The sequence below is a fragment of the Muntiacus reevesi genome, chromosome 3 (genome assembly GCF_963930625.1).
Source record: "Muntiacus reevesi chromosome 3, mMunRee1.1, whole genome shotgun sequence".
In the NCBI taxonomy this organism is placed as follows: domain Eukaryota; kingdom Metazoa; phylum Chordata; class Mammalia; order Artiodactyla; family Cervidae; genus Muntiacus; species Muntiacus reevesi.
The window spans coordinates 19,333,799-19,405,507 of NC_089251.1; the positions used below are offsets into that span (position 1 = coordinate 19,333,799).

The 71,709-nt window shown below is 48.9% G+C and overlaps 1 protein-coding gene across 1 annotated transcript; it reads left to right on the top strand.

The window, feature by feature from the left end:
* The first annotated feature begins 20,907 nt into the window (after nt 1-20,907).
* Nucleotides 20,908-22,395, top strand: KCNF1 (potassium voltage-gated channel modifier subfamily F member 1). Its single transcript, XM_065927188.1, has one exon. The coding sequence runs from the start codon at nt 20,908-20,910 to the stop codon at nt 22,393-22,395; it is 1,488 nt and encodes a 495-aa protein (XP_065783260.1).
* The last annotated feature ends 49,314 nt before the right edge of the window (nt 22,396-71,709 follow it).

Here is a 71,709-nt window from a genome sequence, read left to right on the forward strand (position 1 = left end):
GCTTACCTCCCCCGGCTGCGTGAGTGAGAAGCAGAGAATTAATACTCACGACTACTTTCCTCATCTTGATTCTGTGCAGGGACCATTCTAGAAGCAGTGGCTCTAAAAGTTCCCGGTCAGATGAGATGTACAGACCGTGCCATGTGAGTGAGATACATTATTTATAGCTCTCTCTATACAAAATTGTGGTACTTAAGTCATGTATTAATTAGAAGAAATTAGCATAAATAATACCTCATTTCTCTCTTTTAGTGGTACACTTTTGCTTAAAAAGAGAGAACATTCTCTGAGTACGGTAATAATCATAAAAAATTTTAAGTCTGGTTTATTAAGATGTAACTGACATATCATAAAATTTAGGTTTGCCGTTTTGCAAGTTTTGCCAAATATATGGTTGCATAAGCATCATCATGATCCAGACAGTATTGGCTTCATCCCCAAAGTTCACTCTTATCCCTTTTGAAGTCAATCACTCCTCCCACACTCAGCCCCTGGCAACCTCTGGATTTCTGTCCTAGAGTCTTATCTTTTTCTAAATGGCTTATAAATGAAGTCATATAGTAGCTTTTCTCTGTGCATAAAGTTCTTAAGGTTTATCCATGTTGTTGGACTTGTCAGTAGTTTGTTCCTTTTTATAGCTGAGTCCACAGTAGGAACCAGACTCAATTTATTTGTCTATTCACCCATTCAAGAACATTCGATGTTTCTAGTTTGGAGCTTTTATGAACATAGCTTCTGTGAACATTCAGGGCAACTCTAGGCCTATGTGCTTTCATTTCTCTTAGGAAAGTACCTAGATGTGGAATGATTAGCTCATATAGTAGGGTTTTGTTGAACTTTTTTGAGAAATTGCCAAATTGTTTTCCAAAGTGACTACCCCCCAGCAGTGTGTGAGAGTCCCAGTTGGTTGTATCTTGTGTGTTTGTTGTTGCTCAGTCATTAAGTCATGTCTGACTCTTTGCACCTGATGGACTGCAGCACCCTAGGCTTCCCTGTCCTTCACTGTCTCTGGGAGTCTGCTCAAACTCATGTCCATTGAGTCGATGATGTCATCCAACCATCTCATCCTCTGTCGCCCCCTTCTCCTCCTGCCCTCAATCTTTCCGAGCAGATCTTTTCCAGTGAGTTGGCTCTTCACATCAAGTGGCCAAAGGATTTGAGCTTCACCTTCAGCATCAGTCCTTCTAATGAACTGGGTTGATTTCCTTTTAGGATTGACTGGTTTGATTTTCTTGCTGTCCAAGGGACTCTCAAAAGTCTTCTCCAACACCAAGTACTTAGTTCTTTCTCTCTCTCTACATATATATATATGAATTTTAGTCATTCTTATAGGAGTGTGGTGGTATCTCATAGTTTTAATTTGTATTTCCCTATGACTAATGATGTTGAACATCTTTTCATGTTCTATTTACCATCCATATTTCCTCTTCACTTAAGTGTCTGCACAAATATTTTGCCTCATTTAAAAATTGGCTTGTTTTGGTGAATTTTGAGATTTTAGAAATATTTTGAATTTTTAAAAATCATGTATGTGTTTTGCAAATAGTTCTTCCAGTTTATGGTTTGTTTTTTCATTTTCTTAAGTGTCTTTCAAAGACTTTTTAATTTTGATGAAGTTCAATTTTTTTCCTGTTTTGGTAACTGCTTTTTGTGTCTTATCTAAAAAAAAAAAAAACAACAAAAACCAAAAAAACCAAATTGCCTAATTCTCAGATCAGAAGGATTTTCTTTTACCTTTTCTTCTCCATGTTTTATGGGGCTACCGAGGTAGCACTGGAGGTAAAGAACCTGACTGTCAATGCAGGAGATTCAATCCCTGGGTTAGGAAGATCCCCTGCAGGAGGAAATGGCAGCCCACTCCAATATTCTTTCCTGGAAAATCCCATGGACAGAGGAGCCTGGCAGGCTGCAGTCCATAGGGTTACTAAGAGTCAGACATGACTGAAGCAGCTTAGCACACACTCACTCCATGTTTTATAGTCTTGGTTTTACATTTAGGTCTATGATATATTTTGAGCTAAGTTTTATGTGTGATGTGAGGTATAGGCTGAGCTTCCATTTTTTTTTTTCCCCGTATGGATATCCAATTGTTTCTGCACCATTTGTTGAAAAGACTAATCTTGCTCCACAAATTATCTTTTTACTTTAGTAAAATGTCAATGAACCACACAGATATGGTTCTCTTTCTGGATTCTGTTTTGTTCCATTGAGCCACATATCTTTACTTTTACTGATATCACATTGTCTTGATTACTGTGGAGCCAGTGGTTCAGCCACAAGTTTTTTTAAATTAATTAATTTTTGGCTTCACTGGGTCTTTGTTGCGGTGTGTGGGCTTCTCTAGTTGCGGTGAGCAGGGGCTACTCTTTGTTGTGGTGCCCGGGATTCTCATTGCGGTGACTTCCCTTGTTGAGGCTCGAGGACTTTTGTTTTGGTGCACGGGCTTAGTCACTCCTCAGCCTGTGGGATCGTCCCAGACCAGAGATCAAACCTGCGTCCCCTGCACTGGCAGGCGGATTCTTAAGCCCTGGACCACCAGGGAAGTCCCCAGCCACAAGTTTGAAAGAGACTGCTTTATGAGTGTTACATTAGTTTTGTCCTTACATGTGTATGTGCGAGATTCTTGACTGCAAAGACATTATCACATTCATTTCTACTTCCTTCTCGACAGCACCCAGGTTAATAAGAAGTGTGTGGTGGGAGGGGCTTGTGAAATGTTTGATGGCACCATGATGGATAGGCGATGGAGGGATATAGTGACCAACCGTCCTCCCTGTAAGAGTCTAGCCAATAGCCTTTACACGCGCGTCCCCAGGCATGGGCTGGGACCACAATTCTGAGTACTCAATCCTCTCTCCTTTTGTGTGAAAGGTTAAGTGAGAAGGAGAAAGGATGGTTTTTCTGGTACTTCTTGGGTTCCAGATCAGAGGATGCCCCGTCCAGCTTCTTGGCCCTGAGTCTGCCCTCACCCAGATCTGGCTCCATTGGCCTTCTCACGTCTGCTGGGATAGAAAAGGGTACAGCACCTATGGTCTGAAAACAGTCACAGAAACTCCTTCAGAAGCCATCGTGGCTGTGTAGGAGGTAGGCGCACTTCTCAGCCTTCATCCTTCTTACAGCAATTTGGGTGTTCAGCTACGTTCATTTGAAAGTCAATTTACCCCAGGAGATGGGGAATAGAGTGCTCTAGAGCTCAAAGGGGGTGAATTTTGCAAAAGTCAGGTGCTGGGAAAATCAACATCACTCCCATTTAAAAACCATCAAGATCAAGGTCTATTTGTTTAAGCTGTTTATTTGGTACAGACAGGCTGCCAGGGCTCCAAATGAAACATTTGTTCCTGCTGATGGCTTCGAAAGGCCAATCTTCCTTTCACGCTAAGAACCCCAGTAGCTGAATGCCTCCCTCCTTCTCTGGTCTGCCGTCTTTGCCTTGAGCACGCGGAGCTGTCATAATGTCTGAGTCTGGCAGGGTGACAGATTTATTAAAGATGCAGCTATCTCTGTCTGAGGGCTTCTCTCTTCCTTTGGCGCTGGTATTATTCAACTCTTGCTTTGCAAATTAGTTTTTCACATATTCACACACATTCCTGCTGGAGGGCAGTGATATCTTCCTCCGATGCCTTCACTGTCTTGCACATAGTGTTAAATAAGTAGCTGTGTGCATGCTTGCATGCATAAAAACATACCCTATTATCAGGATTGGGCTTCCCGGGTGGTGGTAGTGGCAAAGAGTTCACCTGCCAGTGCAGGCAACGTAAGAGATGTGGGGCTAGATTCCTGGTTTGGGAAGATCCCCTGAAGGAGGGTACAGCAACCCACTCCAGTATACTTGCCGGGAGAATCCCATGGACAGAGGAGCCTGGCGGGCTACAATCCATAGGGTTGCACAGAGTCAGACATGACTGAAACCATTTAGCACTCACGCATGCTTGCATGCATTACTAACGTTGGAAGAGTTTAAAAGCCAACCCCAGGGAGGCAATCAGCGGATAGTTTTTAAGCCCAGCTGCTTGAGGGGGTGGAGGAGGTGGTTGATAACAGGACCAAGTCAGCAATTATCATTTAAAGGACTCTGTATTGGGGAGGAAGCTTTTAGGAAGCAGCCCGGATGTCATTTTCTTTTAACCCACACTCAAGATTCTCGCTGTGGCTGCCAGAGGAACAGAAGTGCCCATTTGCATGGGAGGGGAGTTGTCCCTTCAGACATTTGTTCAAGGGCACAAAAGTCAGGGCCAGTGGGAACAAGAAAATCAGCTGGTGGAAGACAAGTAAGGACAAAGATGCTGTAAACTCTTTTTCATCCTCTTCCAGCCTGGGACCTTGGGATGTTGCAGATCTGCCTGAGATCAAGAAGTAGGTTTGTGGTTAACACAGAAAACAGTAGGAAGAAAGATGAAAATGATGTGGCGTATCCCAGTTTCCACGGAGAAGAGGTTAGCTGTGAACAGTGGAAGCTGATTTTCTGTACGGTGTTGATGGCTTAGGAAGCCCTCTTCTTTCCACTGTGTGGTTCAGTATTTCTCACCTGCCTCTTTGGTGGTCTTCATAATATGTGTTCTTTGGCGTCTGTGTCCCAGTGACAAGAACCTCAGGTACTGCTCACCAGGTGGATGTCCCTGACATTCTCAGGACTGAGGTCTTTTGAGGTTCTGCCACCCACTCCTGGCATACAAGCTTGCACCCTCAAAACTTGATTTCCCAGAATTAGACTCATTTATTATCCATATTCATGTGGAAACTTATGCCCCCGTTTTTTATTCAAAACAGAGACTTGCCTTAGGATGACATCCTGAGCCCTCACCTGCACGCAGGCACTGCCCTGCTCTTCAGGCCCACCAGCCTCTCCCTGCCCCTCTGAGCCCTCACCCCTCTGGGCAAAAAGGGGGACCCCTTCCCCAGTTGCTTGTTAGCATCTCACTTCACCTTTAAGATTCATGTCCCCTTTCTGAGCTTGCTTCTTATCTGTTAAACTAGACTTACCTGTCTTAGTCAGGGCTGCCATGACGAAGTACTGAGTGGCTTGCTGCTGCTGCTGCTGCTAAGTCGCTTCACTCATGTCCGACTCTGTGAGACCCCATAGACGGCAGCCCACCAGGCTCCCCCGTCCCTGGGATTCTCCAGGCAAGAACACTGGAGTGGGTTGCCATTTCCTTCTCCAATGCATGAAAGTGAAAAGTGAAAGTGAAGTCACTCAGTCATGTCTGACTCTTCACAGCCCCATGGACTGCAGCCCACCAGGCTCCCCCGTCCCTGGGATTCTCCAGGCAAGAACACTGGAGTGGGTTGCCATTTCCTTCTCCAATGCATGAAAGTGAAAAGTGAAAGTGAAGTCACTCAGTCATGTCTGACTCTTCACAGCCCCATGGACTGCAGCCCACCAGGCTCCCCCGTCCCTGGGATTCTCCAGGCAAGAACACTGGAGTGGGTTGCCATTTCCTTCTCCAATGCATGAAAGTGAAAAGTGAAAGTGAAGTCACTCAGTCATGTCTGACTCTTCACAGCCCCATGGACTGCAGCCCACCAGGCTCCCCCGTCCCTGGAATTTTCCAGGCAAGAGGACTGGAGTGGGTTGACATTGCCTTCTCCGACTGAGTGGTTTAACATTAGAAATTTGTATTTTCACAGTTCTGGAGGCTAGAGAGTCTAAGATGAAGGTTCTGGCTGAGTCGGTTTCTGATGAGAGCCCTCTTCCTGGCTTGCAGACGGCCACCCCTCGCTGGGTCCTCACCTGATGCACGGTGCACACAGGAAGGAGGTGGGGGAGGGAGAGAGAGACACAGAGAGACGGGGGAGGGGGTGAACAGCACTTCTCTCGGGCGTGTCTTCTCACAAGGACGCTCGTCCCATTGGATCAGCGACCCACTCTTGCGGTCTCACTTCACCTTAATGGCTTCCTTACAGGCTCCATCTCCAAATTGGTCACACAGAGGGTTAGGGGTCAACGTATGATTGGGATCCCTGATGCTGGAATTCACAGCTGATGTTTCAGAGCCAGAAGCAGACAGGTCTAGAGGTTAGGAAGTAGAGACTCTACCTGGCCGATGGGGAGGTGACCCGCCGGGAGCGGTGCAGCCAGTCGTGTCCACCTCATCCTGTCTCAAGGAGCAATGCTCGGGGAGTGGAGACATCAGGACGGCTCTTGTCTGTCTGATGAGTGTCTGCCTGAGTCTGGTGCCCAGAGTCAAGGCAGCTGTCCAATGTTACCCAAGTACAAGTGGTCAATTCCTCAGGGCTAGATGTATTTTGGAATTAGATTTTTTTTTTTTAATTAAAAAAAAAAAAAAGCACTGGCAACACAGCCTATATTCTTTTTTTTAATATTTTATATATATTTTATATATATATATATATATATATATATATATATTTAATTATTTATTTATTTGGCTCCGCTGTGTGTTAGTTGCAGCATGTGGAATCTTTAGTTGTGGCATGCAGGATCTAGTTCCCAAACCAGGGATCTCTCCCAGGTCCCCTCCATTGGCAACTCAGAGTCTTAGCCACTGACCCACCAGCGAAGTCCCAATATAGCCTATATTTTTTACCTTGAGCAACCCCCCCAGGAAAGCTAAAGATCTAGGCAGCACCCTGTGGCCAAACATATAAATACATTTTTAGGGAGAAATCTAAGTGGGGTAAAAACAGCATGTGAAGTCAAGGTTATCACTGCCACTAAATAACAATGCCAGGAGCCTATGAAAAGATGGTCAGAATGGCCAGTCCAGGATGGTGTGGTGAAACAATTCAGGGGACCTGACTGTGGAAAGAGAAGGGAAAACAGCATATGCAGAGGAGGAAAGCTGACAAATCTGGGGGCTTCCGCCTGAAGCTGCCTTCCAGAGATTCGGGGGAGTCACTGTGATGGGAAACCCCTGTGATGGCTGCCACGTGGTCAGGAAGTCAGTCTCTCCAGCAGCTTCCTATCCTCTGCCTGCTGAACCACAAAGTGCCGCCTCCCCCCAGGCTGCAGTGTGCAGATGTTTCTCTCTGATCAAGGGTATAATTAACACCTGTCAAAGCAATGGGCCGAGGTGGGAGGGGGATTTCCTTCTCATCAGGAACCGTGTTCCTCAAGAAGTACTCGGTGTTTAGGAAGAACATTTCCAACGTGGAGGGATTAAAAAGCCATCTTATAAAATGAAGAGGCAGGTGGTGTTTATCTGAGCTAATGCCTGTGAGTTCATTCGTTTGATTTCCGTGAGCATGCTGACAGATGCCTGATGAGCTAGGGAAACTTGTTCGGTATTGGACCCTTGGCCACGCATACTCATGCCAATTCTGGGGATGACATTTTGCTTTGCTCCTCTTGAGTCAAGAGAATCGTCTGTGGGTAGAAGGGATTATTTGTTGCTTTTATCCCCATAGTTATTTCTTACAAAGCATAACAAGAGAAATATTTCCTTAAAGGCTCTGTTTATGTTGAATTATTTTTAGGGAGTTCTGTAGTCAATTAAATATCCAGTAGTAAATGAATTGCTGAGAAGGTTGTGGTCTTACGGGACGTAGTTGGACATGTCACCAGGGTTTTGTTTAAATTTTGAGAGAGGTCAAAAGTTGGTCATACACAGATAGAATGACACAGTCATGATGTAAACTATACTGAGGACCACCGTATAATACTTTTTGGGTCTTGAGAATTCTCACATTCATGATTACCTATGCATCAGACAACATCCTTATGATACAATTTCTGTTCTGAGATGTCCAGTTTCAATTCAGTTCAGGTCAGTCACTCCGTCATGTCTGACTCCTTGCAATCCCATGGACTGCAGCACACCAGGCTTCCCTGTCCATCACCAACTATCAGAGCTTGCTCAAACGCATGTCCATCAAGATGGTGATGCCATCCAGCCATTTCATCCTCTGTTGCCCCCTTCTCCTCCTGCCTTCAATCTTTCCCAGCATCAGGGTCTTTTTCAATGAGTCAGCTCTTCACATCAAGTGGCCAAAGTATTGGAGTTCCAGGTTCCACAGCAGTCCTTCCAATGAATATTTATGATTGATTTCCTTTAGGATTGACTAGTTTGATCTCCTTGCAGTCCAAGGGACTCTCAACAGTCTTCTCCAACACCACAGTTCAAAAGCATCAATTCTTTGGCACACAACTTTCTTTATGGTCCAGCTCTCACATCCATACATGATTACTAGAAAAGCCATAGCTTTGACTAGAAGGATGTTTGTCGACAAAGTAATGTCTCTCCTTTTTAATATGCTGTCTAGGTTGGTCAAAGCTTTTCTACACATAGACTTCTGACTGGATGAATAACTTGGACAGAAAAATGAGAGGAACTGGTATTAGAATCATACATTTTTCCACAGGAGAGTCCCCCAGTTTCCTGCATTGGGAGGTGAGTGTGGGAATGGTGACGAGCCTTAGAAGGACACCAGTCATTGGGTTAGGGCCTGGTATAACTCATAATTCATCTGAAATTGATTACATCTGCAAAAGCCGTCCTTTGAAACAAGGTCACGTGTGTTTGGTCTTTCGGTAATTTGTGGCGTAGGGCTCCAAAACACTTGGAGTTTCCTAAGCAAGGAGCGGGATTAAGGTGACTTTTGTTATGTTAATGAGGTGACTTTTGGAAAGTCCTTAAAGATGGGGTGGGTGGCTAGGAGAACCAACCAAGAGATTAGAGGCATGGAGATTTCAGTCCCATCCCCCAGACATCTGGGGAGGAGACGGGGCTAGAAATGCAATTCAGTCACCAGAGGCCAATGGTCTAACCCATCATACCTTTGTAATGAAGCTGCATAAAAACCCCAAAGGAGAGAGTTCAGAGAGCTTCTGGGTTGGACATGCTGGGACAACGGTGACTCTGAAAGGGGCATGGCAGCTCCACAACCCTCCCCACACACTTTGCATCTCTTCCATCAGGCTGTTCCTCAGTTGTAGATTTTTACAATAAACCAATAATCTAATGTACAGTGTTTCTCTGAGTTCTGTGCACCACTCTAGCAAATGAATTGAACCCAAGGAGGGGGTCATCAGTTCAGTTCAGTTGCTCAGTTGTGTCCGACTCTTTGCGACCCCATGAATCACAGCAAGCCAGACCTCCCTGTCCATTACCAACTCCCGGGAAACCTGCAATCTATAGCTAGTTGGTTAGAAGCCCAGGTGATAATCTGAACTTGGGACTGGCCCCGGAAGTGTGAGTGGAGAATGGCAATCTTGATCGAGTCCTTAACCTGTCGATCTCTGAGTGGACAGTGTCAGAGTTGAGTTGAACTGTAGGATACCCAGCTGGTGGTGAGGAATTGTTTATTGGTGGGAGAAACCCCCTCCCCCACCATACATACAAACACACACGTCGGAAATATGCCTATGCAGAACAGTCCACAGGGTGGCGGTGGGGTGGGGGGTCTCTAGGAAGAGCGACAAATTCATCAGCAGCCCCTCTGGTCTCCCCTCTCTCCCGGGTGGAGGTAGCGTGCACAGTCACTCAGTCGTGTCTGACTCTGTGAGACCCCATGGACTATAGTCCGCCAGGCGCCTTTCTCCATGGAATTCTCCAGGCAAGAATACTGGAGTGGGTTGCCATGCCCTCCTCTAGGGGATCTTCCCAACCCAGGGATCGAACCCAGGTCTCCTGCCTTTGCAGGCGGATTCTTTACCATCTGAACCATGAGGGAAGCCCCCAGGTGTCGTTAACAGCACGATTAACTCCCACAATTCAGGGAGCTCTCGTGGAGCAGTCACCTAGGAAAACAGAACCAAGCACTGCGCTTCATCTGAGTCCAGAAGGGGAAGGAGGAGCCAGGTCAGTTTGGCTGTGACCACATGGACTCAGACATCACCGGGGTCAAGGACAAGCCTGGGCCATGTGCTTCAGACCTGGTTGTAAGCTGGGTGCAGCCATCCAGGTCACCTCCCCGGGTGAGCTGTGGCCGAGTCTGGGGCCAGTGGGTGCCCTGGGTGCACGAGCTGCAGGTGGGGCCAAACCAAGTGGCAGATCGGACCGATTCTGTCTCCAAATGTCGTGACTGTATTTCAGAAGCTCTTCTGTGGATGGTTGACACCTCCTGCCCTTTGTGGATGCTTTGAAAGTATGAAACTGATCTCAGGACTTATTGGAAATGTGAGCCACCAGATGTGGGCTCAGGCCTGCCATCCTTCCTGCTTACTTCTGGGCAGGAGCTCAGAGGGAAACCAGCCCCAGGTTGAGCCCCTCCAGAGGCCCACATCCAGGGTCACACAGGACAGTCTGTGTCAAGTAGGTGCTTGCCATTCCCTAAACAGAAGCACAGACCTGCAGTTAAAGCCCAAAGAGGGACAGCCACGGTGCAGTTGCCCTTATTTGGTTCAGAAGCCGGGTGAGATGAATCAGCCTTGAAAGCAGCAGGGACCTGGGACACTCTCGGCACTGGCACTCAGAGGACCCGCAGATGCAGCGCCCTGGCCTCATCTGCCTAGTGAGGGCTTGTAGCTGCCTTGGCTGTCCACTCCTCTCGGGCCTGCTGTAGCTACAGGGAGCAACTTCAGCTGAGCCCATGCCCTTCGCAGGACATTCACGCCCAGTAACTGATCAAGGAGGGGTGTCAGAGTCTGGCCATCTCCCCTGGGGCTGGCTGGGCTCTGCTGGGCTGAATAGTGCTAACCCTGCCTTCTCCCCTGTCCATCAGATCACAGGCCTCTGTTCCCCTCCTAGGACAAGCCAGATGTGGAAGGGGTAATGGCCTGGTACACATGTGACATCCTATTAGGTTGTTATAACCACACGAGGTTGGGGAAATAATGGAAACAGTGAGAGACTTTATTTTTGGGGGCTCCGAAATCACTGCAGATGGTGACTGCAGCCATGAAATTAACAGACACTTGCTTTTTGGAAGAAAAGCTATGACCAATCTAGACAGCATATTAAAAAGTAGAGACATTATTTTGCCAACAAAAGTCCATCTAGTCAAAGCTCTGGTTTTTCCAGTAGTCGTGTATGGATGTGAGAGTTGGACTATAAAGAAAGCTGAGCACCAAAGAATTGAGGCTTTTGAACTGTGGTGTTGGAGAAGACTCTTGAGAGTCTCTTGGACGGCAAGGACATCCAACCAGTCCATCCTAAAGGAAATCAGTCCTGAATATTCATTGGAAGGACTGATGCTGAAGATGAAACTCCAATCCTTAGGCCACCTGATTCAAAGAACTGACTCATTTGAAAAGACCCTGATGCTGAGAAAGATTGAAGGCAGGAGAAGAAGGGGACGACAGAGGATGAGATGGTTGGATGGCATCACCGACTCGATAGACATGAGTTAGAGTAAGTTTCAGGAGTTGGTGATGGACATGGAGGCCTAGCGTGCTGCAGTTCATGGGGTTGCAAAGAGTCGGACATGACTGAGCAACTGAACTGAAATGAACTGAACCTCACGAGGAAGAAATTGTGGCTCCCCAAAGGGCGCTGGCGGGCAGCCCATGGTGTGACTAAGGCCCAGGCAGCTCCCGAGGATGGGAAACTGTACATGCTTGGTGACTGGGTGCTGATTTGGAGGAAGGCACTGAGCTCCTGACATCATAATTACTTGGTTCTCTTGTACTGAAACATCCCACAAATGACAGTAATTATCAAGTCCTGCCTGATGTGACATTTTCTTAGACACATGAGAAGACACTCCTGAATTTCTTCTCCTTCCTCCCATCCCCCTCCCCTGCCTCTCTCCATCCCTCCTCCCACTCTGCTCCCAGTTCATATTCAGCCCACGCTGCTTCACCCATTGTGCCCTTTCCTCTCCTCATTTGACCCCTTAATGCCCCCTTCTCTGGCCAGAAGTAGATGTGGAGCTGGGGGCAGCCAGAGACAAGCGTTTGTCAGATGTTTGCAGGGCAGGGCCTGGAGCAGCTCGGATGTGTGTTAATGTCAGGAGCTGAGCTGAGGCCTGTGGCCCTTTGCTGAAATCCATGCGGGGTAAGGAAGGGCTGGCTGTCTCCACTCCTGAGGTTCTCTTTCCCCTGCGCTCGGCTGGGGATCAGATTTCCTATATGGCCGCCAAGTTCAGTGGAAAACACTGGACTTGGACATACACACCCAGATAGATTTGTTTTAAAATCACTAGCTATTCACTTTTTTAAAAATTAAGGGACTTCCCTAGTCGTCCAGTGGCTAAGACTCTGAGCTCCCAGTGCAGGGGGCCTGGGTTCAATCCCCGGTCAGAGAGTTAGACCCACATGCCAGAAACTAAAGACCACATGTGCTAAAACTAAGACCTGCTGCAGACAAAGAGATAAATATCTTCTTTAATTGATAACCTTTATTTTCTTTACCAGCTGAGCCACAAGGGAAGTCCCTAACCTTTATTTTCTTAAAGCAGTTTTAGGCTTCTAACAAAATTGAAGGGACAATATAAAGAGTTCCCACATACCCCCTGCCCATACACAGGCACAGACTCCCACTGTCAACGCCCTCACTAGAGGGCATCTTTGTTACTATCAATGAACCTAACTGATGCGTCATTATTCTCTCTTGGTGTTGTACATTTATGGAAAGTGTTAGTCACTCAGTCGTGTCCAACTCTTTGCAACCTCGTGGACTATAGCCCACCAAGCTCCTCTATCCATGGGATTCTCTAGGCAAGAATACTAGAGTGGGTAACCATTCCCTTCTCCAAGGGATCTTCCCAACCCAGGGATTGAACCAGGGTCTCCTGCATTACAGGCAGATTCTTCACTATCTGAGCCACCGGGGAAGCCCCTATATACCCTATGGGTTTGGACAAATGTATAATGGTATATATCCACCCACCCCCAAGTATCGCACAGAAGAGATTCACTGCTCTGTAAACCCCTGGGCTCTCCTGATTCATCCCTCGCCCCTCTAACCCCTGGCAACCACTGATCCTTTTACTGCCTCCATAGTTTTGTCTTTTTCCAGAATGTGTTATAGTTGAAATCATACAGGATGTGGTCTTTTCAGATTGGCTTCTTTCACTTAGTCATATGCATTTAAGTTTCTTCCATGTCTTTTCATGGCTCGATAGCTCATGTCTCTTTAGCAACAAATACTATTCCATTGTCTGGATATACCATTGTTTATTTATCCACTTACCTATTGAAGGACATCTTGGTTAAGTCCAAGTTTTGGCAATTATGAATAAAGCTGTGATAAACATCTGTGTGCAGGTTTTCATGTGGATGTAAGTTTTCAACTCATTTGGGTAAATACCAAGGAGCAGTTTTGTAAGAAATTGACAAAGAGTCTTCCGTTCCTACAGTCCTCCGCTCTACCAACTGAGCTATCGAAGGAGCTACTGACAAAGTGTCTTCCAAAGTGACTGTACCATTTTTCATCCCCACCAGCATTGAATATATGCTTATTGCATATACCTTGCTGCTTATCCTTGTTAGCATTTGGTGTTGTCAGTTATTTGGATCTTGAACATCTTATAGGTATGTAATGATATTTCACTGTGGTTTTAATTCTCAAGTCTCTAATGGCCTAGAATGTGGAACATCTTTTCATATAATGACTTGCCATCTGCATAATTTCTTTAGTGAGGTATCTGTTCAGGTCACTTGCTGGAATTTTGATTGGGATTGCATTGCATTTATAGACTGAGTTAGTAAGAATGGACATCTTGACAAAATGTGTCTTCTTATCTATGAACATGGACTGCCTTTCCAATTAATTAGTTTTTCTTTGGTTTCTTTCACCAGAATTTTGTAGTTGTCCTCATATAGACCTTATACAAACTTTTGTCAGATTTATACCTAAGTATTTCATTTTGGGAGTGCTAATTTAAATAATAATGCCATAGTGCGTGCTTAAGCTAATCAAAGGGAAAATCCTTCTGGGTGGGTCTGGCCTAATCAGGTAGATCAGAGACTGTCTAACACTGACCTCAAAGCAGATGTAGCTTCCATGAGTTCTATAGCCGAAAGGAAATCAATTCTGTCACCTGCGCCTCAGATGAGACCCCTGCTGCTGCTACTGCTGCTAAGTCGCTTCAGTCATGTCCGACTCTCTATGACCCCATAGACGGCAGCCCACCAGGCTCCTCTGTCCCTGGGATTCTCCAGGCAGGAATACTGGAGTGGGTTGCCATATCCTTCTCCAACGCATACATGCATGAAAAGTCGCTTCAGTCATGTCCGACTCTGTGTGACCCTATGAACAGCAGCCCACCAGGCTCCTCTGTCCACAGGATTCTCTAGGCAATAATACTGGAGTAGGTTGCCATTTCCTTCTCCAGCTCCCGCCAAAACGTTGACCACATCCTTGTGAGATCTTGAGCAGAGGACCCAGCTAAGCCTTGGCCAGATTCCTGACTCATGAAAACTGTGAGATAGCAGATCAAATACACCGTGAACAGCACTGACTTTGGAGAATAGGGAAGTTGGGTGTTCAAATATGAGGTTTTCACATTTTTTGAATTTTTGCAATGAATATATATTAATTTTGTAATTAAAGGAAAATGTGAAAGGACTTGTCTATTTATTTATTTCAATGCACTGGATCTTAGTTGCAGCACTCGATATCTTTGTTGTATCATTCACAATCTTTCGTTGCAGCACCCAGGTTCTCTACTTGTGGCACTCGGGCTCAATAGTTCTGACTTAGCTGCTCCAAGGCATGTGGGATCTTAGTTCCAAGACCAGGGACCAAACCTGCATTGCAAGGCGGATTCTTAACCACTGGACCACCAGGGAAGCTCTTCAAGGACTTGTTTCTAAAAGGATTTTCTTCTCCTTTTATACTCCTTTTAAAAAGCAAGTGCAAAAGCAGACAGCATCCCACCCCCGTCCTGGACTGCTCCACTCCACACGGTGGGGCCTGAAACCTGAGAGTTCCCCTTTGCCTGTGTTCTGTTCAGTCGCTCAGTCATGTCCAACTCTTTGCAACCCCGTGGACTGTAGCACATCAGGCCTCCCTGTCCATCACCAACTCCCGGAGTTTACTCAAGCTCATGTCCATTGAGTTGGTGATGCCATCCAACCATCTCATCCTCTCTCATCCCCTTCTCCTCCTGCCTCCAGTCTTTCCCAGCATCAGGGTTTTTTCATATGCGTCAGTTCTTCACATCAGGTGGTGCCTATGTTGTCATGGCGTTTTCCTTTTCCCTAAGCAAGTCAGAGCAACTCCATGTCCGGCCCATAGGGGGTCCTATTCCAGCCTCCAGGGTAGCTGCATGCATCTCAATTCTTTGACATCTTTCTACACATCTACCTGTCACATCCACAGCCTTCCCACCTGCAGCCTGAGCCGGATGAGGCACACCTGAACAGAGCTGGGGGGTGGGGTGTGAATACACAAAGGGTCACCCCACAGTGGGACTGGACCCAAGAAGTCAAACTTGCCTTCCGCGCTCCTCGCCTCCCTCTTCCTTCCTCCCTTTGCCTTCACATTTTCAGCATCTTATCATTCGTAAAGGTTATTCACGCCGATTATTTTATTTGTTCCTTGTGAGATCGTTTCCTAAAATACTTATTTGGCTGCACTAGGTCTTACTCACAGCATGCAAGATCTTCTTTGCAGCATGGGAAATTTAATTCCCTTACCAGGGATGGAACCCGGGCCCCCTGCATTGGGAGTTCAAACTCTTAGCCATTGGACTACCAGGGAAGTCCTGTTCCATATGAGATCTTTTACTCAGAAAGAAAAGGTCACTACTTCCATTTTGAGATGGAAAAACTGAGCCATAGAAAAGAAAAAGGAAGCTCAGGAGCTGGGGCAAAAAAAAAAAAAAGTTTCCTGATGAATCCATTTTAAATCATTATGTTTTCTACCTACTTCTCCATCCAATACGCACTCCCACCAGGCTGACCTCCTGCACTCGATTTCTAGGCACAGTTTATTTAGACAGGAGGAAGAGGCCTGAGCCTTCTGGTCAATCAGCTCTTCGGCCCCAGGGGGCAGCTTATAGGCTGATGGGTGCTCAGCAATAATGAAATGCAAATTTTCGATGGAGTACAGAACTGAATTTTAATGAAACGCATTATTAAATTCAGCAACACACAAAGAAATTTTAACTGAAGAGAACTGATTATTCCATAAAAAAGAATAGATCGCAGCTTGCCTGGTCCGTTGTCTAGACAAATCACTTAGATACACATGTGCTGGTTTTAATTAGCACCATGGAAATTAAGCGTTCTGTAGCCTGAAATGTTATTGTTCAACAAATAAAAAAATACATATTCAATAAAAAAATACAATTCAAACAATTATCCTCCATAATGCCTAAATAGACTCTGTGTTTTTTGCCCTACCCTATTTAATTAAAAGCCCACATGAATCAAATTGCTTCTTCATCTTGTGTGTAATAGAAGGCTTTGTTCTCCCCCAATCCCCTCCCCACTCCATGATATTATGAAATGTTCAGTTCTAATAGAAGTCCAATGCAAGACTGAATAAAGACAGCAAGAAACTTTCCATTTTTAGCCAAAAAGTCCAGACTTTAGTCCCCTAGTTTAATCCTTCAGGAATCTGAGCTCCTAGCTCAAATTTCTATGCATCAGTGACCTTCAATGAAAAGGCACAAATACATATATTTTTAAACCTATGGTATCCCAGTCTAAGCTGCCACAGAATCCAGTCAGGGCCTAAGGGGCAGAGGATGAAGGGATGTGGCCAGAACCTTGGAGGAGAGGGGCGTCTAGGGAAGACTTGGCAGGTATGAGGGAGGAAGAGGACTTAGACTGCTCCAGCTGCCATAACAAAATACTCCTGGCAGCTGGAGGTCCAAGATCAAAGTCTTCCAAGGTTCCTGGTGAGGCTGCTTTTCTTGGATTGTGGATGGCCACCTTCTTGCTGCGTCTTCACCTGGTCTTTCCTCTGTGAGTGTGTGCAGAGAGAGACAGAGATGTCTGGTGCCTCTTTTTATAAGGACAGCGATCCCGCTAGATGAGGGTCCCATGGGCTCTCTGTTTTGGTTCGCAAGCTTTCTCTAGATGCAGCGTGTGGGCTTAGTTGCCCCTAGGCAGGTGGGATCTTACTTCCCCAACCAGGGATCAATCCAGCATTCCTTGCATTGGGAAGCAGATTCCTAACCACTGGACCACCAGGGAAGTCCAAGGCTTCACTTCTTGTAACCCTAATTATCGTCTTAAAATCCCAGTGTCAAATACAGTCTCACTGGGGGTTATGGCTTCAGCCCATGACTTTTGCCCTTGGCCATGATTCGGTCCATGCAGAGAAGGCAGTGTGGGCCTGGGGGGAACACTGGACAAAAAGGAATTCCAGACCTGACCTCTGCGTGCTGCTATGGCCAGGTGAGTGGAGATGGCCCTGGGAGGATGTGTGACGCTTGGTGGGATGAAAGGGGCGGGGGGGCATCTGGGGCTCGGGCAGGTCAGTCACCAAGACTCCGAGGCTTCCAAGGGTCTGAGAAGGAGTCTAGGAGTTTGAGGCACAGGGCAGTCAGATTTGGAGGGGCCAGTGAGTGCCAGCCAGCTCCCCTCTCTCAGAGATGCTGGCTCCTCCCACTTTCCCTCTCTGCCTCTGGCTCCAGCCTGGTCTCCTGTCTTCAGCAGGAGTCTCCCTCCTTTGGTTACCACCCCTCCAACTTGTCTTGACCTGTGGTTTACCGCTGTATCTCTCTCATGCCCTGTTGTCAGCAGACCCCTGCTCTCCTCTGGGCTGTTTGCGGACATTTTCTCAGCTGTATTTTGCATCTGTCTCCTCCTCCTTTCCCTCTTTCTTTCAGGACCAGCTTTCTTCCCTGTAGGACCCTGAGATATGCTGAATGGACCACATGCAGTCAGCCTCTGGTTACTCTCGAGAATTTAAGCCATACTTATTTTTACCATGTCTGATGCACTCTGACGTTTCCTGTTCCATACTATCTTGATAAAAATGATGGTCAGTACTCAATAAATTGATTGCACAACCAATCAACTACCCAAGGTCTGAAAAATTGGCTTATCGTCCATACTCCTTGCAGGATCCACGAGGTTCTGTGCAGTCTGTTTCTAGCTTCATCCATCAGTTTCTTGGGGCTATCAGCCACGTGCCTTCCTCTGCACAGGCTTCTCTCCCCAGGGTGAGGTAGGTCAACCAGGTGATGTCCTCATACTCAAGGCTCAGTGCCAGCACCTACCCAGCCTCCAACTCTGGTGAGCCTTGGAGCTGTCTGTGGACTCCTGGGCTCCTGTAGCACCTTGGACCTTGTGACCATATCAAGGGGTGGCCGGGGGATGGTTCAGCCTGTTAGAGGGGTCCCCATCACACACCCCAAATGCACACCTTAGCCAAAGATTGCTGTGCTTCTAAGCAAATGCAGTCTCTTTGTCTTCTAACCTTTTCTCAGCCTTCCAAACCCGCAACCACCACCTGATGCCCCCGGCAGGTGAATTCAGGAGCCACCACTCCTTTCACGTACCTCTGGTAAACGGCTGCCTGCGTGCCTGCTCAGGCACTTGTCATGTCGGACTCTGTGTGACCGCATGGAATGTAGCCCGCCAGGCTCCTCTGTCCATGGGACTTCCCAGGCAAGAATACTGGAGTGGGTTGCCTTGCCCTTCTCCAGGGGATCTTCCCAACCCAAGGACCAAACCCATGTCTCCTGCATTGCAGGCAAATTCTTTACCTACTGAGCCACCTGGGAAGCCTATGATGACGGCAAACTGATTATTAGTTATTCAAAAATATATTCTCCACTGGAATATGAACCCTGCCCCCCACCAGGGTAGGGTGTGTGTTGTGTATGTGTGTGTGTGCGCGCTTGCCATTAGAAGGTAATAAATATTTGAATAGCCCATTAAGCTAGGCTAAGATGCAATTTGAACTTGACCCTGGAGGTACTAGGGTGCAAGAGAAGACAAGAGAGAAGGGAAATAACATGAGTAAGGCCTGGAAGATGGATATGGGGTGTGTGCAGGAGGTGTGTGCCGCACTATATCAGAGAGAAGAATCGGCGTGGGGTCAAATCCCAGCTCCCCGCTGCAGCCGAGCAACCTGGACAGGGAAGCGAAGCCTGTGGGCTGGGGCAGCAGGCTCCCAGGGTTCCCATCGCAACTTCGCCACCTTCTGGCTGAGCACTTCAGGCGGGTTACCTGACATCTTGCATCCTCAGAGGGATGCTATGGAGATGCAAGTGCTTGGCTCATGGTGCATTTATAATAACTGTTATTTTTACTCAACCTTTCTGAATCTCAGTTTCTTATTCTGTAGTAACACATCATAGGTTGATTTTAAATGGAAACAAAATAAAATCTGTAAAAAGAAGTTTCACCAAACTATCTTGTGATGTATTTTAACATATTCAGTTTTACATGATCTTATTAAAGAAGAAAAAAAAAAGTACTGTCAGTGACCCAGTCTACAGAATATATTTTTAATAGATTTTTAAAGAACAGTTTTAGGTTCATAGCAAAAGTAAACAGTAAGACAGAGTTCCCACATACTCCCTGCCCCCTCATTCCTTCAGCCTCTCCCACCAGAGGTACATCTGTTACATCAATGAAACAACACTGTCACATCTTTATCATGCAAAGTCCATAGTTTACGTTGATGTCCACTCTTGGTGTGGCACACTCCACAGTTTAAACAAACATAGGATGACATGTACCCAGCGTTAGAGTGTTATACAGAGTGGTTTCACTACCCTAACAATTCCCTGTGCTCTGCCTCCTCTTCCCTCTCTTTACAATATTTTTGTTAACACAGTCCCCGGTTCACAGGTGATGCTTTATAATTTGCAGGGTAGATGCTGCTGCTGCTGGAATGGTGCAGGCAGAGGCTGCAAGTCTGGAAGAGAGGGGAGGGTGTGGGACCTTTCGTGGGAGGGACACGCAGGCTTGGGTGACAGAGGATGGGGATGGGGAGGTGGGAGTCTGGGGGTTCAAGGCTCTGGAGCTTGGTGGTGATGTTGGATTGCAAAGAAATGGAAAGTGGTGGACAGCGAGAACTTCGAAGCAGACTTTCAGTCCGCTAAGGAGCGTGTGTCAGTCAGCCAGGACAGCCGGAAATCTCTGGAGGAAGAGGCGAACACCTTGGATTCCATTCCCGTTTCACTGTGTGACCTTGGGCAGGTCCCTTCTCTCCTCCACGGGGCTGGACTGGCTGTCGCCGTTGTACAGCATTCGGATGAAGGTCGAAAGTGACGCCCGCATCCCGGGACCAGGCGGGACCGGCGACCGGGACGCGCGGGAGGGTGTCTGACGGGCTTTCTTGGGCACGGTTTGCGGGCCGAGCAACAGGCTGCTGTTTTCTCTCACTATCGATCTTCTCGATGCAGAGAGAGAGAGAAACTTTTCAGTCAGCGCCGGCCTGTCGCTTTCAAGCCGGAGGTCCCGGCTACCGGGTTACCCGCGGCGCCAGGAGGGGAGGACAGGAGCGCGGCGGTGGCGGCGGGCGCGCAGCTGTGCCCGTCTGCCCAAGGGTTAACCCGTTCCCCTGCCGCTGCCGCGCGTGCCTTGCAGAATTTCACCAGAAGAGGGTACAGTCTGAAAAGCTCTTGACGTCAGGCTGGAATTCCTATTGTGTTTAGAAACGGCTTGGGCAAAGCAAGCCCAAGTTCGCTCTCCGCACACCTCGGCGGGCGGTGTGGGTCTGGCAGCGACGGGACACGTCTCGCGCGGAGGGCGCACGCGGGGACCCGCGCGCCTGGGGACCCAGGACCCTGTCTACCGCCCACGAGGGGGGATCCCACTGCTGCAAGAGGCCGAGCCGAAGCGGCGCATCGCCGCACCAGGGAGCCGGGGTGAGTGCTCGGGGCGAGGCAGGTGGCCGCGAGAACCTTCCCCTGCCCCCCACTGCCCCGCACCGCCGGCGCGCCTCCAGCGCCCGGATGCCCACCGGGACCCCCGCCGCCGGGTGCATGCCTCCCCCGCGGCGCGCCCCAGCTCGCAGCCGCAGGTTGTGACCGCGCATCCAGGCAGGCGGACGCCGGCCAGGCTTCCCCGGGGTCCGCGCACCGGTGGGACCCGCCGACCCTGCGGCGGCTGCAGGGCGCGGAGCCGAGGCCGCGCAGGCACACGCCAGGAGAATGGACGGGACCGGGGAGCGCAGCCTCCCGGAGCCGGGCAGCCAGGACTCCCGGGCGGGCGACGACATCGAGATCGTGGTCAACGTGGGGGGCGTGCGGCAGGTGCTGTACGGAGACCTCCTGAGCCGGTACCCCGAGACCCGGCTGGCCGAGCTCATCCACTGCTTGGCCGGGGGCTACGACACTATCTTCTCCCTGTGCGACGACTACGACCCCGGGAAGCGCGAGTTCTACTTCGACAGGGACCCGGACGCCTTCAAATGTGTCATTGAGGTCTACTACTTCGGAGAGGTGCACATGAAGAAGGGCATCTGCCCCATCTGCTTCAAGAACGAGATGGACTTCTGGAAGGTGGACCTCAAGTTCCTAGATGATTGCTGCAAGAGCCATCTAAGCGAGAAGCGCGAGGAGCTGGAGGAGATCGCGCGCCGCGTGCAGCTCATCCTGGACGACCTGGGCGTGGACACTGCCGAGGGCCGCTGGCGCCGCTGCCAGAAGTGCGTCTGGAAGTTCCTGGAGAAGCCCGAGTCTTCGTGTCCAGCACGCGTGGTGGCCGTGCTGTCCTTCCTGCTCATCCTCGTCTCGTCGGTGGTCATGTGCATGGGCACCATCCCAGAGCTGCAGGTCCTGGACGCCGAGGGCAACCGCGTGGAGCACCCGACGCTGGAGAACGTGGAGACGGCGTGCATCGGCTGGTTCACGCTGGAGTACCTGCTGCGCCTCTTCTCTTCGCCCAACAAGCTGCACTTCGCCCTGTCCTTCATGAACATCGTGGATGTGCTGGCCATCCTCCCGTTCTACGTGAGTCTCACGCTCACGCACCTGGGCGCCCGCATGATGGAGCTGACCAACGTGCAGCAGGCGGTGCAGGCCCTGCGGATCATGCGCATCGCCCGCATCTTCAAGCTGGCGCGCCACTCCTCCGGGCTGCAGACCCTCACTTACGCCCTCAAGCGCAGCTTCAAGGAACTGGGGCTGCTGCTCATGTACCTGGCCGTTGGCATCTTCGTCTTCTCCGCCCTGGGCTACACCATGGAGCAGAGCCACCCGGAGACCCTGTTTAAGAGCATCCCCCAGTCCTTCTGGTGGGCCATCATCACCATGACCACGGTGGGTTACGGTGACATCTACCCCAAGACCACCCTGGGCAAGCTCAATGCGGCCATAAGCTTCCTGTGTGGGGTCATTGCCATTGCCCTGCCCATTCATCCCATCATCAACAACTTTGTCAGATACTACAACAAGCAGCGAGTCCTGGAGACGGCGGCCAGGCACGAGCTGGAGCTGATGGAGCTCAACTCCGGCACTTCCGGGGAGGGCAAGGCAGGGGGCTCCCGCGGCGACCTGGACCACCTCCCGCCGCCGGAGCCCGCTGGGAAGGAGGGCCCGAGCTGGAGCAGCCGGCTGAAGCTGTCCCACAGCGACACCTTCATCCCGCTGCTGACCGAGGAGAAGCACCATAGGACCCGGCTCCAGAGCTGCAAGTGATGGGGGCCGACCCGGGCACAGACAGGCCGGCCAGTGGAGAGATGGATGGACCGGTGTGACGGGACTGTCCATGACTGCCTGGGAGGGGCTGTCCTTTGTCCCCCCGCCCCAACCCTCTCATGAACAGAACTCTGGAGGCCCTCTTGGGCACCTCTGATGAGTCTGGGGTAAGATTCCCTTTGTGTTGTCCAGGGCCAGGGGAGGGAGACGGACGGGTGTCCAGGAGTCCCTGACAGTGTGGGGGTGATGGAGGCCATGGTCTGGTTGATGGCAGGAGCCCTCACCCGGTTCTGTATCTCCTTCAATAAAGCCTCCGGCTCTCTGCACCTGCCTGTCTTCTAGGTTCTGTCTCACAGGCTGGCTGCTCCCTGCTCCCTGACCCTGCACCCCCCTTTCAACTCCCAGATTCATAAGTTCAGCCCCACCTGGGAAGTAGGTGCACAGCCCAGGGTGGCGGGGTGGGGGGGTATTATTTTTAGTTGAGGGCTAATTAAAGAAGGGCTAATACTCAGGGTTCAGCCCAAGGAGCCTTGTCACATTCCAGGAGGTTCTGTGCCTTCTGTTTCCTTCTGAGGAAAAGCTTGCTCCCAGGAGAGGGAGAATTCACAGAAGGGGAAACACCAAACAGTGTGGTTACTGTTTCTTTATCACTTGTGTGAGGCCCTCTTCACAACTTCTTTCCATTGCTTCTGGCAGTGCTGTTAGCTAGGTACTCCCACTGCACAGAAGGAGAAACTCAGTTCCAGGGTCACACAGAGCAAGGATTCAGCCCCAGGACTGCTGACCCAAAGCACATGCATTCACTGTGATGTGAGGAGGTCTTGGGACAAAAGACAGCTGCAGCCCGGGAGGGCAGCTGAGCTTCCTCGGTGTGGCCGTATCTGTCCTCCAGCTCATCCTCTCTCCTGGAACCAGCACCTCTGAGGGATCAGCTGCAGGGATAGACGTGAACACAGCCCCTGCGGCCTGCTGCCAACCTGGTCTGAGAGCCCCCGGGAAACAGACACAGACAGACCTGGGTTTGAATTCCAGGGATTGAGGAGGAAATCTCTGAGATGCCTGGTTTCAATACTATTTTCTACCATCCCTCCCCTACCACTCCCTTCCTTGCTGTGTGACCTTCGTCCAGCTGATTAACCTCTCTGATCCTCATTCTGATCACTTATTAAATGGAAGCACTACCTCAAGGTCACAGTGCTTAGCACAGTGCCTGGCACATAGTAGCTGCTCAGTAAATGGCAGGCGTTTCCGTTACTGTGTGCTGGGAGGGGTGTGAGAGCCACAGCTGCCCACTCTGGCCTCCACGGGGCCGGGAGGTCATGCCAACAGGGGAGGGGAGGACACAGGGCCCTGTCACACTGTCTCCAGTCAAAAAGCAGGCTCCTTGGCACGGAGGTGGTCCTAGCAGGCCCCTCTGGCTGTCCACCTCCCACAAACCCCAGCACCCCATTCTTCCTCCCCCACCTGGGGCAACTGGTGCAGAGGGAGAAGCCCTCTGGGGGGAGAGGAGGTGTGGGGGAGGAGGAGGGGAGGTAGGAGGGGAGAGGGGAGGGAGGGGGAGGGGGGTCTCTGGTCTTCACTGTCCTGGGCGTGAGTCCCTCCTCCTCTGAGACTTGGTCTCCCATATGTATGAAAAGGGATGAGTTCTCGGGGCCTCTTCCAGGATTCAGAAGTCTAGGGCTGCGCACGTATTGGGCCGGGGGCTCCAGGAGGTGGGAGGCTCCATGCGGTAGGGGCCTTGCAGGGAGGAGAGACTCAGAGCCATGCCTGTGGGGTGCGGGGCCCTGAGCCAGCCTGGTGCACCCCTCCCTCACCCTCTTCTCCAGGGAAATCCTGGGTCAGGGGACCATGGAAGGCAGAGGAAAGAGATGGGCCTGGGGTTGTGGGACTCAGTGGGAGGGAGGGCAGGGGGTTGGAAAGAGGGGATTGTTGGCCATCCCTGGGGCTCAGTGGGGCCTGCTGAATGTGACGAATGGGACTGAGTGGGGTGAGATTGCCTATTTTTGTCCCCGCTGCCCCCAGAGTCCTTGGGAAGTCCCGAGCTTGGGCCAGTCCGAGGACCCTGAGCCCCGAGCCAGGGAGAAGCTGGGTGTTGGAGAGAGGCCAGGAGTGTCTTCCCTACTATTTTTCTGGGGTCAAGGGACAGTGGTTTTGTTTTGGGTTTTGTTTTGTTTTGTTTTGTTTTGCCATGCTGCATGGCTTGCAGGATCTTAGTTGCCCAAGGGTGCGTGCTCAGTTGCATCCGACTCTTTGCAGACTTGTGGGCTCTTAGTCTCCAAGGCTCCCCTGTCCATGAAGTTTTCCAGGCCAGAATGCTGGAGTGGGTTGCCATTTCTTCCTTTTGGGATCTTCCCAACCGAGGGATCAAACCCGCGTCACCTCTGTCTCCTGCATTGCAAGTAGAGTCTTTACTGCTGAGCCAGCTGGGGGTCCCTCTTAGGTCCCCCACCTAGGATTAAACCTGGGCATCTGGCAGTGAAAGTGCCGAGTCCTAACCATTGGAGTTCCCAAGAGAGAATGTCTTCATGGCTACAAAAGCACTCAGAACCCATCTCATCCATCCTAAGGAGGAGACTGACTCCTGAGAGGGCAGGCATCTTGTCTGAGCTCCTGTGTCTGTTAAGATTGCATGGAGTCTTGGTCCCGGAGGAGCTCAGGGCATGACCTGAGCTTACACGGTGATGAGTTTTGTCAAGGAGGAGTGACCAGGGGTCTTTGGGAGCCAGGTGTGGTGGGGGCAGCCCTCTCTCCCTGGGGATCTTCCTGGGACACATCAGAATCTTCCAGGGAGCTTTACAAAATCCCAGTGTCCAGGCTGCAACCACAACAGTTATAGCCCAATCCCAGGTGACAACCAGGCATCAGTATTTGTTTTAAACTTTAATGTGCACAGAGGTCATCCAGAGATTTTTGCTGAAATACAGACTTCAAATCAGTCACTCTGGGTGGTCCCTGAAATTCTGCATTTTCACCACGCTCTCAGGTGAGGCTGACACTGCTGGTCCACGAACTGCATTTTGCATAGCAAGAGGCCAGAGGAGGACTAGCAAATGATGGCCCCTTGCCTGTATTTATACAGTTTCCGAGTTAAGAACAGTCTCTGCATTTTAAAATGAATTTTTTTTTAAGTCAAAGGAAGAATAGCACTTTTCAAATCAATTCTTTTAGGAGTAGAGCCACACCCCTAGCTCACAGGTCATCTCTGTCTGCTCTAGAGCTACGAGGATACAGTTGAAGAGCTGTGATGGAGGTCATGTGACCTTAGTCAAAGCTGCTTATTCGTAGCCCTTAACATTACCAATGTGCCAACCCTGGGCTACAGGAAATGAGCACTAAGTCAGGGGTTTTTTGTTGTTGTTATTGTTTGCCTGTCCCTCACAGCATGTGGGATCTTAAGTTCCCCAACCAGGGATCAAACCCCTGCCCCCTGCATTGGTGGCATGGAGTCTTAACCACAGGACCGCTAGGGAAGTCTCTAAGTCAGGCCTTGATGGATGAGTGGGGCTTCCACCAGAAGCAGAAGGAGGGGAGCTGCATAAGCAAAGACACAGAGGGTGGGGCGACCTCAGAGAGGGTGAGACCGTGTCCATCTCATGGAGCCTTGGCATCACAAATCCTCTCCTTCTCTCCCCCAAGACACCCTAACTCCCGGTGTCCTGCGTGAGGTTCTGTGGTCCTGGCTCCTGCTCTGGGAAGTGTTTCCTTTCCCTCTGTTCCTCTCATCACATCCCCCAGCCCCCCATCCTGGAGCCATCACCTGACATCCTCTTTTCAGACTCTCAAGGATCTGACAAACCTCCTGCGAGCTGTTAATTTCTATTGAAAGAGAGAAAGAAAGGTAGGTTTCTTGGAATCACAAGAATATCCGAGTAAAAGGAAAATAGGCAGCATCTGGTCCAACCATGCACCTCGTCCCCTGCACCTTACTGATGGGAAAGCTGTGGCTCCAAACCATGCACAGTCAAGTGATGGGGTCTTTATTTAAAGTCTTCAAGGTCATGGCCAGATGGAGGACTCCCGCTTGCCCTACTTCTGATAAAGCTGGGTGCGTGCAATGAACCCATTTTGAAAACAGAGAATGGAGACTGTGGCAGGGTGTGTGTACACGAATCATGCAGTGAGCTGGTCACCCTCAGTTTTCCAGATGGGGAAACTGAGGCCCAGGGAGCAGAGGCAACAGGCCGGCAGCCATACTGCTTCTTGGTGCAGGGGCTGACCGAGTGTCCACGGCCCACACTCACCCGAAGGCTGGCGGTGACACTCTCCTGGCCTCCACCTGGCGTTTACCCCGAGCTTCCTGACAAGGCTCAGGGTGCCCGTCATCCGATCTCCCAGGAAGTCATCGCTGCAGATGGACTGGCTCTGGCGGTGGTGTTTATAAGGAAAGAAAAAGAAGGAAAAGGAAAACATTTTCTTGGGCAAGGCGCTCTGGACCAGATGCTCGGTCCACGCTGGGTTCAGGATCCATCCTGGCAACTGTAGGAGGTGTCTGCAGCTTCAAACTTACCATCTGGGGTCTGCAGGTACCACACACCACCACCTACAAGATGCAGTATTCAGAAAATGGGCGGGGTGGGGGGGGAATCCGTGAAAATGGCAAGACAAGGAATTATTTCACCCACACTCCCTGAGGAAAGCTGACAGAGGCAGGTGAGACCGTAGCAGTTGCGGGGCGGAGGGGGCGGGTGATGGTAACGGGAGCACATGACCTGACTTAAAGGGGTCCCTCTAATGGGGTCATTTCAGCAGATGACAGGCCAGTGTCGGAAATGGTTTCCAGGCAGGCGCCCCTGCCTCCCCCCAGCTGGGACGGAGATGGCTGGTCCTCCCTCCTCCCCCACGGGAGGAGAATTCAGCGTCTCAACAGTCTCTTGACATCTCCCTGGGAGACGAGAGACAGGTGTTTCCGGAGAGACCTCCCACCTCTCCGCCTCTGAGACGACAGCTCTGAGCATGGGGCCCTGGGAACGTGTCTGGCAGCGGATTTGAAAGGGGGTTTCAGCCACGCCGATAATCTGAGGAGGAAGCGCTTGTAAGTGCTTCCCTCCACTTATAGCAGCCTGAGTCGTAGCTGCAGGGACGCCGTGGGGTTCCAGAAGGGAAAAAAAAAAGAAAAAAAACGAAAACAAGAATTAGGAGACTGTATGCTCCATTATTTCACTGTTATTGAGGCTCTCCGCCAGACTTAGAAGCTGGCTGCTGTAACCATGGCTTTATTTCCCTCTGTCAACAACGGGCCCGAGGGAATGACTGCTCTGGCCTCAAGTGAGACCTGGGTGTCGGGTCCGTGTGCCTGTGGTCACACAGCTAAACGGAAGTCACATGGAACTCCAGATTGGACCTGGTGCCCACCGCCGGGCAGGGCAGTATCCCCGCTGAAGCAACAAGCTTAGCCTCAGGGTCCCTCCCCAGGCAAAGCCTAGGACGGAAAAGACTCGCCCTGAATAGGAGCTGCCAGAAGTCACATTCTGTCCCCCAGTGCAAAATGGGGTGCCTGTTGACCAAGGCTTGGCTGGGAAAATGGGACTTGTCCCAGGTAGCTAAGAGAAGGTGCAGATATTAACACGCAGGCTGGCGTCTGCTGGTGCGCACGCTGGCTAGGGTGTTGGGAGTCATTGCTCAAAGCTGCTTGTCTTGGCCATATTCGACGTGTCTGGCTCCTTGCTAGATTTGGCGGGGCGCATCTGACCCGGCCTTGGGGAGCACAAGCCCCAGGGAGGCCCAGCCCGCTCTCAGGTAAACTGGAGCCCCCAGAGCACCAGCTGCTGTCCACACTTCGCACCTGAGCGGGAGTGGGAGCCGTGAGCCAGAGCCCAGCTGTCTGCCCTGCGGTGTCCCCTACCCCAGGCGACGTTCAGACTGCCGAGCTGGGCTCTCAGGGTCCCCACGGCACAGCTCCTTGTAGCCCTCCCGCTTTATCTCCCGCTGCCCCCCGACATCACACCAGACCAGGTGGCTCTGCCCACCCTACAGGCAGGAGAGTCTGTGTTCCCTGCCTGCGCAGGGGTGCCTAGCATCCCCGCCGCCCTTTACCCACCACCCCTTTCCCACTATCGGTCTCTACTGCTGCATCCAGACCCAGCTGTGATGTGTCTCCTGGTCTCAGAGGTGAGACTGCCACCCGCGCGGCCTGCCGAGCGGCATCCTGGCCCCGTGTGGCAGAAACTGTGCTGGGCAGTCCTGGACTCTGCTCTCAGGGAGGTGGCCCCCGGGCAGAGTTGGCATGCACACACGCAGGCAAAGACACATGAACGCCTGCCTTCTAAATGAAAAGAGGAAGATGCTAAGGCCCTCGGTGCACCCTGAAGCCGCTCCACCCCGCTCTAGTTCCTTGCCTTTCTCCCCGAGCTGGTTCACAGCCAACAAAGGCAGGGCCTGCAGACACGTCTCCTTTCTGTCCCCAGGTGCACCAGCCACCCTCGGCTCCTGGACCAGACAGACCTGGCCCGTGGGAGATGGGAACCCCAAACATTCTTCTTAGCCGGGAGCACAGGCGGGGGGCATGCAGGCAGGGACCAGTCTCTCCTATAACTGACCCTTCCACACATTTTCTAGAAAACTGAAGCTTGGAGAGCTTAATGAACTTGTCCAGGGTGTCCCACTAGTGGGGGCAGAGGGGCTGGGCCAGGACAGAGACCTCCCTGGGGATGGAGACATCGCAATCCGAGGCCCCTGGCCGCCTCTCCCTGATGCTGTTGGCTGTGGACGGTGACTTAGGCTATGAGCTCTTCAGGGCAGGTTGGCATCTGGGCACCTAGAGCAGTGCCTGGCACACAGTGGGGCCACAACAAATAATATGGGATAAACTTATTGTCACCCATTACGTGCATGGCGAGGTGCCATGGACGGCCTGGCTTCTGGCCAGACTAGAGCTCTTCTTTGCACTTTGTGCAGGGCGGTCTGGTCTCTTGGGAGTGGGACCCATGTCCCACCTCTGTAGCCAGGCCTCACATCATGCCTCGGGCACAGAGCAGCTCTCTAGGTGTTCACGGTGCATGCCAGCTGGGCCACCCTCCGCCGGGTCCCGCTTCTGCGCCCAGCCCCACGTCCAGTTCACACTGGGGCCATGCCCATGGGCGTCCTGGATGATCTCCTAGGCCTTGCTTGTTCCGACGCCGGGAATTTTCTGAGCGCGCAGCCAGTGCCCACTCCGAGCAGGTGGTGTAAACAAGGAGAGATTTACAGCCGACTTTGCCTGAGCGGAGAGCCTGGTGGATTCCACAGCCCCATCTCCAGGCCTCACTGTTCCTGCCCTTCCCGGGGGATGGGGAGGGGCCTCCCTTCCAAGACTGGGGAGACTCAGTTCCGGGAGCACTCCGGGCATGGAATCATACCTGGGAGCTGGGTGGGGGAGTGTTTTGTTTCATTTAACATCTGAAGCCCCTTCTCCCTGCCGCTGGTCCCCTCTCTGCAGGCAGGGCTCTAGAGCTATGCTCACACATTCTTCCCTGGATGCCCTGAGGCAGTGCCTGGATTACCTGGGGAAACACCACTCCCGCCCCCACCCTCCACCCCCCTACCTCTCCCTCCCACCCTCCCCACACTCCCCCCTCCCTGTTCCCACTTCCTGAAGCCTGCATCCTTCATCGTGCAGCAGAGATGGCACCTCTGGGGCCTGACAACTCACAGGCAGGACAGTTAGAGGGCCCTGGCCTCACCACCGGAGCCTGGTTTACCATAAAAGCCCACTCGCTTCCCCCGCCTCCAGTCTGTCTTGAAATCCTGCAACAAAGGACTTAGTCAAAACTGTCCGTCGAACAAGTCACCACCTTGCTTCAATCCCTGGAGTGAGGTCCAACTTCTTGGCATCCCTTTGAGGGCTCCGGGATGAGGCTGCGTGGCTTGCTTCTCTTCCACCCCCTCTCTGCTCATGGGAGCGGGGGTGACCCCTGGGAGGCTTAGAGGCAAGTGACCAGCAAATGTGAACTGCACAGGTTCAGCGGATAGGGCGGTGCTCATGCGAAGGTGGGCGGCTTCAGGTCAGAGAGGCCTAGCTCCCTCTCCCTCTGGACGGTTCTCTCAGCTCTGACACCACCCCCCAGGGGGCCTCATCCTCTGACTGCCACAGGGGTGTGCTCACCTTCACAGAAGGAGGAGGGACATCACACTCCTGCAGCGCAGGTCAGGATGAGGGGAACTTCCCCCAGTCCCCAGCAGATGGTCCCTTCATTTTCATGGGCTTAAACTGCATGCTAAGCCCTTTCCTCCCTCGCACTCTTGGAATAAAACCTAGATGGTCATAAGATACTGTTCTTTTAATTCCTGGCCAGATTCCACTTGCAGTTTTATTTAAGACTGTTGCCTCCATATTCACAATGAGACTGGGCTATGGTTTTCTTGTTTTGTGCCATTCTTTCCGGGTGTTGGTATCAGAGTTACATCAGCCTCATAGGGTGAGCTGGGAAACCTCTCTCTTATCCAGGACTTTGGAACAGAACATGGTAATTGCCCTGATACTTTTAGACCCAAGTCTTCCCATGATCTACATGGAGCTATGTCCCCGACATCCTCTTCCAAAGGCGCACCCCATTGCTGCTCTCGCTTGCTGTGTCTTTCAGCATCTTGATTTTCTTTCAGTTTCTTGCTTCCTCTGCCACAGGGCTTTTGCACATGCCACCTGTTCCCTCTGATGGAACTGTTCTTCACCCCCTTGCTTGCTGACTTAGGCTTGTCCTTCCGGTTTCCCTGTCTAGTCAAATACCTCTTACTGCACCATGTGCCTTTCTTCCTACACTCATCACACTTGAGATTTTACCTTTATTTACGTGATTTTGTTGGTATAATTAACACCTGGCTCTCTCACTAGATTGCCAGTTCTTTGAGTAGGGGACTGGGTTTTTGCTTACCTTTGAACTCCCAGAATACATCACAAGTCACTTAATAAACTTGTAGTGACTAAGTGAAAGAACTTTCCCCTCACTAGGAAAAAGGCATTTTACCTACTACATTAGTGACAATCTCTGCCAGTCTCCCTTAAAAATGTTTACTTCTATAGTTACTCTTATTGTTTTCTATAACATACAGGAACTTCTGTCTCTCAACACTTTAGCTCTGGTCAGCATCTCTTGACTTCTCATGATGTAGAAGTAAGATTAGGGCCTCACAGTTCCCTCTGCCTTCCCTCTTCCCCTTACTGTCTGAGCACCAGGTCCTAATCTCTTCATGGCCCAAGCTTTAAAACACACACACTCTGTTCTATGACTGCAATTACTTCTCTGCTTTGACAGTTGGCTGATTCTAAACAAGTTTAAAATCAATACTCAGCATTTAAATATTATTCTTATGTAATATTTTTCATCGCAGATGTGGGTGAGATAGAAACTGACATCACTAGGTAAAGGGGCAGTGCTAATTTTTTAATATATCATGTTTTGATATACCTCCTCATTATCACTATGAGCATCCACTTCTTCCCTACAAGTACTTATTAAAGATGAATCTGTTTTTCCTTTTGACAACATTCTTTTCAGAGCCTTCTAATGTCCTGATTGGGTTTGCACCATTTGCCCTCGAGGTCTGTGCCATAGTTGTCATCCTCTGATCTTGTTTGCATTACATTCCAGGCTTTGGTGTACAGTTTCATTCTCTTTCTTGGATCCCTGTTTTGTTTTACTGGAAATATGTCCTTGGGTGTATCTTTTAGAATAGGTCTATAGATGGTAAACCTTCTGAGTCTTTGCATGTTTGAATATGTCTTTATTTTGCCCTTGACTTCCCTGGGGGCTAGATGGTAAAGCATCTGCCTACAATGTGGGAGAACCGGGTTCAATCCCTGGGTCGGGAAGATCTCCTGGAGAAGGAAATGGCAACCCACTCCAATATTCTTGCCTGGAAAATCCCACGACAGAGGAGCCTGGTAAGCTACAGTCCATGGGGTTGCAAAGAGTTGGACACGACTGAGCGACTTCACTTTCACTTTATTTTGCCCTTATAGGGAATGGACAGTTGGCCTGGGTAATTTGTCTGAAATCAGTTTCTTTTTTAGATCATTTGACTTTTCACTTTGGAGGCTTTTAGGATTTCTCTGTATCTCTGGAATTCTGAAATTCTTTGAGGACATGAAATTTCACATAAAAAGCTCACCTCTTTTTAAGGTTTCCTCATTCAACACTTGGCTGTGACTTTCGGTTTGAGACTCAAGTCTTTCTTTAGCACAGAGAAGTTCACCTCTGTTATTGCTTTATTTTTTCTCCTGCACTTCTGGGTTTTTTCCCGCCATAGATTCATTAGAAATTGTGCAGATTTCTGTATTTAAAACAGATAATCAATAAGGACCTACTGTATAGCACAGGGAACTCTGCTCTATACTCTGTAATAACCTAAAGGGGGAAAGAATTAGAAAAAGAACAGATACTTATATATATATAACCGAATCACTCTGCTGGACACCTGCAGCTAACACAACACTGTTAATCAACTATACTCCAATATAAAATAAAAACTGTAAAAAAAAGAAATTGAGTATCAATTCCTCATGTTTATTAACAGTAATTTTGCTTTGCTTGTGTGTGTATATTTTGCTTTCTCTTGCCCTTCTGTCCTGTGTTTGAAGGTTTCCTTGGTTTTATTGTCTATATTATTGATTCAGTGTTTGGCTATGCCTGTTTTATCATCCTTCTAACTGTCTGAATTTTTTTGGCGTTATCACCAAATTTCCAAGACATCTTTCTTTCCTGATCACTCCTGTTCAATATCTGCTCATGGTCTCCGCTGACTCCTCTCTTGTGCAGAAGTTCAGGAAGCAGAAGTCAAGATTATTTTTGTAGAGCCTGAACCTGAAGAACCAGAGGGAGACAGTGGAATCTTTTTAATGTCTGAGACAGAGTCTGCATGGAAAGGGAGGGACTTTGAGCCCAGAGACACCAGCTCAAACTCCGTGCAGAGGGCCGGCCAGTGGTCTTAACTCCCACAGTCCCAGAGTACCCATTGTGAATGGGGAAAACACTTCCTACCTTGCAGGCTTGCAGCCAGGATGGAAGGGCTCCCCTGGGCCCCTGGATCTGCACATTTACTGTGAATGAGTCTTCATCAATTAATCCAACACCCCTTCACCAGAGTGGAAAACTGCCTTTTGTTATTCTTCACCCCAGAGTTGTTTGGCTTTTGGACTATATATATGTATGGATATATTTTAGTCATTTCTGGGCAGCTTCTCATGCATATTCAAATCCAAGCAGTTAGGGCTCTGGGAGTGATTCAAATGTTTGTTGCACAGTGTAATTGATCTGAATATAGCCACATCACCCAAGGCTGCCATTCCACCCTGGGCCTCCTCCGCCCCTGCCCCCGACCTGTCTGGGCCAAAGATCAACACGTGGACTTACTTCCGCTCTCCAGCCTACCCAGAGGAACTGGCAGGGCTGAGGGAGCCCTTTCCATCCTCTGGGTTTTTGTTTCTCCTCTAACCCAGTGTTTGGTCCTTGTTAATTATCCTTTGTATGGATAACGGGACATCAGGAGAGGAATATTCAGGAGGTCATGCCTGTCTCAAATCTCGGGTCTCAGGCCACATGGTTGCCCAGGACCGGCGCTCGAGGGTGCTTGTGGAATGAATGAGGCGCAACTGGAGGCTGGAAGGCAGATCGCTGCTCTGGAGGAGGCAGAATCAGAAATTGAGAAACAGCCTTGTAATCGAAGTGTCGGCGGGGCGTTCGCAGGCCAAACACTATGGACAGCTTCAGTCGTGTCCGACTCTTTGCGACCCCATGGACTGTATGTAGCCCGTCAGGCTCCTCTGTCCATGGGATTCTCCAGGCAAGAATACTGGAGTGGGCTGCCATTTCCTTCTCCATCGCAGGCCAAAACAGCATCCTATTTAAAGCCACAAGGAGGGATCCAGAGCTGGAGGACCGGCCTGTGCTGCACGAGGGAGGGCGTCCTACGGGGGTGGGAGGGGCTTGACTGGAAGGCCCCACCCCCTCCAGCACTGACCCCCTCCCTCATTCCCCCGCCCCTTCCCTTCCTCTCCCACCCTCTCCCTTTGCCGACCTTCGCCTCTCACCGTGGCTCTAGGGAGAGAGGAGCCCCCCGTGGCGTTGGCTGTGCCCCTCTCAGCTCCCCGGCCTGGAGACTGGCATCCAGCTTGTGACACCAGAGCCAGGCAGAGGCAAGTCCTCGGGGAAAGTGCCTTTGCACTTGGACACCGAAGCTCTTCCGTCCACAGGCTCCAGAAGCGCAAACAACAGACACTCAGGGCAGTGTCTCCGGGAGTCCTGCCTAGAAAGAAGCTGTCAGAACAGGTGACACCCGTTACCCACAGGGAGAAGCTCTGACCCCTCTCCTGGCCCCTCTGATCCCTCTGGCCCCTCTCCTGGCCCCCCAGCCCATCCTGCTCTGACCCTTGCCTCCAACCCCCTGTTTCCTGCCTGGAGGGGACAGGATCATCACTCACATCCTTCAGGGATCAGCTCCAACCCCACTTTCAAATCCTGAGTCCCTCTGCCTCTGGCCCCCTGGCCACCTGGTTCACTTTCTCCATGGTGCCCTGCACCCAGGCTGGTTGACCATGGTCGGCGCAGCATCTCTGTGTGTGGAGGCTGTGTTCCGGTCACGTGAGGGAAAGGGCAGTGTAGGGGCAGCGTTCTCACACGGGAGCCCGAATTAGGAGCCTCTCAGTTCAGTTCAGTTCATTTCAGTCACTCAGTCATGTCCAACTCTTTGCAACCCCATGGACTGCAGCACACCAGGCTTCCCATCCATCACCAACTCCCAGAACTTGCTCAAACTCCTGTCCCTTGAGTCAGGGTGTGTTAAAACAGAGGCTGGGGGCCCCACCCAGAGCTTTTCATTCAGTGGAGTGCAGGAGGGCCTGGGAATTTGCATTTTGAAGTTTTCCAGGTGATGCTGACACTGCTGTTTGGGTACCACACTTTGAGGACAGCTGGCTTAGGGCCATGGGAGCCTGGATCAGGCTCAGTACTGCAATATCTTGAGCACTCGGCTTTGGGACCCAGTCTGCTGGCTCTGACGGTCAGCAAACACTGACTCAGAGAACTCAGCCCAGAGAGCAACTGCTTAGCCCTGGGGCCTCCCCTTGAGAGGATGGGGTCTCTAAGGACGATGGAAACTGTGACAAACTAAGAAATACATATTGGGTCTCTGCCCTCAGTTTCTGATACAGCAGCCCTAAAACTCTTTGTAATTTCTGGAGTGAAGAGGGCATCTTTTATTCTAATGGGGCTCACTTTGGGTTAGCCCTGCCTTCGTCCAGGGATTTTGAGATGAATGAGGCCAGAGCCCTGTCCTCAGGAAGGCAGGAGAGAAGCATCGCATGTGTGGGGTGCTACTCCATCCCAAGGGAGACTGCCAAGGTGAAAAAAAGTGCCCTGACTCTCAAGATGCTCGTAGCTCTAAGCCAGAGTGTGGGGTCCTGAACTGGTGATGAACCTCTGAGACTTATGGGTGCAGGAGGGACCCTGGAAGCCATCTGGGTGCACAAAGACTGGGGTTTCCTAGACATCCTCAAGGGTTATGAGGACAATGAGACAGATCATTTGAAATAACGACTGTTCTAGAAGTTGACAGCTGTCTGATCTGTGTACACAGAAATCTTCCTGCTACTAAACAAAGCTGTGGTGTGGGACTGAGTACCTGGTCCCTTGAACTAGCTGTCTCTGGGTTATTGGGAGAAACACAGTGGTGGAAAGCATAAAACCATCAGTCAGCCAACCTTGATTCTCACTGTTACTGATTCTCTTAGGCTGGAGGGATTGCTTAATCTCTGGAGCTGAGAAATAACACTTCCTTTCAGGGTTAGCGTGAATCAGAGATAACCAGGCCTTGTATTCGAGGCAGGGGAGATGGCCACTCCATCGATGGTCACTTTGCTCTTGCTTTCTGGCCCCTTGTCTGCCCTCTTCCCCTGGACAATGCTGAAGGCCCAATAGAAACGTCTGTGGACTTTGCGCACCCCCAGCTATCGGGACACTGATGGAGCAAGGGGCGCCCTCTGAGTGAAGGGCCCAGGCACCTCTTCTGTTTCTCAGGCTCCCAACACCTAGCCTCAGTAAGGAAGCTAAGGGTGCTACTTGCAGCCAAAGACTGGAGCCCAGTGGTGACTGGAGCAGGGTTCCAGGCTGGACAGGCAGTGAGATAGGACTGGAGGCTCCAGTACCAACTGGGTGGGAGGGAACCAGAGGTTGAGGTCGCTCAGGTCCCGGGTGTGGCTGAGGGGATGCAGCCAGAGAGAGATCCTCCCTCCAGCACATTCTCCGGAGATGCTGTCTTTCCAGCATCTTTTTCTTTTTTTAATATTTATTTATTTATTTGGCTGCGCCGGGTCTTGATTATGGCACACAGAATCTTTGATCTTTGTTGCAGCCAGCAGAATCTTTAGTTGAGGCATGCCAACTCTTCATTGCGGCATATTGAATCTACTTCCCTAAAAGGGATTGCACCTGGGTCCTCTGCCCTGGTTGCCCTGGATACACTGGGTATGTGGAGTCTTAGTCACTGGACCACCAGGAAAGTCCCTCCAGTGTCTTAAACGGTGGAGTATTGATGTGGATCTTAAGGCTCTGCTGCAAAGATGTTGGGGGAAATGACAATGAACATGACAGGACAGGCTTCATGGGCCTCCTGCAGCCCCGCCCTGCCCTCGGCCCCTTCCCCAGACAGCAGCTAGCATCAGTGAGCTCCAGGCAAGGCGCTGTAAGTTACCTGCATCAACCCCACCCCCTTTACCTCCCTCTCCTGCCCTCATCATTCCCAAGGCAATATTATTTTGACTCCTCCTTGTTTTGCAAATGGGAACTTGAGTGCAGAGTGTTTTCCTACAAGAGGTGAGCAGTTAGGCTTCCCTGGTAGCTTTACCATGGCTGGTAAAGAATCCACCTGCCACGCAGAAGACCCTGGTTCAATTCCTGGGTCAGGAAGATCTGCTGGAGAAGGGTTAGGCTACCCACTCCAGTATTCTTGGACTTTCCTGGTGGCTCAGTCGGTAAAGAATCCGACTGCAATGTGGGTGACCTGGGTTTGATCCCTGGGTTGGGAAGATCCCTTGGAGAAGGGAACGGCTACCCACTCCTGTATTCTGGCCTGGAGAATTCTATGGACTGTAGAGTGCATGGGGTCGCAAAGAGTCAGACGTGACTCTCACTTTCACAGGTCTGACCCAGGAGTCACACAGGAGGCCTTATGCCCCCACCCTCCAGGTTAGGGTCTTTGAGTGTGTCCCCAGCAGGTCTCTGGGCTGAGCGGGTTGGCCAGCAGCTTTCCCCGCGGCCATAGACGCTCGGGCTCCAGACAGTGGTTGGGCAGAGAGCTCATTTTGCTCATTGCCTTTCTTGCATTTGTGGGGGATACTGAGGTCCAGAGGGACGGGGTCCATCTCTCAGGTCGGACAGCCGTCAGAGCCGAGGGTGCATGGCCCCAGAGTCTGGTCCATTTGCATTTCCCTTCTCTGAACCCCATCGGAGACAAAGCCGGACAGGAAGGCAGTTGACCTTTCTTCCATCAGGGGCGCTCTGGGGACATGGAAACCTTCCCAAGTCTTTTTTAAAAACTTAAATACATATTTATGATTTGCAGTAGCAACTAAAAAAGAATATTTACATCAACTCTTAGGAAGAGATCAATGGAAATGCTTTGGGGGAGGAAATGATGAACCTGTTAGAAAAAGTAAGGCATCTCCATTTGGTTCTGAGTGTTTGACAAGGAAAATGTGATGGCTGAACCGAGTGCCTGTGACCAGTGATGCAGAGGCATGGCCCAGCAGCCCTGCATTCAGCCCTGGACACTCTAATGGGCCAAGGAGAGGGGAATATGCTTTAATAAGCATGATAGAGGATGTCCCTGGTGGCTCAGATGGTAGAGTGTCTACGTACAATGCAGGAGACCCCGGTTCGATCCCTGGGTCAGGAAGAGCCCCTGGAGAAGGAAATGGCAACCCACTCCAGTATTCTTGCCTGGGGAATTCCATGGACAGAGGAGCCTGGTGGGCTATAGTCCATGGGGTCACAAAGAGTCGACGACTGAGCAACTAGCACAAGCATGGTAGGAGGACCCACCGCTCCCTGGACACCTGCATGCGTGTCTTTTTTCCTCCATTCTCTCAGCTGGTCGGGTGCAGCGCCAGCCTACCCTGCTGACTCCATCCAGCTCAGGGAAGACTGTGACAGGCCCCTTGGCGCGAAGAAACGGGCCCTGGGAGAGGGCTCTAGGTAGCACTCAGAAAGAACTTTCTGTGTTTTCTCTTGTTATAAATATGATATATATTTATTATAAAAATTTAAGATAATTCATAAAAGTACAAATTTAAAGTATAAAGTCCAATCACTCAGAGACAGCAGGGGGCCACTTCACAGGTTCAAAGAGGCTTCCCAGCCCAGGAAGCACCCCGCTTGGACCTCCACCCCAACATCCCCGGACGGGTTTCTCAGAACACGAGCTTGTGACATCAAGCCTCAAATTGGGTAGAATAAGTCCTTAAAGACAGTTTCTCTAGCGATTACGCTGGCTGTTGAGCAAACCTTATTAGTAATTAGTTTGCCAAAGATAGCAGGCCCTCAGAGTGCAGAAAGAAATGGTAATTACTGGAGTCCAGCCCTTCTGGCTCTTTTCTGCAAAATTAAATACCAACCCCCTGGGGTTTTTGGCTCCCCACCAAGCATGTTAATCTCATTGAGACTCACTTTCCTCATCCATCAAGTGGCGATAACAGGTTCGCCTTGGTCATCCACTTCATATCCAGCTGTGTCTGGCTGCACCCTTGCCAATAGCTGGGGGGTGGGTAGGGAATACAGGGGCACGTCACCAAGCGGGGGATGGTTGAGATGAGCAGCGAGGGCACTGCCAGCAGAAGACGCCCAGGCACATAGAGCGTGTGTGCGAAGGGGCCTGAGATGGGGCTACAGCAGCCGGGCCCATGTCGTGAAGGACCCGGGGTTTCCCACCACGTTGAACTCCACCCCAGAGGACACAGGAGTGACTGGGGCGTCTAATGCTGGGACACAAGGTCAGATTATTAGTTAGAAGAAGAACTTCCAAGAGAGGGTGATGGTGGGACTTACCCGACTCTCTAGTGGTTAAGACTCTGCTTTTCCACTGCACGAGACACGGGTTCAATCCCTGGTTGGAGAACTAGGGTCCCACATGCTGCGAGGTTCTGTGAAGCCTGTCAGGGAGGACCCCTGTGAAATCAGAGATAATCAAAGCAGCTCATCACCAGGTCCACGGGGACACAAGAACATTTCACATTAGGAATGTGTCCTTGATTGGATTTGCCAAGAAGATTGCAAAGTGAATGTAAAACCTTTCCGACTCTGGCAGAATGAAATAGAATAAGAATCACCAAACAGATGGCCTCCCCGATCCTTTCTCACTTCCCCTCTGGAATGCCATTTCTCTCTTTCACCATGCAATAATACAGGATTTATAGACATCTTCCTTTCCTGCAGAGGAAATCAGATCTTAAGGAGCAGACTGCATCCTTCCTATGACATTTCCCTCTTCCAAGGGATGCATCTCTGAGTAAAGAGCAGATCATGTCAGATGGCCCCTCCCTCCTGGAGCCAGATGGACCCCTCTCTCCATCCTGGCAGGAGGAAGCCTTCCAGGGGTCTCCCCGCCAGGTGGAGAGTTGACCTGCTCCCCTCTCTCGCAAGGGTGCTGGGTGAGCTGTGAAGTCATGGGTTTTGAGGGTCTCAGAGTGAGGAGGACTGGATTTGCACTTCATTTCTGCCATTTACGTAAAGTGAAGCTGTGGTGAGTTGTGGAATAATGCTGAGGCTCATGTGTCCTCTTCATAAAATGGAATAATAACACTTTTTAGTTGTTTGAGGATTGAATCCTGCAAATGACCCAAAGCACCGGGCTAACCCATGGAGAGTATGTGATGAACTTTGAAGCTTCTCCTTTCTTATGCCTCTCTGGGTGTAGCTGCTGACGTGGCTCACAGCAGTGCTGGGACGGGGGCTGGGGATTATTGAGGAGGAGGGTTCAGCTGCAGAAAACAAAGCTGATTTTCAAATAACAGAAAACGGGATATGTAGTCAGAGCAGAAGATACGTAACAGCCGGGGGCTGGGGGGGAAGACATATAGCCTCAAATATGTTATTTTCATTTCAGATGAGTGGTAGAACAAAATAAACTCATACCATAGAACTGAATAAATTCAAGTTGGATTAAATGTATTAACATACTGGAGGAAAACATCATTCACTACCGTATATAGTGAAGGTAAAAGAAGATCTTTAAAACATGATGACAGGCACTTCTCCTGTGACTCAGTGGTAAAGAATTCGCCTGCAATACAGGAGATGCTGTTTCAATCCCTGGGTCAGGAAGATCCCCTGGAGAAGGAAATGGCAACCCATTCTAGTAGGGGGAAAAAAAAAGACCAGCATGATGACAAAGCTAGAAACTATCACAAATAAAAAGAGACTAGTGAAGATAGCAGAGTAAAAAGACCCTTAGCTGACCTCCTCCAATGAGCACACCAAAATCAAAACTATCTGCAGAACAACCCTCAGTGAAAAAGACTGAAACCTACCAAAGGTAGAAACTATCAAAAATAAAATAAATAATTGATAGATAAAATTGGCAGATTTGATGATAAACTTAAAAAATAAAATGGATAGATTTGCTCATAAAAAGAGAACAACTATACTTCCCAAACCAGTCATAAATAAAACCAAAGGCAATCAACAACTTTGGAAGATATATTTATCATGTATGGGGCTGGTAAGAGTTTCAACCGTACCATAATGTATAAGTAGCCATTAAAAATCAATTGAAAAGAGAAAAATATTTCCGTAAAAAAAATGGTAAAAGAACATGAAAAGATATCACAAAAAAGAAATGTAACTGATCAATATGTGAATAAATGTTCAACTGTATATTAATCACATATATGCAAAATGAAGTATCATTTTGCCTTATTCTTCTATTGGCAATAATTGGTGAGCAAAGGCAGACATTAATTGACAATTTCAGACTCTACTCTCAAGTCTGTAAATGGATATAACTTTTATGGATGCATTTTGATGATACAGTTAAAAATGTTTAATTTTTGCATACTCTTTGACCCAGTAATTTTATCTTCAGGAAGTTATTACAAGGAAATAATCATCAGTAAATACAGAGACTTAACTACAAGAATACTCATAGGAGCGTTGTTCACAAAAGCAAAAAGGTAGACAAAATAGAGGATCAATTTAAAACTATCTCAATATTATATGATTATTAAAATAATACCTTAACAAGTTATATATATAGGAGAATGTATATATTATTCATATGGTTATATTATTCATAATATATGAGTAATAGGTCAATGTTCAGTGACATAGATAGAAGTTATTGCATATTGTTAGCCAAAAAAAGCAGGCTACAAATTAGTAATATATTCATTATAAGCCTTGATTCATTTTTTAGTACATATATGCATAGAAAGAAACACTGTATGTATGTCAAGAGCAGTAATCCCAAGGGGATCATTTTATTTTCTGCTGTTTGGTTCTCAGCATTTTCTATTTTTCTCTGAAATGAATATTTATTACTTTGCAACAATAGAAAATGTCTACTTTTAAGAAAACTTATTTAAGAAAAGAATCTTCCACTTTGACTACTGCAGATTCTTCTGCCTTAAGGCTATCTCTGAAATGTTGGTTCATAAAAGTAATAGATGCCAGGGATGCCAGTTTATGGATGGAAGTATCTCCTACAGAAGATATTAAAGCAAAGCATCAGTAACAAAATCTCCACTCTGTTTCTGGAGTGAAACAGGGGGGGTGTATTTTACAGTAGAGTCCCATTGGAATATAAAATCTCAGGTTCTCTGCCTTCTCCCCAGTGATGGCTTTGTTGATGGTGGTCAATATCCTGATGGGCACATGGGAGTGAAAGTGTCTGGTGGCCATGGTCCAGGCTTGGTGAGGCAGGCGGGAGCTAGCACAGGACAGCAATGGTGGGAAAAGGGTAACGCATCCTGGGAAGCCAGTTCAGGAATAGCTGTCGGCCTGGGAGGGAAGTGAGAAGTCCTAGTGAGGGCTTGGGCCCTGTTCATCACGTCCTGCAGCCTCTCCAGGGAAATGGGCTGGCTTGCCTTCTTCCCTTCTGCCCCCAGAGCTCATCTAGTCCTGCCAGAGCCCCTCAGAAACACGAGAGCATCGGCCCCACAGCAGCAGAGAGAGCTGGATATGTGAGGAGATGCTTTGCGTATGGAGGTGAAAAATGGCTTGAGGTCACTGGGCCCCAGGTCTGGGAAGGTAGCTCTGATGGTGATTCTTCTCCTGCCATCCACCTGGGGTAGGATTGGATTTCCAAATAAACCACAGCGCCCAGCTGCCTACAATCTAAGGGAAAGGATACCTTTGCTAAGGAAGATCAAGTTCAACATGAGGGTGATGCTTTGGAAATAGCAGACATTTCAAATGAAGCCCTTGTCTCATCCACAGGCTATGGTTCCCCTCAGCCTCCCACCTCTGCTGCTGGAGCCTCAGGTTTTGGACCATATGGTCCCCACGTCAGTCACAGGAGGAAGGTACCAGCGATGTTACGACACAGTCCCTGGGAAAGTTGTCACACACAAGTGAGCTGGCCCATCAGGCCCGATCTTAGGAACATGCATGTGGACACATAAAAGATAATCCACTGTTAGCCTTCCCTGGTGGCTAAAGCAGGTTTAAAACTATCTCAATATTATATGATTATTAAAATAATACATTAACAAGGTATATAGGAGAATGTATATATTATTCATATGGTTATATTATTTATAATATATGAGTAATAGGTCAATATTCAATGACAGATAGAAGTTATTGCATATTGTTAGCTTAAAAAAGCAGGCTACAAACAGTCCGTAAACAGTCCGCCTGCAATGCAGGAGACCTAGGTTTAATCCCTGGGTCTGGAAGATCCCCTGGAGAAGAGAATGGCAACCCACTGCAGTATTCTTGCCTGGAAAATCACGTGGACAGAGGAGCCTGGCGGGCCCCAATCCATGGGGTCGCAAAGAGTCGGACACGACCTAGCGACTAACACACTCACACTGTTAGTGGTGGGAAGGGATGGTGAAAGAAACCAAGGAGAGACAAGCCATGGGGCAGAGTTGGGGCCGGAACAGCAGCAAGCGGGGGCCCCGGAAGGGCAGAACGTAGCCTGGGCCTGAGGAGCTGGGGTCCTAGCTCCTGTGCAGAGGCCCTGGGGCGGGTGCTGGCTCCTGCCTCTGCAGGTATGTATGACCTGTGCTGTCACATGGGGCCCCACGCCTGACTCACTCCCTGCTTCTGCCTTCTCGAAATCCATAATAGTTTTTGAACTAGGGTCTTAGGTTTTTCATTTTGCACTAGGCCTTGCAGACTATGAATTATGAAGGCAGCCCCTGTTTTTCATTCACCATTTCAACCATTTTCAAGTATACAATTCAGTGGCTTTTAGAACAATCACCGTGTTATGCCACCATCATCACTCCTGTTTCAGAACATCTTCATCACCCCCAAAAGAAACCCTGCCCCGTTATGTATTTACTCCATATTCCTCCCTTCCCCCAGGCCCTCATCTATTTTCTGTGTTTGCCTGTTCTGAGCATTTCATATAGATAGCATCATTATAATATGTGGTCTTTTGTGTGTGGCTTTTTTCACTTTTTTTTCCTTTCTTCTTTTTTGTACTCAATAATTAATTTTTTTGTCTATTTAGTGTTCATTTTTTTTTTTTTATAACGTTTGTTTTCAAGGTTCATCCTGGTTGTAGCTTACATCAGGACTTCATTCCATTTTACAGCTGAATAATATTCCAGGGTGTCAATCCATCACATTTTCTTAATTCATGCATCTGCTGATGTATGTTTTGATTATTTTTACTTTTTGGCTATTAAGAAGAGCACTGCTACAAACCTTTGCATACAACCCGTTTTTGTTTGGACATATGCTTTCATTTCTCTTAGGTTTATCCTCAGAAGTGGAATTGCTGAGTCACATGGAAACTTTATGCTTAACTTTTTGTGGAACCCTCATGCTGTTTTTTGCACCAGCAATGCACAAGGATTCCTATTTCTCCACATCTTCATTAGCACTTCTTTTCTGTTGTTTTGATTATAGCATACATCCTGGTGGGTGTAAAGTGATATCTCACATGGCATTGATTTACATTTTCCCGATGACTAATGATGTTGAACATCTTTTCATGGGCCTATTGGCCATTTGCAGATCTTCTTTGGAGAAGCGTCTATCAGATCTGTTGCCCACTTGTTAGTTGACTATCTTTTTGTTGTTGAGTTGTAGTCCTGACTTTGATCTGTGTGAGGTTTCATCTCCCTTTTCTCCTACGCAAAACCTTTTCACAGTCTGCCCCTCAGCTGGTGTGAGCATGTCTTCTTGCCTTTTATCCCCTAAAGAACACAGATACTAAGCTCTTTTACCATTTCCGTCTCCTTTTTTCTAACCCTCTCCAAAGGTGCTAGTTTCTGCTTTAGGTTTTTACTTTGAGAAACATCACCCCCATCCAAATACTTCCCTCTGGGTAGCACCGTCCTGGCTCATTTGATATTTGGGACTATTTTTAAATGTACCCATTAAACCTTAGGCAATTTGCATAATTTGAAGGCTTCCTCACCATTTAGGAGGAAAGAAAGCCATTTGCCTCACTCAGCCATGGATTCATTAGAAACCTCATCAGTGAGGGGCTGTTGATGGGTACTTGCTGTCTGAGGCAAAGTCACAGAAGGAAACAGGACGCTAGACACTGAGAAGTAAATCCCTTTCTGAGCCAGCCCAACAGTGATTGTATTTTCCGGCTATGGCAGATTTTGGAAAAGAAGAAATTAAACCTAGAAGCTTCCATCACAGTTCAGATCAGGACTAAGCCCCAGAGTCCTGAAACGGTAGGAATGAGCTGCAGGACTGTTTGGTCCTGGATCCCAGTCAAGCTCAGCTCCTGCTTCCTCTGCTTTGAGGGGGCGCCCAGACAAAGGTGAACCTTCCAGACCCGGTGTCTGACTCTCAGAGATGGCCTGAGGGAGTTGAGGATCCGCAGCTGAACACGTTGTATGACTTTGGGCTGGCCACTCGCCCTCTTGTGCCTGGGTGTCCTCGGCTATGAAAATAGGGCAATTTTCGTACCTACCTCATACGCTAGTACACACTGATAATTGCTATATTCTAGAAGAGGGGGCCCAATAGCAGGAATGGAGTGTCTAAAAGGGAAAGAAGGGATAGAAAGAGGGCAGAGGAGGAAGGTGACAGCTGGGAGTGGCGGTTGAGGAAGAGAGGTGGGGCTTACCTTACTCTTGATAATCAGAATGTAGGTTCTCAGGGCAGGAGAGACCCAAACGTCTCCATGAAGCAAGTGGATTGTACACTGTAGTGGGGAGAGTTCTAGTCTCCGGGAGGCCACTTTCCCATAGTAACCCTAAGGGGCTCGACAGTCCTATTCACGGAAACCCAAAGCAGACGCTACGGTCTCCTTTCCTGTCCCTGGCCTGCTGCTGCTGCTAAGTCACTTCAGTTGTGTTTGACTCTGTGCGACCCCATAGACGGCAGCCCATCGGGCTCCCCCGTCCCTGGGATTCTGCAGGCAAGAACACTGGGGTGGGTTGCCATTTCCTTCTCCAATGCATGAAAGTGAGAAGTGAAAATGAAGTTGCTCAGTCGTGTCTGACTCTTAGCGACCCTGTGGACCGCAGCCTACCAGGCTCCTGCATCCATGGGGTTTTCCAGGCAAGAGTACTGGAGTGGGGTGCCATTGCCTTCCCCTCCCTGGCCTGCAGGTCTTACCAAAACACTGCACTTTGCTGATTCCTAGGGCTAGCATCCAGGAATACAGGCAAATTAACGCCCCCAGGCTCCCTTCACCCCAACCGATGACTGATAGGAGTGGGGTAAACACCCCCACCCCCTCCCCTGCTGGGCGAGCTCAGATGTGTGTGCTGCAAGCTGCAGGTCCCAACAGATGACCATCATCGCCCACAGTGGGGTGTACCGGGGGACACTCTGCCCTGCTGCCCTCTTCTGTTGCTTTCTCCCATCATCACTGGCCTCCCGTTTCCTGGGATCACCTCCCTAATGATTTACCCAAACTGAGCCTTGTCTCAGGGTCACTTCTAGAGATTCCAGACAAGGATGAAGCCCAAACCTGCCCGAGACTTCTTCCCATGGGGTCTGGTCATGCCAACATCCAGGAATAGAGAGCCTCCAAGTATTGTGGGAAAGGCCTCCTGCGGTCCCCTGCAGTCTGGGCCATGGAAGCTCCTTCAGCTGCCCCTTTGGGGGAATGGATCCCCACAGGGTCCTCAGATGAACCCCAGCCCTTACCTCTCTCCTAAGACATCACCCAGGGAGCCAACTCAGGGTCCTGAGATACCTTGTCCTTGAGATACACGCTGAATTTGGTATTAAAAAGAAAATTAAAGGTAGAGAGAAAACTGTTGCAGATCTCATGGTGGTTTTATGGGAGAGAGGAAGGGAAGAAGGAAATGCCCTTCATGCCTTCCTGGGCATCAGGTGCGGTGCTGAGTGACCATACACAGTGATTACGCTCAGCCCCAGAGTCATGCCACCCTTGCCTATGGTTCTTGTACTCAAGCACCTCGCTTCTCGGAGCCCAGATGTCAGCAGTGCAACCTGCCCTGGCTGGTTCAGCCTGGCTTGTTTCTGCCCTCCTGGCCTCCTGCTGGGGGCTGCCCACTCTGCGCTGGAGGATAAGCCTTGTCCAGCCTTCTAGAAGCTCAGTCTGAGGGTGTCAGATTCACCAAAATAACCGAGGGCCAGCCAGATGGTGATGAGGGGAAAATAGAGGCTCACAGACCGTGGAATCCGTAAGAGGGAGACGAGCCATGGTCAGGAGCTGGCGAGGGCATCTGTAGGGGGTCTTTGGAGGAGCGCGGGATTCGGGCTGGTCCTTGAAGAGCACGACCATGGTAACGGTTGTCAGGACTGATAACAGCAGCTATAGCTCAGGTTTGTGCCCAGAACGGTTCCAAGCACTTACACCTTTGGGTCCTTTAAACCTCCACCACCCTATCAGGCAGTGCTGGGATCAGCTATCGTTTAACAGATGCAGAAACTGGGGTGCATAAAGTAACATTTTTTGATAGAGGATATGTGAGTTGAAGGGGCTTCCCAGGTGGTACAGTGGTAAAGAATCTGCCTGCCAATGCAAGAGACGCGAGAGACTTGAGTTTGATCCTGGGGTTCGGAAGATCCCCTGGAGGAGGAAATGTGCACCCACTGCAGTATTCTTGTCTGGAAAATTCCATGGACAGAGGAGCCTGGCGGGCTGCAGTCTGTGGGGTCAAAAAGAGTCAGACAAGTAGCACATGTACATACACATGACTTGAAAGTGGCAGAACAGGGTTTTGACTCCTGTTGCAGAATGAGGCTGAGCAAACGGGCCTCCTGGACTGGATGGAAGGTCTGAGCTGAGGCGAGGGGACTGCAAACCATGCAGAAGACCGTGGGATGCAGGGTGATGTGCTGAGTGCTGTGAGTTGAGACCAACCGGACAGAGAAGGGCCTCGAAGACTCAAGGGAGAGGTTCGGACACCATCATATTGGGGGCAGGGCGGGGGGCAGTGGGCAGTACCCTCTGCCCAGATCTGAGGTCTCTAAAGGTCATTGCACGATGCGGAGACTGCAGGATAGATGTGGCTTGAGACACAGAAAGAGGCCAGTTCACCAAGTCTGAGTCCATCAGCCTTGCCTGAGCTGGTGCGTGTCTAGACGTGGAAACCTACAGATGCTTATACATCACACAGCTGCTCTCCGAGCAGCTTTCCTGAACACCCAGACTTTCTCCCTTCTCCCTTCTCCCTTCTCCCTTTCCCTGGACGCCCAGAGTTAACCCCTGTGTGACCACAGCCCAGCCGTCCTCCCACTCGCTCACACGCCGTCAGGCTCAGGACTGCATGGGCCAGTTCTTCCTGACGGGCGACTCTCACGACTCTTCCTTTAGTTTTCTGCTGATCTCCATCAGAGTTCTCAGGAGGAAGGTCCTGGGGTCACAGCCGGGCCTGACCCTCCCTGTGGGTCTCCAAGGGCGGCATCTCTAATTGGTCACCAGGGAGGAGGCAGCTGGAACAGAGAGAGAACTATTCATAATAAGTTTAATGCAGATAAAAAGTCATAGAAAGCCAGATTCTGGCCATAGGTGATGTCTTCTCCAGATGGATCTGACCTTGAAAGTGAAAGTTGCTTAGTCAAGTCTGACTCTTTGTGGCCCCATGGAATAGTCCATGGACTTCTCCAGGCAAGAATACTGGAGTGGCTAGCAGATCCATTCTCCAGGGGATCTTCGCAACCCAGGGATCGAACCCGGGTCTCTTGCATTGTGGGCGGATTCTTTACCAGCTAAGCCACCAGGGAAGCCCTGACGCCTGAGCTGAAATCTCCTTCTGTCCCCATGGCCACGGGGATAGACAACAAAAGCGTGAAGAGCTTCTCCTAGGATGGCTGCATGGTATAAAGAAGAGGGGAGACCAGCCAGCTGAGTTCTCCCTGATTTCCCACCCCCCTGCTGGCACCGCAGTGAGGAGAGGGGCACATGGCTTTCAGGTCAGATTTCCCTCCGAGCTGATGTTCATTCCACTGCTCAACCTGCTTTTTGAGTCATTCAAACCCAACACAGCTCAGCTTCTGGGTGGGGTGGCCAGGCTCAGGGAATGAGGTGCTGTAGCAGCGGGAATAGGGTGGGGGGGGGGGTCCAGGGAGGGCTTGGGGCTCCCCAGGGGGAGGCGGGCACCTCCTCACAGAGTCTGTACCATGGCTGCCCCCAGCCTCCCACCAAGGGCTCACGGGCAGGTGACAAACACAAGGCAGGGACCCTGACCACAGAGACATCAGCCGTTTTAAGTGCCTGCAGAGTGTTAGGATGCATGGCCCTGGCAGGCCCAGCCCTCCCCAGAAGACCAGGTGCCGTGTTCCAGGACTCTCTCCCTCTCCACGGTGCCCTTGTCCTCAAGGAAGCGCTGACCTCTTGCCCCATCCCTCTGGCTCTGTCAGGAGAACAGCACCTAAATAATAATACCAGAGAGAGCACGACGGGGCAGGCGTGATGGGTGGCATCTCGCTGAAACCCTGGGGACAGCTGTTTCTTCCTTCTGTGGCTGAGACGCGCTCTGCGCTGGGAGCTGGTGGGTGAAGCCTGCGACTCCTCCCTGGATGTCTGGCTCTGAAGCTCCTGCTGTTTCTGAAAGGCGTTGTCCCTGACGGGGGTGGGGGGACAGAGCGAGCTTAGAACGAAGGGATGAAGCAGAAAGGTGGAATTCTGGAAGCCAGAGTGGGGCAGCCTCCTCAGGCACCTCTGACCTCGCTTCACACGGGCTGTGTTTCCCGTTCACAGTTGCATGGGACCAGCCCTGGGAATGGCTTTCCAGCTGGCCCTGTTCTCAGTTGAAGTCAATTTACACTGAGTTAAAATATCAGAAAGGATGTGTCTGAAGAATTGCATCCTCCGTCCCGCCCCCCAGGATTGGAAATTTGAGGTGAAAGGGGCTCCCAGGAAGAGACTGAGTAATCAGAGACCCCAGAATTCTTCCTCTACTGAACTTGGAGACCCTCTTCCTCGCTGGGCCCTGGCATGCTTCATCATAACTGCATGACATCCCATCTTCTGGATGAAGAAACTGAGGCTTGGGGAGGTTAAGGGACGCGGCCAAGGTCACTTAGCGCATTCATGTCAGAACCAGGGTTCCAATCCAAGTTTCTTGGACTCAGGGTCTGCTCACTTGCCGCTACACTGTAGATTTCCATTTTGTTATTGTTCAGGCACCAAGTCGTGTCCGACTCTTTGCGACCCCACGGACTGCAGCACGCCAGGCTTCCCTGTCCCTCACCATTTCCATTACAGGAAGCATTAGGGGGCCACCTGTTGAAGCACAATAAAAAGAGTAAAAAAAAAAAAGTAATTTGGGCGGAGCATCCCTGGCTGTCCAGTGGTTAAGACTCAGTGCTTCCTCTTTTTTTTTTTTTAACAGTAGCTCAACAAATCAAGACGTTTATTTCCTTAAATTGATATCACACAATTTAACATAAAGGTGTGGGCGGGGGTGGGGGTCACACAAAACGTTTTTTAAGGTAGATCGAGAGGAGAACTTTGTCATGGAGAACAGGACGGGCTGGCAGCACACACCCTGTGCCACCCTGTGCCCTGGGAGGCTGGCAGCGAACAGAGCTGTGAGTGGCTACTTCCATGGCGCTGGCCTCCCAGTGGCCCTGATTCTAGCTGATCATAAAGCAATAAATACGAACACATTCTGCGTTGGAGGAGAAACTCAAGTCACTGGTGATGAGACAGAAACAGGTCCCAGGGCTGCTTGCTGCTTTTAGGTCCAAGCACAGAGGCAAGATTTCAAGTATCACCAAGAGACAAACACATGAGGGTCTTCGCCTGGACCTGGGGTGAGACCTCAAAGCTGTGTGTGATGAACTGGGGCCCCCTCTGCATCCTTGTGAACAGGTTTGAGAGGGTTTGGGCAGGGCTGGGCAGATCAGGGAAGGGCACCCTAGGGCCTGGAAGAGGGCTTTTCCGCCAACCCACCAAATGTGGCCAGGACCTGGGTGTGTGTGGGGTGACTTGATGTCAAAACCTACTGTGAAAGCTGGACTGGGAGGCTTTTGTACAAACACGGTCATCACCTGCCCACCATCTTCAGGCAGGAAGTGAGGGTGAGGGTAGGGCAGACAGCTGAGCGCAGACCACATGCTCAGTGCATCCTCTGTAGGGAACATGGGTTCGGTCCCTGGTCAGAGAAATAAGATGCTGTGCAGCCAAAGAAAAAAAGTAACTTGGAAAAGTTTGGCTACTATTTCTTCATCACATGAATCACTTGGTGTCTTTAGAAGGGGATAAGGTGAACTTTCTTAAAGATTCACAACTGTTCTGAAAAATAATGAGATAGTAAGAATCTTCCTCTTGTTTCCTCATGGTGGATTTCATTCTTTAATTTCATATTTAAAAGTTCTATGTCAATGATTAGGGGCTTCCCAGGTAGCACTAGTGGTAAAGAACCTGCCTGCTAATTCAGGAGGCATAAGAAAAGTGAGTTCTATCCCTAGGTCGGGAAGATCCCCTGAAGGAGGGTATGGCAACCCACTCCAGTATTCTTGCCTGGAGAATCCCATGGACAGAGGAGCCTGGCAGGCTTTCAGTCCACAGGGTCACAAAGGGCTGGACCCGACTGAAGCGGTTTAGTGTGCACACATGTATATAAATGATTAGTTGTCAACAAAGCCCCCGTGGGCACGTCCAGGGCAGGGCAGATGTGCTGGCTGTGGTCTGTCCCGGCTGGGAATTCGTCAGGCCAAGGTGTTTTGTCCCCAAGAGAGGAGGCTGTCCTTCAGGCACAGCGAGAGGATGACCGTTAACACGTGTCTGCACCTGAGCTGCTGGGGGTGCACTTCTCAGGCCTTGGTCCTCAGGACATCAGTGAGCATCTCGACTCTGAGCTCTCTCCTCAGACTTGGCAGTCAATGAATCCCCAGATTCGAGTGATGTTCATCCCTTCACTGCCAATGGAATCACCCTTTTTCCTTGCTCTTTCCCTATGTGGGGGGACCTGAGTTTCTTCCTCCAGGGTCTGTTGCCTATTACTTTCTAGCAGCTCAAGCTGGATTTTTGAAACTCCTCCTGACCTCTTAAATCAATCTCTCAGTGTGAGAGCTATATTGGCAAGTCCTCTCGTGATTGCAGTTGATGGAAACCCCACTTGAAGTAGGTTAGATGAGAGTCAAGTTGATGATGAGACTCAAGCAGTCAGCAAAGTGGGGGCTAAAGACAGACCTCACCTCTTGACTTCCAAGAGCTTCCAAAATTTCCTCTCTGTCCTCTGTGACTCTCCTGAAATGTCAGTTTTATTTTCTTCTGACTGCAGTCTGACTTCTACCTCATAGCAATATGGCAACCAACATTCCCTAATTCCAGCTGGTCCTGCTTGGGTCTGTCAAAGGATTAATACAATATTTTTTAAGAGTAAAATTGTTTTTTTCCTAGAAATAGGAGATGAATATCGGTCAAATATTTTATTTAACTAGTTAATTAATGAAAGATCCAGCAAGATGAAAAGATCAAGTTTAAAAAAGAATCCAAAGAGGAGACATATATGTGTTTATACACAAGTAAATACACATGCAACCAGGAAGGCAGAAATGAATTTGCTACTAGATATAAAACTGTCTTCTTCCACAGAGGGTACTAATCAGTTGCAACTTGGAAGGACAAAATTGTTTCATTTCTTTGAACAGAAATAATGGCAACCACCTTTGTCTCTCTATGGTGAGTTTTAATCTTTAAATATTTGAATAATAATCAAAGACAATGAAAGAAACCGACCCTTGTAGGATCAGATAACCCCCAATATGTTCCCTAGGTAATGTCTGGTATTCCACTTAAAGGATATCCGATCTATTTTTGCCCACTTGAGAATTTCACAATTTTTCTTGGTGGGTCACTTGCCCTGGGACCAATTAACCATGGCCAGAGGGGCAGGATGCTATGAGTGGTCCAGCATGGGACAGGTGTACGTCCTTGTGTCCATCAGTCTGTCCAGAAGACAGGGGCATACACCTTTGCCATAAGCTATAGGGAACCCATCTGAGGATGCTGGGGCCTTTCTCAGAGAAGATGAAGTAATGGTCACTGAGATGTGATCCCCTTCTTGTCCCCGGGTTGTCCACCATGCAATGAATGAATGAAAAGTGCAATTAAATGTTCTTTTTCCTACAGTTTTTATTTTGAGTACAAAAACAAAAGCTATTTTAAGCAATTTACATATGCCTGTAAGTCTCGTGTTTTTCTTCTGGACTAGTTTTCTGTTTACCTAGAAATTTCTAAAGTTTTCACACCATCGATTGTATGTCATTCATTCATTCATTTGCTAAACACATGTTTACAAGTACCAGTCTCCGGCTCTGTATTTCTGCTTGGTGTTCAACTGTAAGCTTTGGGCATCAAGTCCTTGATTCTTGATCTTTCCTTCTAGTGGAGAAGACAGACAGCAAAGAGATAAATAAGTACATGCCTGCGTTCTTAGTCACTTCAGTCGTGTCTGACTCTTTTGCGATCCCATGGGCTCCTCTGTCCATTAGATTATTCCAGGCAAGAATACTGGGGTGGGTTGCCACATCCTCTTCCAAGGGATCTTCTTCACCCAGGGATCAAATCCACGTCTTCTGTGTCTCCTGCATTGCAGGTGGATTCTTTACCCACTGAGGCAGCTACTACAGTAGTATTATTCAAGATGAGGAGGAGCTAGCCTAGAAGTGGTCAGGGGTCAGAATCCCAGGCAGAGGGCTGAGCATGTATGGGGGCCCCCAAGGAGAATGGGTTCACCCCATCAACAATCAGACAATCAATATTAACTCCGGACACCTTTCATGTTTTACTAAATTCCATGCATGTAAGCTCTATCATCACAGATAATTTTTCATTTTGAGGTTATAAAGGTATATTGGTCAAGGTCATAGTGAAAGTGAAAGTCGCCCAGTCATGTCCGACTTTTGCAACCCCATGGACTATACAGTCCATGGAATTCTCCAGGCCAGAATACTGGAGTGGGTAGCCTTTCCCTTCTCCAGGGGATCTTCCCAACCCAGGGATCAAACCCAGGTCTCCCACATTGCAGGAGGATTCTTTGCCAGCTGAGCCACAAGAGAAGGGCAAGAATACTGGAGGGGGTAGCCTATCCCTTCTCCAGGGGATCTTCCTGACCCAGGAATCGAACCGGTGTCTCCTGCATTGCAGGCAGATTCTTTACCAACTGAGATATTAGGGAAGTCCAAGATCATATTAGGGATGTGTTTTACCTAAGAATTTATCAGCTCGGTATACAACCTCAATATATTTAGACATGGGGTGTGAGAGCCCCCCATTCTGGAGGGTGGGCCTACCCTGCAGCATGCACGGCAGGACTGCATAGGCCTGGGGCTGCCCCCCGCCCCCGCCCCATCACGGCTCCTCTGGGACCCTGGATGGAGAATGAGACGCTGTAGTAGGTGAAGGCCATCTGCAGGGCAAGAGGACAGGGCCAGGCTCCCAGGCAGCCAGAGCGGTTCTGTCCATCATTTCTGGACCCCAGCAGCACAGGAGTGCCACCCGCAGCCCTCATACCCCCGACCTCCGCTCCTGTCCACGCGAGCTCCCCTGGACCTCAGGAGGCTTTGACACTGCTGTGATGCGCGGGCCCAGACAGGCCGGCCTTATAACTCTCATTGCCCAAGGCTTTTCTTTGAAAAACTATGCTTTTCTTCACGGGGAATAGAGGTGGGAGGCCCTATCGCAAGTGATGGGTCCAAAGGGCCAAGACAACATGTCTAAGCCTTCAAATTCACTGGGAGAGCTGGGCGTTGGGGAGAAAGCAGGCCCTCCTCCCCCCGGACCCTGGCCTCCACCTCCCTCATACTCCAGAGTGGGCTTCCTGGACTCCAGCTGCGACCAGGAACCCGAGGCTGCAAGGACAACCTGGTGACCAAGCCGAGCAGTGTGGACAGAGACTCTGAAAGTCCCTGACCTCCGCAGGGGTCCTCAGTAATGAGTCGCTATCAGTTTCTTCAAATTAGCATGTAATTTGATATGACCACTATTCCCTGGACAATTAGAGGTCCAGCTGTTCCTTAATAATACTTAGACGATCTAAGCTGACTCATTCCGGGTTGGTATTCTTTCCCTGCATCTGCAAGTGTCTAATTAGCACCTTCTCCTGGAGGCAGACAAAGTGTCCTTAACCACAGAGCGCTAGCCTTGAGCGCCACGGTTCCTGCTTCAGACATGAGCCCACAGCCCGCTGTGCTCGGGGCGGTGGGCCAGGGCAGGGAGGGCAGCGAGACCCTCTAGGAGGAGAAGCACGTGAACAAAAGGGTCAGTGCACCATAAGGCAATAACAGTGCTGGATGCTGGGGTCAGAAGGTGACACGGTGGGGGTCAGGGTTCAGTTGTCTCCAGCTGGGGCATCAAGGGGACCAAACAGCGGAGGAGGACCAGGTGTTTCTAGGTTGAAGGATCAGTGTTCGCCTGGCTGACTTTCGTCTCTGTGTGAAGTCACTGTGCTCCGAAGTATTGGCCACCCGCATCTGGGAACTGACTCCTGCCTGGGGCACGACCCTGGCTTCCCAGCTCGCAGTGTGGTCCAGGAGGCCCAGGGCTGAGTAGACACCCAGCACGGCTCTCGGCTCCATGCTTCTGGGGAGTGCTCGTGGGACAAAGCTTTCCTGAGATCCGCAGGGATACTTGCTGACTTTCTGCTCAACTAAGTTGTCAGGAGGAGCCTCACGACACACGGGCGACAATTAGATTGCGTGTGTGCCTGTTCACTTTCAACCGTGTCAGCCTTTGCGACCCCAGGGGTTGTAGCCCACCTGCCAGGCTCCTCTGTCCGTGAGAATTCCCAGGCAAGAAGACAGGAGTTGGTTACCATTTCCTTCTCCAGGGGATCTTTTTGACTCAAGAGACCTGCGTCTCCTGCATTGGCAGGCGAATTCCTTTCTACTGAGCCATCTGGGAATCCCACAGTAGGATTAATGGCACAGAATTCAGACACGTCCTCAAGTGACTAAGCTCCTCTTTCTACCACAGCGCTGCAGCCCAGCTCTGTTTTTTGAAACCTACTAACATTCTTTAAAATTGGAATATTCTGCTGTGCTAGATCACGAACACCCAACACGAGTGATATTACCTCCAAGAGGGCAAAAATCGGTTCTCAAGGTAAACACATTTTTTAAAAATTCTTTTTATGTATAAAGCACAGAGTGAAGCCATACAGAACATAAACAGATATGCAGTGTATCCGTGGCATTCAGGTTTCATGCGGGTTGGTGCGAACAGGAAAATCCAAAAAGATCTAAAAATTCCCTGGGGAATGATAAAAAGAATGATCCTAAGACACACTAAGTTGGAAGGAGCGGAGACTGTTGACCACATCCTCCCCTCCTCTTCTTTTAAATATATTTGGAAGTGAGATTGCATGCAATCAGGGGTTAGTAAAGATACATAATGTTATTCTGTTGTTCAACAGACATTAATGAGTACCTGTAATAATATGCGAGGTGGGCTTCTCAGCTGGATCAGCAGTAAAGAATTCGCCTGCCAATGCAGGAGACCCAAGAGATTCAGGTTCGATCCCTGAGTCGGGAAGAGCCCCTGGAGAAGGGAATGGCAACCCACTCCAGTATTCTTGCCTGGGATAATCCTGTGGACCTAGAAGCCTGGTGGGCTACAGTTGTGAAAAGCTGGACATGACTGAATGAGTGAGCACAGTATTATGCTGGGCACTGTTCCAGAAGCCCTGAACGAAGGACAGCAAAAATTCCTTCTCTCACTGCTGAAGTTCATGGACAGTATATACTCAGCTCTCTTAAGGGCTCTCCCCACCCCCACCCCCCATCCCCCACCCAATGCCTCATCTCACTATATTTTTAGCTTCTCTGTGATGGCCACACTCTTTTTCCAAGTGCTAAAGTCTCTATTGTTGTTCTTCAGTCACTAAGTCATGTCTGACTATTTGGGATCCAGGGATTGCAGCACACCAGGCTTCCCTGTCCTTTACTATCTACCAGAGTTTGGTCAAACTCATGTTCATTGAGTCAGTGATGCCATCCAACCATCTCATCCTCTGTTGTCCCCTTCTCCTCCTGCCCTCAGTCTTTCCCAGCATCAGAGTATCTAATAACAAAATCAATTGCTCTAAAACTTAGATGCTTAATACAATCATAAACATTTCTTTTTCTCTAATAGTTTCTGCAGGTCAGAAAATCAGTGGCTTGGCAGTCCTGGTTCAGGGTCTCCCAGGATATTGCTTGTCGGTGTCAGCCTGGGCTGCAGCCGTCTGAAGGCTTGCCTGGGGCTGGAGGAGCTGCTTCCAAGGTGCCCCTCTCTTGTGACTGGCAAGTTGATGATGGCAGCCAGTGGAAGCCCTCTATTCCCTTCCTCACTGCAGCACTGCTTGAGCATCCTTCCAGCATGGCGGCTGGCTTCCCCAGGACAAGTGATTCAGAGAAGGGAAGGCGGAAATGGTGATGTCTTCTGTGGCTCAGCCTTGGAAATAGCACACTGTCACTGCCATAAGTATTTCTTGGTCCCAGGGGTCAACCATGACTGAGTGAGAGGAGGGACTACACAGCGCATGAGAACAAGAAAGTGAGGTTCATTGCAAGGAGGTTTATCTTGTAGGGCAAAAGCAATAATGAAACACGCAATGATTTTGAGTAACCGAGAGAGTGTAAGAAAAGACAATTCGTTTAGAATATTTCCCTTCCAGCATCACAGAATCGGCAACATAATTCCTCCTCTGTTAACTGGCTCTACTGTGAATATCATTTACACAATCATTATATTACAGGCATTGTTTGTTTGATTTCGGTGTTCAATACATAGGGAAATTGGGGACGATTTTAAAAATTGGAAGTACAAGACAGAAATTCAATATTTGAAGAATGACAATGTAAAAGTGATGGAGGAATAAAAAACAGATGTGGGTGCTGTGAGCAGAGGTGTGTAGAAATGCAGGGACACTAATTATCCATCTCACATGGTAGGGGAGGAAGAGACAAGACCTATAATTGATGGATCAATGAATAAAGGTTTACGTGTAGTATGTAAACTGAAGTAGGTAACCTTTAGTGCTTCCCTGGTAGCTCAGCTGGTAAAGAATCGCCTGCAATGCAGGATACTCTGGTTCCATTGCTGGATCGGGAAGTTCCCCTGGAGAAGAGATAGGCTACCTACTCCCATATTCTTGGGCTTCCCTGGTGGTGCAGATGGTAAAGAATCTGCCTGCAATGCAGGAGACCTGGGTTCAATCCCTGGGTTGGGAAGATCCCCTAGAGGAGGGCCTGGCAACCCACTCCAGTATTCTTGCCTGGAGAATCCCCATGACCAGAGGAGCAGGCTACAGTCCATGGAGTTGCAAAGAGTCGAACATGACTGAAAGACTTGGCATAGCACAGCATAGGTAACCATTAGGTTCTTGGGTAACCACAGAAGAAGTGTAAATATTACTTTAAAATTGCAAGGAGGGGTTTCCCTGGTGACCCAGGGGTTAAGAATCTTCCTCGAAATGCAAGGGACACCAAGGTCAATCCCTGGTCCTGGAGGAGCCCACATGCCATAGAGCAACTAAGCTCGTCTGCTGCAACTACTGAGGCCACGCTCTAGAGCCCATGTTCCACAACAAGAGAACTACCGGGAGGAGCCCGCGCACCACAGCTGGAGAGTGGCCCCTGCTCCTAGCAACTGGAGAAGGCCTGCACGCAGCAGCAAAGACCCACCATAGCCGGAATAAATCCCTTTTTGAAAATTGCAAGGAGGACTTGAGGGATGGATGTGGAGGGTGGTGAAAGTGATCCAAATTTATTAGCCTTCGTGAATGGTAGTCAGTTAATACTGCTTCAGATTAAAAAGCAAAAGCACAGCCTAAACATACTATTAAGACAAAACAAAGCAAAAACAATTTTTAACCTCTGAAATATATGCTATTATGTACTGCTTGAAATTGTATTTCCTGGTACATTTATTGGTTTTTAAAATAGCTTTATTTTATCATCTCTCTCTGGCTTTAGAAAACCAGAATTTGAAGACTCAGGTAGTTTAAAAAGCCCAATTTTCCCAGTGCACCTAGAATTTAGACTGGATGCTATGACTTGATAGGTAAGAGTAATATTGGCAGATACCTCATAGGATTATTGTGTTATTTAATTTCATTTATTATTAAATGCAATATTTCATGTATTAACAAATATTTCATGTATTTAACAATCAGGCACATAAAAATTCATTGTTGATCTTACTATTAATATTATTAGAATTATAATATTACTAAATAGGATATTGATTGGGATGAGAAAGGATATTGAGCCTTATTGAAGTAATACATTTGTATGTATTCATTTACTAGTTCAAGAGACATACTGCTTCGATACCAATAGGCATGCCAGTGCCAGTGGAATGCTATGAGGCCATTAAAATGATTTTGAAAGAGGTTGTTTACTGTTATGCAAGGATATTAAGTGAAAATACTATGTTTCAAAACAGTATGTTTCATGCAGATTTTGTTCATAGATTAAGAATATAATAAATGTGCTCTAATAAATATTTTATCAAAGGAATAGATGACATAATGGCTAATATGTGCATACATACACACATACACACAAAGCTTCCACCAAAATATTGATAGTCTTATCCCTGAATAGAAAGTTTTGCAGCTGTTGTTGTTTCCTCCTTTTAAAATTTGCATTTTCTAAACAATCCTTAAAATACTTTATTACCTTTGTAGTACAAAACAAACACACACTACAGAGAAAGAAACAATAGGAAGTTATTTAAAGATATATTGGAAACTCTCAAAACTGTTTACGTTTGACTTGTCATTTTATTGCAAAGAGTATTTGGGTAGCAAGGGCATGATTGTCAGAGGAAGTTAGCTGTGTGCTAAATGACCTTTAGGAACGTGATTTGGGGCCAGAAGTCCCATCTCTTTTCCATCATCCCCAAGTGACAAGTGCAAGAATTGCTGATGTGGTCCCTGGGGGGACATAGCCAAACTTTAATTAAAGAGTTGACTTCAAAACCTAAAAGTGACAGTGAAACAAAGCAGACCCAGAGGAGAAACCGGCACTGCCTCTCGTCCCCGCAGAAGAAGGCCAAGAGCCCGCTTCCAGTATCCGCTGAACTCAGGAACAGAAAACTCAGGATCTCCCCTGCTTGCTGGTGGGCCTGATCTTTCTATCTTTCTGGACTTGATTCATCCATTTAGGCCGATCTGAGTCTCACTGAAAATTGAGGAAGATTCCTGAAAATATTAAGGGTGGGCAGATCCAACCAGTCCACCCTGAAGGAGGTAAGTCCTGGGTATTCATTGGAAGGACTGATGCTGAAGCTGAAACTCCAATACTTTGGCCACCTCATGCGAAGAGTTGACTCATTGGAAAAGACCCTGATGCTGGGAGGGATTGGGGGCAGGAGGAGAAGGGGATGACAGAGGATGAGATGGCTGGGTGGCATCACTGACTCAATGGGTGAGTTTGAGTAAACTCCGGGAGTTTGTGATGGACAGGGAAGCCTGGCGTGCTGCAATTCATGGGGTCACAAAGAGTCGGACACGACTGAGCGACTGAACTGAACTGATCTGAAGGTATTTTTTCCCCTGTGATTCACTGAAAAGCTTGAAGTTTAACTTTATGATTAGGTTCACAAGTGACAACTATTCCCAAACTCATCCCTTGCTTGATGAAAACAGTGTTTTTGTAACGAATGTCTACCGTTTATCTTTTGGAGATTGGGGGTTTCCATTTTTGTTCTTTTCATGGCATCACATGCGGGTCATTTCAAAAGACGATCTGCTGTTCCAATGACTTTAGAATGTTCCTAAGAAGGAGACACACTATTTCAAAATTATATTTCCCCGAAAAGAGACAGAAAGGGATTACCAATTGTCCCAAAATGTAGATGAGAAAGGGAGAGTAAGAGGCATTTCTAGGCATTTCTCTGCCTTTCATATCCTTCTGCCTGCTCTCCCTCAGCCAAGCCTTTGCCAAACAAGAGGAAGTCTATTCTGAATGTGAATCAGAGCTGTGCCCCATTACCTGCCAATTTTCTATAATTTTCAAATAACATTTCTTCTTTTTAATTTTCTTGAAGTATAATATGGCTGCCAAAGCTGCATTTGCTTGTGTGAAATTCTTTGAAAGGAAGAGACACAGTAGAAAGAACAGGAAATAATTTTTTTTTTTTTAATTCAACTGAATTCAAAGCAAAAATAACGAAAGTGGCTTTGCCCAGGAGAAAAGCTGGGAACTGACGTGCCCTAGGGGACTTTTCTCAGAACTCATGGAGATGAGAAAAGTTAGGTGGCAGGAAGGATGGTGAAGTTAATAAAGTTTCCACCAAGACTGGCCTGTTCCAGAGCTTTCCATGTGTCATCTACCAGGGCTCGTGACAACTCATTGACATGCTTAATATTATTATTATTAATCATTATTATTAGGTACCGTTTACAAATGAGGGATGGATAGAACATCTGTTTCTGTTGGAAGGAAATTCCAAATAGAAAAATAAGATGCATCTGGCTTCGTTCAGTCTCAGACCTCCAGATTTCTGTTTCCAAAAGCCTGCCCTTCAGCCTGGACGGGAGGGGGGCTTAGGGGAGAGGAGATACCTGTGTATGTATGGCTGAGTCCCTTTGCTGTCCACCTGAAATTATCCCAACATTGTTAATCAGCTATTTTCCAATATAAAATAAAAGGGGTTTTTCTCTCTCTCTTTTTTAAGAAGGCTGCCTTCCTGCATCCTCACTCAACACACTCAACACCGAATCGGTGCAGAACACAGGCTGAAGCCAACAAAATGTTCTCTTCACTGCTCTCCCCTTAGACCCTGAAAAGTCTCCTTTCTTGGGGGGAAAGTCAGGGAAAGCAATGTGGTCCAAACACATTCTGATTCCCAGGAAGAACTGGGAGAAGACTTCAGTTGTGGAGGGTTGGAACCGAAAGCGACCAGAGCGACTCCATCGTTTACTGGATAAAACCAGGAGTTGAAGAACTTGCTGGAGTCACCCAGAGCATCGGCAGAGCCGAGATGGGACCCCTGGCACCCTCTTCCCATCTCCATGTTCTCACTGCCTCCTCCGCCATGCCCTCCCCTCTAGGGCAGCCATCTGCTCATCTCTGTCTCCCTGATCCTCTTCCCTCCAAGAGGAGATATGTTCAGGTTCTGCCTTCTTTAGAACAGGCTGGAGTTTTACCCTCTTTACAACCCACAAGAGCATCTTGTCTATGGCAATTTTTCAATGCATGCTCATGACTGACTACTGTCTTCAGGTGGCCAAGCTTCTGTCTTCGCTCATCCTGTGTCACCATCAATGGCATTAACCCACTCTTGTGCCATAGTTTCCTTCCCAGATGTACTCGAGCAAACTGGGAAGACAGGCTGGTGAATTATCCCATACCATACAGCAAGCATCAGCAGAGGTTAAAAAAAACTCTTAAATTCTGCCTTGATGTCCATTCAATATGACAAGGGAAATGCTTATTTCTCTGCATACAGTTACCAGCACATGCTTCACCAGGTGCCAGGCACTGGACTAGGCTGAAGGAGGCCCCCGGGGTGTGCAAGACAGATTCTCACTCCCCTGTCTTCCTTTAACCAAGAGAAAAAGGGAGAGAACTGGACAGAGTGTGCCTGGTGGATGCGAGCCAGAACTGCGAGAGATTTGCACCAGGAGGGAAGTGGTTGGAATGACCTGGGGTACAAGGGAGTTGAGAGTCTTGGCAAGAATTTGGTTAAGTATTGTTCCATGGAGGCCACACCAGCAAAGGAAGGTAGTCAAGACGAGGGCTGAGAGTACAGAAGGGAGGGGGGGGTCTCTCTAAGGTCCATCTGTAGGGGCATCCTCAGTGAGAGGGAGGGTTCAGGGAGATAGAGACTGTGGTCAGAGTGGACCCTAGGCTTCAAGATTTCTGGGCAGATATGCCTCTGGGTGGTGGTAAGTTCCAGCACTGACCAGACTTCATAGCTAGTGACCTTTTCCTGCTGGGGCACCTAGAATCTCAGGAGGGGCCCGGAAGAGAGAAATATAACACAGCAGTCCTACGGCTGGTCTTGAGTCCATCAGAGATGTCATTACTCATCACTGGATCTTTTTCTGACTCCACTGATTTCTGTAAAGAGCCTCCTTTTTCTTTAAAGTTTCTTCTCTAAGTAACCTGCTTTGGTTTCCTCCTTCACTCAGCCTTTGGAATACCTGAAGGATGCTCACTCCTTTTTTGGGCAAAACAATTACTGTGCAAACAGACTCATTTTCTTTTGCCAGTTACCTTGGAGTTATCACTTCCACTTAAATAGAATCTGAACTAAAAATAGGTGTACTGAAGTGGGTTTCCACCTGTCTTCTCTTGCTTCCTGACACCTGCGGTCCTCTCCTTTTCAAAGCAAAATAAAGCTGTGTGCAGACACACAGACACCCACCAGCAAAGGCGAGCACATTTAGGGAACGGACATCAGCTAACAGATACTTTTATCTTTCAACCTCCTGTCTCCCCTCTATTTTTCAGAAAGCTGGGGAACAGAAGAAGCAGAAATGCCAGACTGCTTTTTTGGCTATAGCTCTGAAAAAAGAACGATCTGAAAAGTGGTCGGCCTATAAGATAAAGATGTGGGCTGGATATGCTGCCTTTTTAAATGTCAAGGTTTTTGTTGAATAGGCATTGAGTTGGAATGGAAAGGTCAAAGCTGACAGACTAAACTCATACTCAGAAAAGCAGTTCGAAGTTCCTTTCCTTCTTACCACCTCCCCTTCCAAATGGAAGGTTGCTAACGTCACCCTAGCACAGCAATTAATGGCTCATGAGCACAAGCCAAAAAATAAACCAGCTTGAGGAACCACTCAGTACAATGTAATAGCGGCTTAATGTCTTTCTTAAAACCAAAACAGTTTGTGGCACCTAGAAATCCTCCTTTTTATTAAAGAAAGTCTTCATTTAGGCAAATAATCAGAAAGGGTGTCTGATGCTCTGAGACCCCAGACTCTTCTTCTTCTCACAATGAAATCACTTGATTTCTGATACAGGCTTCGTTTCAGCCCAGGAACTAGGATCAACACAGCCTCTGTCTGGGGGGAATCTAGAAACATTAGGTTGGCATCAGACAAGTCATCATGATGGTGTCTGCCCCGCTCAGCACACATACCAGGAACCGGGCCTGCTGCTTGTTACTAGGGATGCTTAGATTTAATAATACAGAAGCGGCAGCACCTCTGCTCCCAGAATCTCTCTGCAGCTTGAGAGACATAATCAGACAACGACAGTGTGGGGATGTCGGGGCTCAGACAGGGCAGCACAGGGTATGTGGGGGGGGCCCAGAGGATGGAGAACAATTCCCTTTAACTTTGGACCAGATCGCAGGAAGTGGGGTGCCTGCCAGTCTTTTCTTGCTCAGGTTTTGTGTTCCAGCTTAGAAGCTGGTCCTGTTTGTCCTGAGCGCATCTGGGTGTTCTCACATCTAGATGCTTGACAGATGCTGCCAACACCTCCACGCGTTTATTCCCAGATTTCCTGCTCTCTGTATCACTGTCTGACAGTACATTAGAATTTTCTGGAGAACTTTTAAAACTCTGCTATGAAGGAATATCTCAGACCAATGAAATCATAAGTCCTGGGGGCAGGACCCAGGCAGCAAGAGTTTTGGTTTTTTTTCTTTCTTTTTTCTTTTGTATTGGGGTGTAGCCAGTTAACAATGTTGTAATAGTTTCAGGTAAACAACAAAGGGACTCAGCCAAACATGTACATGCTTCCATTCTCACCCAAAACTCCTCCCATCCAGGCCATGCAGCAAGAGTTTTGAAAGCCTTCCAGATGGTTCCAGTGTGTGGCCAAGACGGAAGACCCTTGCTTGCACTCATCCTCCAGACCAACCTATTGATCACCCCCAGCTCCTGGCCTTGGTTCCCCCTGCCTGACTTCCACCCCACCTGAGAAGTCAGTCACATCCATCATCAGAACCAGGGCGTCCCACTCTGACCCATCCCCCGGCCAGTGGCTCCTGGTACCCATTGTGACAGCTGGAAACATTCAGAAAATATTCAGATGTATTAAGGATGCCTCTATTATTGGTGTTTAACTGGGGGTTAGGACTTCCCTGGTAGCTCAGGCAGTAAAGAATCTGCCTGCAATGCAGAAAATGCAGGCTTGATCCCTGGGTCAGGAAAATCTCCTGGAGAAGCGAATGACAACCCACTCCAGTAGTCTTGCCTGGAAAATCCTATGGACAGAGGAACCTGGCAGGCTACAGTCCATGGGGTTGCAAAGAGTCAGACATGACTTAATGACTAAACTCAAACAGGAGTTTCAGGAGTCTGTCAAGTCTATTTGCTCTGAATTTCTGCATAGATTAGATGCAGGGAAGAAACCTAGATGATGAACAGACAGCATTTATTGTGCATTTCTAGCGTGCACCAAAGAAAGTCCCAACATCCTTCTGTCAGTGCTTGGAAGCTGGCTCCATGAACTTCGAGCTGGAATGATGCTTCCTTGTATTGAGGCCTATAAGATGCTCCTGTTCTCTGCATGGTTCATGCACTATTTCAGGTGTCACATATTAGCCACATTTTAGGAGTGAAAACACTGAAATCACATGTTTGAGCTCATCTAGTTGGCAAATGGGAGAGTCAAGATTATAATCCAGACAACAAACCAAAACTTGAGTTCTTCCCTCCACATCCAGTGGAAGCCGGCAGTTACTGCTGTAGCTCACAGAGAATGAATGGCCTGGTCTCCAAGATGCTGTCTTGTTAAAAAACATATACAACATGGGAGCTGTGAGTTAAGTTTTTATTTGGGGCAAAATGAGAACTGCAGCCTGGGAGACAGCACCTCAGATAACTTTGAGAAATTGCTCCAAAGAGGCAGAGGGGAAAGTCAGTATACATGTGATTTTGGTGAAAGGGGAATACATGCAATCAAGTGCATATTTTTCCAGAAGGTTTCTACTAGTCTCATGAAGCCCTTGCTAGTCACAAGGAATGGTTATCACCATGATGGATTTTAGTGCTTTTCTAGGTATAAGGAGATGTAAGAACTGGGCTCATAAAATCAGCTCCTGAAAATATCTAGCTATCTGAAGACCTGTCCTGCCAGTTTCTCCTTGAGCACAGAGTGCCTCATTTCTGCTCTCCTCTCTGAACTCCTTGCAGGGGCTATTGAATGTCAGCAGCTGCAGCAGTACAATATTTAATCCTTGTAGAGGTAGAGGGCAAGTGCCCATAGCAAGTGCCACTTTCCAGTTGACAGAGATATGTCCGTGTGTCCCCATTCCAAGTGTCCCCAAGCACTTCCTGGTGCCAGGCTCTGCGAGGCAGCATCTATGCAGATCCTGGCTGGGATGATGGGGCAGACTTCACGTGACAACCACACCAGGATGTCTGATGCCAGGATGGCTAACACCATTTACCAATCCTAAAAGCATCCAGTGGTTTGGGCTTTCCAACCAGCCTCCTGTGAGTCTGGACATGTGGGCCTGGTGGCCTGCATGTGGGCCCTGGGCCCTTGCAGACCTGGCCAGGCAAGCAGCTCCATAGCCACAGGGTATAGGAAACTGTCATCAGGAATATCTCTGAGCCTCTCCCCCAGCCTCTTGGATCAGGTGGCCTCAGTTTCCACTTTAGAGGTTTCCCTTCCCTGCTCTAGTTTCTCCATCTGCTGATAAACCTTTTTGCTTTCTTGTTGGAATGATGTGTTTTTCTAAGCCAGAACCCATGCATGGATAAAATAATATGAACAACAAATTTAGAGTCCTGTTTTATTTCTCAGTAGATGCGGAGTGAGGGGACAGCTCAATGATAAAATGTACATGGTGATTTCACAGTTATTACTGCTTTATGAGATTTTGCAGTCAAATAATCACTTCTCCAATAAAGGATCAAATTCCAGAATATTGCTCTTATCTGTGGAACCTAATGCCTTCTGATTGAAATAATAACCAGAAACAACACTGGGATTTCAGTAGGCTCCACTTAAAGGAGTTTATGGCTTAGGGGAACCAACATCTCAGAAATTTAAGCTAATTTCAAATGCCATGGTCTGTCTACAATGTGGGCTCCTCACTGAGAGTTCTTCTTAAAAATGAACCAATTCACCTGGCAATGGGCTTCAGTTCGTGCACCTCCCAGTGGGGGCTCAGCCTTGGGTGGGGTACTGGGGGGGAGCAAGACACTGTCTTCTCACCTCCCTAGACTCCTTCACGGGGCTTCCCACTTGGCTCTGTGCTGAAATTCGGCACCAGCTGGGGGCTTACATGTTTTCTTGTTGGAGAAAAAGAATCAGACTGGGGGATCTCTAGGCAACCTTCCAGCTCTGGGAGACCAGCAATCTAGGAAACGAGATGACTTCTCTCCTGGGAGACGAGTCCAGCTGGAGCACCCACTCCCTCGAGTCTCGTGGGGAGGACTCAGTGCTCAGGTTGGAAAAGTGTCCCCATCGTCTGCCTGTCTGGGCTGAGCTCTCAGGCCAGACAGTGTGAGCATTCAGCCCCTGAGACAGAGGGGTCCACTTTGAAGGGCAGCGCGAGCTAGTCCTGGGCACAGTCGTGTGCTCCGCTTGTTGACACGAGTCTGCCTCCAACATCTTGGAGGCCAACCCCGGAAACAAAGCCATGGGCAGGTGGGGCCCCGTGTCCAGGGGCCAATATGGGGAGCTGGAGACCCCCAGAGGCCCTCGGGGGCTTGTGCCCGCTCTAGCCCTGTCCCAGTGCTTGTCACAGGGAACTAAGATGCAGGCCAGCAGTTTGGGGCCCGCAGCAAGGAGGGGTCCACCACCTAATCCAGCCTTGGGACAGGGCCTCCCATCGGCACAGGTTTGGTCAAAGTCTTGGAGTCCCTCGTCACTGCCCCAAACCCTCCAGAGCCCCTTTTGCCCAGTAGCATAAAGGCAGAAACCTTGAGGCCCTTATGTGAGGCTCCCAGCATCTGGTCCGGGATGGTGCAGCCTTGAGGCTCTTATGTGAGGCTCCCAGCATCTGGTCCAGGATGTTGCTCCCATTTTCTGTTCATACTCTGCGCCAGAAGCAGTCATTCAATGGTTCATTTTGAGAGACAACTATGGTTTAGACAGTGGTCCTTTGTCTCTGCCCAGGTTCTCCATCTGTCAAGCCTCCTGGCCACCCATCTCCTCTGAAAGTGGCCATCTCACACAGCCTTCAAGGCCTAAGCCAACCACCTCCAGGTCAGTGACCCGACCCTCGGTGGCAGCAGCCCTCGTTCTGAGTGCAGAGCCTCTGTCTCTGACATCCCTGCTTCTTTGAGATGGGGCTCTCTCCAGCTTGCTGTGTAGCGGTTGATGTCTTCATCTGATAACATTTGTAGACAGTGAGCTTGTCTTGGCAGCATCAATGTCTAATTATCCTGTTTGCTGAATGAAAGCAATAAAGAGGAATTATTCACTGGCTGGATGGGAAGGAGTGAAACCAAATTATCTGAAGGCTCCTTTCAAGATTCAAATTCAAACTTCTTTCAGATTTTAAGAACCTTGGAGTTAACCTCAAACCATGCGTTTCCCAAAGCACTTTCTAGAGTTCACTACATCAAGAATTCTCAGGCTGTCTGGGAAGTCCTACGGACAAGAATCCCATGTTTTTGTTAAGTTTGACCTTGCCCAAACTTGCTACAGCACAAGACTTCTTTCAGGTAATAACCACTAACATCCAAGATAAAGTGATGCAAGGCATGGGATACGAAAATCCATCCTAAACTGTGGAAGACCTCCATTTTAAAAACAAGAATTTTTATTCATTGCAACCCAGAGGAATTAGCTCTTGAGAACTGAGGGAAGAACCATTCCTGGACAAGACCACAGCAGCCCCCACCTCTAAGGTGCTGGAATAGAGTGGACAGCAGCGAAGCCCACCCCCTTACCCTCCCCTACTTCTCTTCTCCATCCTTTTGGAATTGGAGGTCATTTTAAAGAGAGATCAGGAAACTAGGAGCCACATTAAAGAAATACATTTACATTGCAACCCAGTATACACCTATATGCACCTATACATGTGTATAAGCATATAAATAATTAAATTAGAAGTTTCACTAAACAATACTTAACTTTGCTATGTGTAATATTGTCTGATATTTTCTATCTATTCTCTTTCATTTAAAAAAATGCAGGCTATGATCTACTAAATAGATGTCATGAGTCTCTAATGGGTTACAACATGCAATGCAAGAAGCACAGGATTGGACTGACCGTTTAAAGAATGAAAGTTCCTGGGAAGTTATGAAATCCGCCACAGTAGAGACTGGCCACTGGCTAAGAGCAGGGACTGGAGAAAATGAAGATCATTTTGTGAGAAAGCCCACGCGAGTCAGATTGCCTTGTCAGCTGGTTGTATTAGAAGGTTGTGAGAAGGTTGTGTAAACTCCGAAGGCCAGCAGAGCCCATGGGGGTGACCTCCATCTCAGAGCAGGCCTGTGTGTCTGGGACCAGTAGCAGTGGGTTGTGGGAACTGAAGGACATGAACTCCTTCTCAGCAGGCAGCTTCTTCTCATTCCTACTGCTCTCTTGGGAAGAAAGGTGGGCCTGTCCTCAGGAGACCCTTTGATGTATCAAAACAACCTGGAGGAACTTCCCTATGGTCCAGTAGTTAAGACTCTGCACTGCCAATGCAGATGGTATAGTTTTGATCCCTGGTCTGAGAACTAAGAACCTGGAAATTGAAATATTCATGTGAAAGATCTGTTTTTGTTTTGTTTTGTTTTTTGGTGTCAGCAAATAATATTTTAAAATATGTAAAGCACTGTGAAGGCAGCTTCATAGATCAAAGTCTGTCTTCAGACATAACTGACCCGTGGGCCACCTGTTTGCAAGGTTGCAAAGCTGATGATGGGTGACAGAGAGCAGATTTAGAGGGAAGGGAAAGGAGGCTGAGGGTCCTGCAGGTCAACTAGGGCCCGAACTAAGGTAGAGGCAGTGGAACCACAGACCCCAGAGCCATGTGGGAGGGCCAGTCAACAGGTGTTAAGCATCTATTAGGTGTTGGCATGCAGGGGGCAAGGCTAAGCAACAGCAGAGTGATGGGCCAGGAAAGGAGAAGGAAAGAGCTTAAGTGCTGGTTAGCACGCTGCAGAGGCAGCCGTAGGGCACACAGCTGAAGGACAAGGCCCCCTCCGCCACCCCCCGGCCCCGCCCTGAGCTAGTGAGATGTCCCAGTGACTCCTCCTGGTGGGGGTGGAAGACAGCTGTTCAGGATTTCTGCCAAAGAGAAGAGAAATAGCTTGGGATTTTGTGCCCACAAACATTCCTGAGCCCTTGTCAGGAGTCAGACACAGGACATTTCAAAGAAGGATTGTCTTGCCTACAAAGAACTTACTGTTTACCATGCAGTTGTCTACCAGCATAATAAACTTTTTTCCCAGAATTCTAGAAAATTCCTAAGAAAGAGAGGATGAATAAGTCAGGCAGCAAGTAAAATGGAGAAGGGAAAAGGAGTTCACATTTACGGAGTAACTACCATGTTCCAATATAGATCAGGAAACCCATTTCTTGAATCAAGAGAAAACGTGATTGAGTGGGTAACAAGCAAGGGTGTATCTCCCTCATGTAACTCAAGGGTAGGCTATCCAGGGCCTGTGTGGCTGCTCCATGAAGCCACGAGGGATCCAGTCTTTTCTCTGTATCTCTCTTCCACCATCCTCTTAGTGATAAGATAGCTGCCACACATCTAGCCATCACATTTGCTTTCCACTTAGGAAGATGGCAAAATCCCTTCATTCTCTATCTTTTTCACCTGGAGTGCAAGCCCTCCACTAAGTAGATTTCCACTTACATCTTATTGGCCACAAGAGTGTCACATGGCTACCTCTGATAGGAAGATGTCTAGAAAAATTTGTTTTACTTTCCCAGACTCTAGAGAATAAGGACACAGAAAAACAAACAAAACACAATGGGGAGTTGGGGAGACTGTTAGTGTGGCCAGTCCACAGTGTCTGCATAATCCTTTGCTGAGTTAGGAAGTTGTACTTCATCTTGTGTGTTCTGGAGAGTGGTGATAGGCCAGTACCATGAATGCTGGCAGCCAGTGTGAAATGAACTGCAGGAGGACAAGACTGGAGGCCAGAGAGAGGGCTCCAGGGAGCCCTACTCTCCTCCAGGGGGGGTGACTGTCAGTGCAGCCCGAGGCGCGTGGTCTGGGTGGAACGAGTTAGAGAAGCACCAGCAACAGGACTTGCTGAGGCTGGGGGTGGGGTCGGGGGGTGGAGACACCAGCAGGACCCCTAGATTTCTGGGTTGGGAACCTTCGAGAATGGTGTCGACACTGACCACGCTCAGGACTGAGGGATGCACGCTGCCAAGGGACAGGGCGCTCTCATTCAGGCTGGAAACTGGAGACCAAGGTTCTCTCTCTGATGGCACTAGGGGTGGGTGCTGCCTGGTCTTGGTCATCTTTGGTCTATAGATGCGTTGCTCCAGTCTCTGTCCACGGTCACATGGCCCTGTGTGTGCCTTGTGTATGTGTGTATGTGTTACATGTGTGGCATGTGTATGTGTGTGCATGTATGCATATGTGTATGTGTGTGTGTGTGTACATGTGTGTTTTCTTCTCTTCTATTGTGGATGCCTGTCCTATTGAATTAAGATCCCACCTGACTCCATCATGACTTTTTCTTAACTGACTACATCTGCAAAGTTCCTATTTTCAAACAAGGTCATATTCTGAGGTTCATGAAGGGAAGGACATGAATTTTGATGGAGGGACTTTATCCAACCAAGTGCATTTATACTCGGTTTTTATCTCATGCATTTTCAATTTATGTTTTTGTACCTAATGTATCACCAAAGTAGGACTGAATATATACATATTTCAATGTAGAACTAGATTGGAGGTTGGGAGACTGCTGGTTCCTATCTC

Coding starts and splice junctions, on each gene's coding strand:
- KCNF1 (XM_065927188.1), top strand. CDS start 20,908: ATGGACGGGACCGGGGAGCGCAGCCTCCCGGAGCCGGGCAGCCAGGAC.